Source organism: Solanum dulcamara, chromosome 6 (genome assembly GCF_947179165.1).
Source record: "Solanum dulcamara chromosome 6, daSolDulc1.2, whole genome shotgun sequence".
Lineage (NCBI taxonomy): Eukaryota > Viridiplantae > Streptophyta > Magnoliopsida > Solanales > Solanaceae > Solanum > Solanum dulcamara.
The window spans coordinates 16600052-16672140 of NC_077242.1; the positions used below are offsets into that span (position 1 = coordinate 16600052).

The 72089-nt window shown below is 33.9% G+C and overlaps 3 protein-coding genes across 6 annotated transcripts; all 3 read left to right on the top strand.

Annotated features, from left to right (window-relative positions):
* Positions 1-17459: 17459 nt before the first annotated feature.
* LOC129892383 (protein FAR-RED ELONGATED HYPOCOTYL 3) lies at positions 17460-27364 on the top strand. 3 transcript variants are annotated; one of them, XM_055967954.1, is made up of 9 exons: positions 17464-17638; positions 20165-22390; positions 22466-22522; positions 22742-22810; positions 22887-22955; positions 23048-23116; positions 23197-23244; positions 26872-26951; positions 27036-27364. In XM_055967954.1, the coding sequence occupies exons 1-8, from the start codon at positions 17603-17605 to the stop codon at positions 26926-26928; spliced, it is 2631 nt and encodes an 876-aa protein (XP_055823929.1). In that variant the 5' UTR covers positions 17464-17602; the 3' UTR covers positions 26929-26951; positions 27036-27364. The 3 variants fall into 3 exon arrangements, with proteins under 3 accessions (XP_055823927.1, XP_055823928.1, XP_055823929.1); XM_055967952.1 differs by lacking the exon at positions 27036-27364 and having other exon boundaries at positions 17460-17638; positions 25820-26952; XM_055967953.1 differs by lacking the exon at positions 27036-27364 and having other exon boundaries at positions 17461-19678; positions 25820-26952.
* Positions 27365-35448: 8084 nt separating this feature from the next.
* Positions 35449-38165, top strand: LOC129892229 (protein FAR-RED IMPAIRED RESPONSE 1-like). Of its 2 annotated transcripts, XR_008767283.1 has the most exons (6): positions 35449-36893; positions 36967-37023; positions 37105-37173; positions 37248-37316; positions 37413-37484; positions 37618-38165. XR_008767283.1 is itself a non-coding variant. In XM_055967788.1 (5 exons), exons 1-5 carry the CDS (start codon positions 36052-36054, stop codon positions 37420-37422), a joined length of 1047 nt encoding a protein of 348 aa, XP_055823763.1. In that variant the 5' UTR covers positions 35449-36051; the 3' UTR covers positions 37423-38165. The 2 variants fall into 2 exon arrangements, 1 of the variants encoding a protein (XP_055823763.1); XM_055967788.1 differs by having other exon boundaries at positions 37413-38165.
* Positions 38166-46624: 8459 nt separating this feature from the next.
* Positions 46625-47561, top strand: LOC129892106 (VQ motif-containing protein 22-like). The gene has a single exon (XM_055967651.1). The coding sequence runs from the start codon at positions 46708-46710 to the stop codon at positions 47254-47256; it is 549 nt and encodes a 182-aa protein (XP_055823626.1). The 5' UTR covers positions 46625-46707; the 3' UTR covers positions 47257-47561.
* The last annotated feature ends 24528 nt before the right edge of the window (positions 47562-72089 follow it).

Here is a 72089-nt window from a genome sequence, read left to right on the forward strand (position 1 = left end):
AGAGAAGCCGGCCTTTTCCATGATATTGGTTTGTATTGATGATCTTCAGTCACACTGTCAGAGAAAAAGGTCTTGGATCGGGAGCAAACAGATATATATGGACACTCCTGAGTCCCCCATGGATATTTCTTAGAACTATGGCACTACTGATTTTATTGCATTACTCATTTATATGCATTGTCTATCATTAGTATAATTGGTTGTGGAGCCGTTGGTCTTATGGAGGTCGTACGGATTTTAGTTTGTGATTATGTACCTGCCGGACATATAGGGCTCGATAAAATTTTGGTTGGCTATTTGTATACTTGTGGCAGTGCGAAATATGGTTCTTTTAGTTAAAGGAAGGTATTGCCCTTGTTTTCTCCTATTTGATTTTTTTTATGCAGGGCATGTTTTAGAATAGCCTTATTAGCATTTATTTATTGTTGTGATTATTTTTGCTGGTATGATTCTGGCTAGTTGTCTCCCTTGTAGAGCTTGTCGTGTATAGGTTGATGGGATAGCACATTCAGGTTCATCTTTTACTTCTTTTACCTGTTTTCTTTATTCTTTTCTAGTGCTTCCAGTTTGTTTCTTATTATGAGTTTCTTGTTGTTTCTTTGTTACTTGTGATATATGCTCTTGTCTTACATGCCTATTATGCTTATGTGTCACGATCCAAACTGGGTCATGAGTGGCACCTACACTTAACCTTCTAGGTAGGAGAACCAACGATGCAAACCCCAACTTACATTAACGATTCAACTTATAAACCACGACAATAATGCAGAAGCTCAACCTTATTAAAGTCAGAAATAACAAAAGCCACAAAAATCTATTAGGTAATGTTCTCCAAAATCTGAAAGTCATCACATTAGGACATCTAAATTCTAAAACTAAGACTGAAAATATCAAATACCAGAATAAATATATAACAAAATGTGTCCGAAAACTAAGGACACCATGCCATGACCGAGAAAATCCATCACGAGCTAGAAGGATAGCTCATCCTGAAATCATATGAACTGGAGACTGACTAGAGCTGAGGTCGAGTCAAAATCGATGGAACACTCGTTGCACTCCACAAAATAAAATAAAGAAAAATACAAGTAGGGGTCAGTACAAGACAACATGTACTGAGTAGGTATCATCGGCCAACTTAAAATAGAAATCAATATGCATAAAGTAATAGAGAAAAATCAATCATAGCACTTAACAGGTGACAACCAACAAGATCAAGATCAAGTGATAACATAATGAACAATTTTATAACCAGTCAACAATATCAAAATCACACATGAGGACTCAGGCCTCCACATCACGCTCTTTTGGGAAATGATTTATTGAAGATTGGGTAGCATTAAGTCATTTTAATTTATTTTCCTTTAATATCTTCGTGCCGGAATATGACACTCGATCCAAATATACCATGTCGGAAAGTGTCACCCGATCCAAATATACAGTGTCGGCTCGTGACACCCGATCCAAATATATTATATCGGCTTGTAACACCCAATCCAAATAATTATTTAATCATTCTTTATTATTACAATCCACTTCATTAACAATATTTCATCAAGCCTTTTTTATTCGAGGCACTATTTTTGATAGGACAAGTTCAAGATTATGGATTTCACGGTCTTGGAATTTCAGATCAATCACAATAATATACCAATCATCCAAACCACAATAATTAAATGCATAGTAAACTTCACACATTACTCAATAACTATCAATCGCTATTAAAAGTCTATCTATGATATAGAATAAAACCATAACCTACCTCAACTGAAGAACCGAAGTAAAGCAAGCTAATCCACCAATGTCCCTCATTTCTTCAATGCCTCAAACCATTTCCAATCTATCAAATATATAATATTTATAAGTAAACTAGTCCGTAGACACCAATATTATTTATATGTTTAACCTAAACCCCACAACAAACCCAACTCTATAATCAATTCCCTAAAACTCAAGCCTAGGGTTAAATCTTAATTCCTCCAATATTATAACTCTAATGATTTTCATATAATATAATACACTTAGTATTTAATTATGTATACTAACTTTATCAAAACTTGAATTATCATACGATAATATGATAAGATAGACCTCAATTATGTAGCTGAAGAACTAGATCCCTTCTTTGCATGGTAGAAACAATTGTATAACTAACAGAATCAGAGAAGAGATGGTTTACCTGAAGCAATTTGTGGCTTCCTTCGGTGTTATACGCCGCACCTTTCTCTTCTCTTTACTTTTCTAATTAAAATATAATTATGTATCAAAGGTAATAAACCCTATCATTTTCCTTTAATAATTGATATAGATTGTTAAATAAATTATTAACTTAGCCCCCTAATTAAATTAGTTATTTAAAGTTACCCTCAACTAAATAATTGTACCTACCAAATGTTCAAAAATACCCATAAAAAAAATTACGGGATGAGTCTTTTGTGAAATAAAAAGCTCTAGTTCTCAAAACGACCTAATGGGTCGTTACATTATGTTATCTTTGGAGCTTAGTCGGCCTATGTGTGCTGAGTGCCACTTGTAGGTACTCATACTACACTTTTGCACCTTGTAGATAAGAGTACGGGTTCTCGTTGCTAATTTAGACCTGGTGCAGAGCAACTCTTGGGATTCAAAGACTAGGGTGAGCTCCTGGTGTTTGAGGTTGTCTATCTCCCCCTATATTGGATAGAACTAGTCTTTATTTTATTTTCAGAGATAGTTTGTACTTATATCTTGTTTTGTAGTAACTTTTACTCTTGTTCTGACTAGAAGCTCGACTTTCGACTGATACCAGGTCTTGGAGATATTTTTCTGTATTGATTTGATTCTCTATCTTTCCTATATTTGTTATTATTATTGTTATTTTCCGCATTCTTTGCTGCCGTGTGATAGCTCGTTGTCTCTGGATCCGGGTTATGGGTTAGGCTTACCTATTGGTGGGATATAATATGTGTTATCTTAATCTGAGAAATTGGGTCGTGACATGTTAACATTTTCCTTGATCGCATTTCTAGTCCATCGATCTAATAAATAACGTAACATGGTAGAAGTGACAGAATTTATTTTTTTATAAATGTCATTAGCGCATACCTGTATAAAAAGTTTCATGAATTCAAACTTGTGGCACCAATAAACAACATATGTTAATGTAGGGTTCAACCTGACAATGTATGTGGGCTTTTGTTTTTGAAACTGATGTATCTTAAAGATTTGAGTTTCATCTTTATAACCTCAATCTTTTCATATACATATTCTTGACATTAAATTCATTCTTCTTGAAAAATTCGTTGATCTATCAAATAATGTAACATGGAAGAAGTGGGAGAACTTGTTTCTTTATAAATATTATTAGCACATGCATGCATAAAAAATTTCATGAATTCAAACTTGTGGCACGATAAAACAACATATTCTAATGCAGGGTCATGATGAGTATGAACTACTAAAAAATGACATGATTTTTTAAAAAAATTGTGTTTGAGTTTACAACAAAAAAAAGTAAAGATGATAAATATCCATAGTATATACCTAACTCAAAAGGAGAATTTTTTTTGCATGTAGTTTTCCCCTTATGTAATGACATGTTCCTGACGTTATGCATAAGCCAATGGGAAGCAAATCGGGCAAGAAAACTTTTGGGTGACTTGGAAATGTGGAGCTTAGGCCAGACTTGAACAAAATCTAAGTCAGATTAGGTCCAGGGTAATCTGATAATGGATGGAAGATTAAATTGTTAATTGATTTTTTGAGTTGATAGAAAAGACAATACGAAGCCTGTACAGTTTTACAGAATCGTATTCAGGCAAGTAAAACTCCAAAAATTGAACTTCGCACAAAGTATAAATTTTAAAACATCATGGGATGAGGGTGTGTTGTAAAATGGAAAGCTTGCGACTTAAACACGGATTTCTGTCTCTGTGCATCCCGCTAGGGTGGGGACGCTGTAGCAAGATGGTCCCGTTGTGGTGGGACAATCGGGATTAAAAATGGAAAAAGTCTCAAAAACGTTATTTTCTGCAAACCTTCGTTCTTAAGAGCTAAGGGCGACTTAGGGCAGTTCCTCACCATTTTTCTCCGAATTCTCGCGTCAAAGGTAAGTTAATTACTCCCCTATTCCGTATTTTGATTCTTAGAACTTAGAATCATAATTGATTATCATTGGGGGAGGGGTTTTGGCCTGAAATTAATTGTGAGAAAAGCCCTAGCTAGGCATTAGGATCATGAGTTTGATGAAGAGTTGAAAATTTATTATAATTCAAATATATATAGAATCATATTTTAAAAAGAAATACTTATTGATCTAGTATTATTGACAGATTAAATATATATAAATTCTTGATGTATTCTAATAATTATTACTTTATATTTTTTTGGGGCCCTTAATACTTTATTTTTAATTATTATCTATTGCATTTAGCGAGAATATTACTTAATATAACTGATCAAGTCGAAATCGGAGAAAAATGTTCATTTAGCAAAATTATGACTTTATCGAATATTACTTTATCCAGGTTTTACTGTAATTATTACACATTTGGCGTGAATGTCGAAAAAGTTAGTATCCTCAAAGAGAGCCCACCAAGTAGACCACAACAACCTCTAAAAGAGTCTACACTACTATAGATGTTCGAATATTATTCTATTTGAACTTACGTTTGATTTGCTAATTGGTATGAGTCACCTTTTTTAAGTTTTGCCATCTCTTGTTTATAGAGATGCCATTATAGATTGTTAGAGAGATGATGGTCTTGGTGGTTATAACTTTTCATTACTCACATTTATCATACTTCTTCATCTAACGTTGTTCCCTTTTAAAATTATTAATTTGTTGAAATTAAGTGAATGATTAAAGGATACATGTTTCAAGAAGATAAAATATAAGCATTAATTAGTAATAGATGAAAATATCCTTCTTATTAAGTAGAATGCACATTAAGTAATTCAAATTTATAATGTCATAACTAACGAATTAAAGTGCAACTCTTTGTTATTCAAACTTTGTCATTATATAATTAAAATATTAATATTTAATTAAATTTTAATTTAGTGAAGGAGCAAAATAATAATATTTTTCCTTACAATTAAAAGCTTGTTAAAAGATATTTTATATATTTTGGTATTAAAAATATAATAGGAGTAATATTGTTCGAGGTCAAAAGTCTTCTAACTTCTTGAGTGTGTGTATATATACACACATTAACTTTGGGCTTTGGATCTCACGATAATTTTAATAAAATGTGTGCAAAAAAAATTAGATATTATTCATAAGCACATGTAAAAAATAATCATTTACAAATATTAGAAAGTTAAGGTGCAGAACTTAATAATTTGAAATTAGAATATCTTGTAGACATTGCTATTGTTATTTAAAGTTTAATTGTCTGTTTATCCATGACGTAAACACCATAAATCTGACTCTACTTGTTTTGTTTGCTATAGAAAAAATACTCCTTCAACCAAATACATTCTTAAAGGGCGAAATTAAAAATACAAAGAAAAAAAAACATTACTAGGAGAAAGCTTGGCATAAGGCTAACAACGAAAATAGAAAATTTGTGCTTCGATATTTCAGCAATTAAAGTGTTGTCCATTCCTATAATCACATCAACACATCTTATGAGATTTGACACAAATTCTCTTGTCTTTCTATGAAAATAGTATTGAAAGAGTTAAATTTGTAGGGAAAGTATTATACAACTTTGGAATATGAAGATTCACTTTCAAATTTGAAAGGTCAAGTATTAAAAAAAATTAAAGACAAAAGAAATTAAATATGGATATGAATTTTGGAAGATGAAACACGTACATGTATATATTCAAAGGGGTGATTATTATTTTGTATTTTTTTCGATTTAATTTACTCACATGTATACCAACTCAAAAATATTATAAAAATATTACTATTTAATATTTATTTAATTAGATATTTTATAACATTTTGATTTTGATTTAGTGTAAGGTAAAATGGTAATTCAACTTTGCAATTTAAAGCTTTCCACTTTTAGTATAGTATATAGAGAGAGAGATGAAAATAATTTTTTTTACTTATTTGTTTTAACAAAACAATTATTATTTTATTATGATTATTATTATTAAATAACAACATAAGATATTAGTATTCAAATTAATTAATTTTCTTGATATATTAAATTTTTCAAAAATATGTAAAAAAATTAATTTTAAAAACGGTAAGTCCCCTTTTAAAAAAAAACCTTCAAATTTTTTTCTTTTTATGTTGTTGTCTTCCCTTATATACCTCTTACTCCATTGAAGCCCTTCTTCCTCCATCTTCATCCCGACTTCTATCTACTATTTTCACTCCACTATTCCTTTGGTAATCCGCAAAATTCAATATCATCACAATATTATTGACGTCGATTTTCACTCTATATTATTGACGCCGATTTCACAAATGTAACCTTTCTTGAATTTTGAGTGACTCATTTTGATTTTTTAAATATTGTGATGCAAAAATGTGGGCGATCATATAACCTTCATTTTTTATTTAAATATTCAGGAAAAAAAATCATTCTCCTACAAAGCAGATTCAGGGGGGGCAAAGAGGGAAGAGATTCGAAGAAGATAACGTGGTATTGTAGCGGTTTCTCTCTAAAGTTATTTTAAAAATTGAATAATGAAGAGGAGAAAGAAGGGCGGGAAATGATTAAGAAGAAGGAAGAAAAAAGAGGGGGGGGGAGGAGAGAGAATATAAATGGGTCCACATTTTAAATTTTGATTTTAGAAAATATATTTTTAATTAATTAATTAGTGTAAATTAATTTTAAAAAGTGTTAAAGAAAAAATGGTGAATAAAAAAAAAAGATTAATGATGTGGTTCTGACATGGCTATGTTGTAGCGCTTATATGGTTATGATGTGGCAGGTGAGAGTAGTATTACTATTTGAGGGTGACATTTAATTCTCTTAAAAGTTGTTAAGAGAATATAAATGGGTCCACATTTTCAATTTTGATTTTAGAAAATATATTTTTAATTAATTAATTAGTGTAAATTAATTTTAAAAAGTGTTAAAGAAAAAATGGTGAATAAAAAAAGAAATAAATAAGATTAATGACGTGGTTCTGACATGGGTATGTTGTAGCGCTTATATGGCTATGATGTGGCAGGTGAGAGTGGTATTACTATCTCAGGGTGACATTTAATTCTCTTTAAAGTTGTTAAGAGGGGTTTAAACTCCCATGTAGTTAAAGTGCTAAAGTAAGTTTTGTTGCCAAGTTCAAAAGGGATTTGATGTATTTTCTCAAGTAAAGTAAGTAGTTCTTTGCACTTCTCCCTTAATAATAATTGTCTGTCTTATTTGATACTTCATTTATTTCATATTAACTGAATTTTGGAGTTTTTTTCATAGTTCAAAATAAGTAAAATTGTTCAAATTTTAAGATAAATATTTGAACTTTTTTCCATTTTTGTCCTTCATTTACACTTTTTAAGTGATAAGTTTAAGAGTGATAATTGCTCATATTTATTATTTTAGTTTGAATTATTTCTATTTTCAAGAAATAGTTTGACAATTACTAAAAAGGTGAAAGTGAAAAGTGATGTTCAATTTATGTTTTAATTTTTTTTCTTAATAAGTGTTCATTGCCTAATTCAGTTAGTATGGAGTAGAAGGTTTTAGAATTGTCTAGTTATTTTATTTCTCTCTTATATGATAGATTATTTATGTGATTAGTTGAGTAGTCGTGACTCTTGTAATATTTGTTTTTTGATTTCTGTTTCGTGAGAGGGGCTTGAATTTGTTGTATTAGCCATTGATTTCGTAATGTTTTTCTGATAATTAATAATTGCCAAAGAAAAATATTATAAAAATTTATGCGCTCAAATATCAGAACACACTAATATTTTCTCTGTTTCAATTTGTTTGTCCTATTTTTTTTAGTATGTTTAAGATTTTTTTTTTCTTTTTTTAAGTAATTTTTTAAATCCTACTTTTCATATGGCATATTTAATATCAAAATATTTAAAACATTTTTGTACCTTTGTTATAGTTTTAATTTAAAATTATAAAATTTATTTTTTAAATTTCACATTTATAATGACCCTGAATGTCATTATTGGTAATTTTAGCAAAATACCATTTTACCCCTCCCAATAGCTGTCCCAAGTCATGTTTGATCACTATTCGAAGTTGATTTTGTGAAATCCCTCAAAAAGTTAAGATTTATGGAAAGCTTTGAGTTTTGAAGGCTTAAGTCACCAAATAGTGAATTTCGGTGTCTTTCGGAGTTTCGAGTCACGAAATGGAATTCCTTCAATTCCATCAGCTGCGTAATGTAAAATTTGGTCTAGGAGAGTTGACAAAATCATATTTGGAGTGGTATTGTAGATTTGAGGTTGTAAGTTGGAATTTGTTGAGTTTTGATTCTAGAGTTGACTTTGGTCAACATTTGGAGTTCGGATGCTAGGGTTGGGATTTCGACAACTCTGTTTGATTTGGGAGATGATTCTAGGCCTAGAAAAAGTTTCAAATTTTTCGGAAACTCCGAGGGAGATTTGATCTATTTGAGTCAAAAACTAGTTTAGTTACGACTAAATAAATTTTGGATTAAGGAGACCTCGAATTTAAATTCTGATTAAGTCTGAAACGTCAAATTTAGTGGGGTGACATGCTTGGTTTGTGTTCACGAGATTTCAAACAAATTCCGAAGGTCTATTTGGGAACTTTTATGCCTGTGTGATGTTGTTGGTTTGCTGATATCTGGTGCCTTACCTCTTGTTCACCGCTATCGCAAAATTCTCCTCGCAATTGCGTAGCATTGTTTTGAGCGAGTCGGAATCGCATGGTCCTCCTTGTCGCGATTGCGTAGCAGTGATTCCCTCAGGCATCACGATCGTGTGACCTTTCTCGCAATCGCATGGGTCAATAAATGAGTTAACCTATTGACTCATCACGATCACGATGTGTTGGTCATTGCAATCATGAAGGGAATTTATGCCTAAGCATTGTTCTTCCCTAAAGTTCGGAATTAGATAATTTTTCACCATATTTGGACTTTGGGAGCTCGAGGAAAGGCGATTTCAAGAGATTTTTGCGTGAAAACCTTTGGGTAAGTTATTTTGAGCTAAAATCTTCATTGTCCATTGATTATGTCTTGTTTTAACCTCAAATCAGTGTTTTTGATTTCAAGAAATTGGGGTTTTATTCAAGAACACAAGATTTTCTTAAATTGATGATTGTTTTGGACTTCATTTTTTAAATGGTTTTCGCCAATAAGTTCTAAATGCTTTAAGGAGCATTTTCATATAAAAAATTTCAAATTTGAGTCTCATTTTCAAAATCGGATTTTTGAGTTGTTTTGACTCTTTTGCCCGAATTTCGTAATTTTGGTGTTGTTTTGAGTTGTTTTGGCTCTTTTGCCCGAATTTCATAATTTTGGTGTTGTTAGTTTCAGAATTTGATTATGGATCATTATTTGATTAGATTGTAGTGATTTGGACGCTATTCGCAAGGGAAAGGCTCAAGTATTTTATTGATTGGGTATTGATTAAGGCAAGTGAACTTCTAAAATCCCATAAATCTTGCAGAATACTCGAATTTTCTTTCATATGTGTGTTGAAAAGTAATGAAAATGAGGTATGAGACTTAAATCATGTTAATTATGCTTAATGAAAGAATGAGGTTAATAAAAAGACAATGTGTGCTACAATTATGATCAGAAACATGAACTTCTTGACTTGAAATTGATGTGAATTTGATGAAATTCTATGATATCCCTAATGTGATTGTGAACTTGATGAAATTGTCATTTGCTCATTGTTATTCATAAAAATAACCCGAAGCACTTGCTCACCAATTGATCCTAAAAATATAATAAAGGCGTAACAAAATGGAGACTTTGATGACTCATATTGATGCGAATGATGTAAATATGGGTATTGATATATTATGAACATTATGACGTGGTTTTATTGATATGAATTACATAGTGATTGTGTACACTATCATATTCTCATTATTTTTATGAACATGCTTATTTGCATTGGTTCTAGAGCACTATGATGAGATCCGATTGATGATTATGTCGATGGGACATGGTTTTGGCGAGTGGTGATTATCCTATGGAAATTGGTTTCGATGAGTGATGAATATGCCGATGGAAAATAGTTCCGATAATGAAGATGAAAAATGATTTTGCCAATTAATGATTATTGCCAATGAAAAATGGTTTTGAAGGATACATGGACCTTGTGCATCCTCCATGGGTTCTGAACTGAGTTACAGCGAATGTGTATCATTAGGACAAACATGCATCACATTGCATTGCATTACATCTTATTTGTTATCGTGAAGTTGTGTATATACCCTTTGTTATCTCTATTATTGATATACTTGATATTGATGTGACTTATTCGGTGATGTTGATGAGCTATTGTTGATCTATGTGTCATATGAACTGTGTACTCTAGATTGGGTTGATTTCTGTGAAGGTTAGTAGTTAAGGAGGTTTGATTGGGATGAAAAGAGTTCTAGTGTTCTATTAGATTTACCTTGTTTTGTTAGTTGGATTACTGAGTACCGTGTTGTTTAGTACTCACTCATTGCTATCTACAATTGTATAGGTTTTGAGATCAGGCGATGGTTTTCCTTTTTCCTTATCCGAGGCTTTGAGGAGACTTGAGAGGTAGCTGATCATTACTAGCGATCTCCCTTGTTCCTTTTACTATGCTTTGTTCTATTTGAGAAAAAAAGATATTAAGACTTGTACTTATCTTTCATTTCTGTCTTATTTAGAGACTTGTACATGTGACAACTAGTCTTTGGGGTTATTGTAATTGACTAAGACTTTTGCTTTTATATATCTATCTTATTTAATTTGCTTCCATATTGTCTTTTCGTAGTTGTTTGAATTTAGACTGACTTGTTCGGTGGGATTGAATAAGTGTCATCATATCCAAATTCAGATAGTGATAAAATGGTGTCAGAGTGTCAGGTTCATAGGTTTCACGTGTACAAACCAAGTCTAAGTAGCGTCTCGAGGATCGATACGAAGACGTATGTACTTATCTTTGAAAGGCTATAAAAATGGTTAGGAAATAACTTCTTTTATTTTCTCTTTCTTATCATACGTGGTTATTATTGCTAGTGTTGAGTATTGCGTGTTGTTTTGGCAAATGTCAAGGATCAGAGCTTCTATCTCAGGCGGTAGAGGGGAGGCAGTACCTGAGGCAGTTGTTGAGATCCCAACTAAGGGTAAGAGTAAGGCCCAAGCTAGAGGTCATGCTTATGGAGTGGCAGAAGGTAGGCCGTGCCTGAAGAGCGACACTAGTCAGAGGTCGTGCTATAGAGGTTTTTCCTGAGCCATAAGTTGATGCTAGAGAAGACTAGGTCCCTTTAGATCTTTTTACTACACAATTCCTTTAGGCCACTTTGATGCCAGTGTTGGATGCACTTGAGGGATTTACATAGAGTGTAGGTGCGATAGGTACACCCGAGGGTTCTCAAACTAGAGCAGGGGCTTAGACCCAGAGCAACATTAGGTACCAATTAGATGGGTCAGCTACCACTGATTCCCGCACCAGCTGTCGGTGGTAGGAGCGAGGATACTTATGAGTTATTGACTTTGTGCCATGAGATGCTTGAGGCAGTGAGAATGGTTGACACCCATGGTATTCGTTTTATTGCACTCCAGTTCCGTAGATCAACTAGGGAGTGGTGGAGGAAATCTATGAGGTCTAGACTAGTGGGATCCCTTGATAGAGTGGGATACATTTGCTAATGCTTTTAAGGATCGGTTCATTCCATGGAGCATGTGAGAAAAGAGCAGGTTGAGGTTTGAGGGTTTGACCCAGGGTAACATATCTGTTGTTAAGTATGAAGCACAATTTTGCCAACTATCTCGACATGCCATAACTCTGATTCCAGATAAAGCGGAGCGAGTCCATAAATTTATGAGGGGACTGACCTTCTCCACTAGATCATATGTGTTCAGATTAGCCTGTGAGGGGGCTTCTTTCTAGTTCATAGTGAGCACCACCAAAGAGGTAGAGTTGATAGTTAGAGAGGAGTTTGGGGACCCCAAGAGGGCCCGTACTAGTGGTCAGTTTTTTGACACCTTATTTGGAGACAAAGGTTTGTACATGAGTGGTAGTTTATTCTAGCATCAGAGGCCCGTTCATAATTCTATGCCAGCGGCTGAGGGTGGACAAGTATCTCGAGGGTTCTATAATTCTGGTCGAAGTGGCTATAGTACTTTGTTTGGTTCATCGCAACAACTCCCCATTCCGAGATCTTCTTATAGGTTTGGGATTTGGGTGATTTGGTGTAACATTGTCCTTTACAGACTCATTTTGGGCCCTACCATACTTATTCAATAGCTCTAGAGAGAGATTCAGTGCTCCGACTAGATGTTGGGGCAGGGCAGACAAGTAGAGGTGGTAGGGCCTCTTGTAGTGATGTTGTGGTTCAGCGAGGCGGTAAAGGTGTAGTGCAAACTGATGGCGGTAGGGGAGCTCATTGTTATGTCTTTCTAGGGAGACCCATGTGAAGGCTTCTAACGCAGTTATCACAGGTATCGTCCTAATTTGTCATTGACTTGCATCTGTGTTATTTGATCCAGAATCTACATTCTCCTATGTGTCTACCTATTTTGCATATGGATTTCATTTGACATGTGATCATATGTCTGTACATGTTCATGTTTCTACACACATAGGTAAGCCCTTAGTGGTGGATCGAGTGTATCGATCTTGTCTTGTTTCCTTGGCCGAGTATGACACTTGGGTAGCTATGATCATTCTGGGGATGGTAGATTTTGATGTTATATTAGGTATAGATTGGCTTTCCCCCTATCGTGCGATCCTTGACTATTATGCTAAGACTATTACCTTAGCAATACCTTGTGTCCCGAGGATCGAGTGGAAGGGTACTAGTGGTTCTTACCCTAGTAAGGTCATCTCTTATATCAATGCTCAAAGGTTGATTGATAGAGGGTGCATGTCTTATTTGGCCTTCATTCGAGATACTAGCATTGAGTCACCTCCTATGAAATCTATTCCCGTGGTTAGGGAGCTTGCCGATATATTTTCTACTGATCTTTCTGGTGTTCCTATGGATAGAAACATTGACTTTGCTATTGATTTGGAGTCAAGCACTAAGCCCATTTCTATTCCACTATATCACATGGCTCCGACTGAGTTGAAATAGTTGAAGGAACAATTGCAGGACTTGTTGAGTAAAGGATTTATTCACCCTAGTATGTCACCTTGGGATGCACCAGTCCTATTTGTGAAAAAGAAAGATAAGTCCATGCGGATATGTATTGATTATAGATAATTGAACAAGGTGACTATCAAGAACAAGTATCCTCTTCCTCGTATTAATGATTTGTTTGATTAGCTTCAGGGAGTGGCTTTTTTCTCTAAGATAAACTTGAGACCTGGTTATCATCAACTGAGGATTAGGGCATTGGATATTCCTAAGATAGCTTTTCATACCCGTTATGACCATTATGAGTTCTTAGTTATGTCATTTGGGCTGATTAACGCCCTGACAATGTTCATGGAGTTAATAAATGGGGTGTTTCGCTCGTATTTAGACTCTTTCGTGATTGTATTCATTAATGATATCTTGGTGTATTCTACGACTGAGGAGGATCATGCTTGTCATTTGAGGTCGGTGCTTTAGAAATTAAGAGAGTAGAGGGTATATGCAAAGTTTTCCAAGTGTGAGTTTTGGCTCGATTCTGTGGCATTTCTAGGATATGTAGTGTTCAAAGAGGGAATTAGAGTAGATCTGGCCAAGATTGAGGTAGTTAGAGGTTGAACGAGGCCTACTTCCCCTATCGAGAGTCAAAGATTTCCAAGGTTGGTTGGGTACTACAGACGCTTCATGCAGGGATTCTCTACTATTATAGCTCTTTTGGCTAGAATGACTCAGAAGGTAGTCGATTTTCATTGGTCTGATGAGTGTGAGTCGAGCTTTCAAAAGCTCAAGAATTTATTGACTTTGACTCCTATTTTGACTTTACCCAAGGAGGGTGTGGACTTAACCATATATGGTGATGCTTCCAGAGTTGGTTTAGGTAGGGTATTGATGCCAAAAGGGAAGGTGGTTGCCTATGCTTCTAGACAGTTAAAGGCTTATGAGAAGAACTACTCTACTCACGATTTGGATTTAGCGGCGGTAGTGTTTATTCTGAAGATATATCATTATTACTTGTATAGTGTGCATTATGAGGTATTCACCAATCACCGGAGTCTTTAGTACATCTTTAGTTAGAGGGATCTGAACTTTGAGACAACGTATATGGTTTGAGTTACTGAAGGACTATGACATGACTATCTTGTATTATCCGGAGAAGGCCAATATGGTGGCCGATGCTTTGAGCAGGAAGAGTCATAGTATGAGGAGTCTCGCCGCCATTAATGTTGACAAGAGGCTCTTGGCTAGGGATGTTCAGAGGTTAGCCAATAACTTCATCTATTTGCGGGTTTCTGAGAAGAGTGGAGGTTTTATTGCTTTTATTGAGACTAGTTTTTCCTTAGTTGAGCGGATTCAGAAGCGATAGTTTGATGATGAGAAGTTATGTCTCATTCTAGAGAAGGTGTTGAGGGGTGAAGCCAAGGAGGCTAGACTTGAGTCAGATGGTGTTTTGAGGATCGAGGGAAGGATTTGTGTGCCCAAGGTGGGTGACTTGATCAGATAGGCTCATTGTTCTCGATATTCTATTCACTCGGGTGTGGCAAAAATGTATCACGATTTGAGCCAACACTATTAGTGGTATGAAATGAAGAAGGATATTGCAGAGTTTGTATCCAAGTGTTTGACCTGTCAACAGTCAAGTGTGAGCATCAGCGGCCCGGAGGTATGACTCAGAGGATGCCCATTCCTACTTGGAAGTTGAAATGGATCACCATGGAGTTTTTTGTGGGATTACCTACCACCGTGGGTGGTTATAATTTCATTTTTTTAGTTTTTCATAAATTGACCAAGTCTGCCCATTTTATCCCAATTCGGGTGAAGTATACGGTGGATAAGTTAGCCTAGTTGCACATTAGTCTGATCGTTCGGCTTTATAGGGTGCTTATATCTATTGTTTTTTATCGAAATTCGTTGTTTACTTTGCACTTTTTGAGGATATTACAGCATGGTTTGGGTACTAGACTAGATCTGAGTATAACTTTTCACCCACAAACTGATGGCCAGTTTGAGCAGATGATTCAAGTGTCAAAGGATATGCTTCGAGCCTGTGTTATTGATTTTGGTGTTAGATGGGATCAACATTTGCCCTTAGTGGAGTTTGCGTACAACAACAATTATCATTCTAGTATTTAGATGGCCCCATTCGAGGTATTGTATGATAGGCGATGTAGATCTCCTATTAGTTGGTTTGATTTAGCTGAGATGGACTCCTTAGATACAGACTTGCTTAGAGATGCCATGTAGCAAGTTCTACGATTCAAGGTAGACTCTTGACAACCCAAAGTAGGCAGAAGAGTTATGTATACAAGAAAGTTCGACTCTTGGAGTTCATGGAAAACGATCATGTTTTGCTCTGAATATTACCCATGAAAGGGAAAGAGGGCAAGCTTAGGCCTCAACTCATTGGTCCATTTGATATTTTGGGGCGAGTGAGAGAGGTGGCTTACAAATTATCCTTACCACCTAGCTTATCAGTGGTATATCCCATTTCTCATGTTTTCATGCTCTGGAAATATGTTCTAGATGAGTCTCATGTGATCTCCCTTGATTCCATAGAGTTGGGTCCAGATTTGATATATGAGGAGAAGCTCATAGCCATCCTAGATAGGCAGGTCTGTAAGCTTAAGACCAAGGAGATTGTAGAGGATGATATGTGTGCCCGATACCCCCAACTTTTTGAGGCTTCATTATTTGATCTCTAAAATTTGAAGGTGAATTGGTATTTCTGAAATTTGATTATGAATCTTTATTTGATTAGATTGTGGTTATTTGGACACTAGCAGGATCGAGTGTTTGATTGTCGAGTATTGATTAAGGTAAGTGAACTTCTAAAATTTCATAAATCTTGTAGGATACTTGAATTTTCTTTTGCATGTGTTTTGGAGAGCAATGAGAATATGTATGAGACTTAAATCATATGAATTATGCTTAATGAAAGAACAGGGTTAATAAAAAGACAATGTGTTGTGATAAAAAATGTGAAATTCTTAACTTGAAATTGATGTAAATTCAATGAAATGTTGTGATATCCCTAATGTGGTGAACTTGATGAAATTGTCATTTACTCATTATTGATCATGAGAATTGACTTGAAGTACTTGCTCACCGATTGATCCTAAGTATATGATGAAGGGGTAACGAAACAGAGACTTTGATGACTTATATTGATGTGAATGATGTAATTGTGGGTGTTGATATACTATGGACATTGTGACATAATTTGTATTGATATGAATTGCGTTATGATTGTGGATACTATCATATTCTCATTATTTGTGTGAACATGCTTATTTGCATTAGTTCTAGAATATTGAGATGAGATCCGATTGATGATTATGCCAATAGAAAATGGTTTCGGTGATGCCGATGAGAAATAATTTCGGTGATTGATGATTATGTCAATGAGAAATAGTTCTGGCGGATACATGGACCTTGTGCTTCCCCCATGGGTTCCGGACTGAGTTATAACAGATATGTATCATTAGAACAAATATGCATCATCTTATGTGACATCGCATTGCATTGCATTACATCTTATATGTCATTGTGAAGTTGTGTATATACCCCTTGTTGTCTATGTCATTGATATACTTGATACTGATATGACTTATTCGGTGGTGCTAATGAGCTATTGTTGATCTATGTGCCATATGAACTGTGTACTCTAGATTGGGCTGATTTCTGTGCAGATTTGTAGTTAAGGAGGTTCGTTGGGAAGAAAGGGGCGGTAATGTTTTATTAGATTTACCTTGTTTTGTTAGTTGGCTTGCTGAGTATGGTTTTATTTGGTACTCACTCCTTGCTTCCTACACTTGTGTATGTTCCGAGTCCGGACCGTGATTTAGTTTTCCCTTTTTCTTATCCGAGGCTTTGAGGAGACTTGAGAGGTAGTTGATCGATGCTGACAATCTCCCTTGTTTCTTTTACTATGCTTTGTTCGATTTGAGAAACAAGGACATTTAAACTTGTACTTATTTTTTATTTTTTCTTATTTAGAGGCTTGTACATGTGACAGTCAGTCTTTAGGGTTATTGTATTTGACTAAGACTTCCTCTTTTATATATCTATTTTATTTAATTTGCTTCCGTATTGTCTTTCCATAATTGTTTGAATTTAGACTGACTTATCCGATGAAATTGGACAAGTATAATCACACTCGAATTCGGAGGGTGATAACATCAAATCAAAATTGGACAAAAAATAAAGAAACGGATGCAGTATGTTTTATTAATTTTTATTGGAAAAAAAGAAGTTGTTATAATTAGACAATTATTGTCTGTGTTTGGGTGATTAAAAATTGTAGGAAAAGAAAATAAAAATCACGCGCTGCAGTTGCGTTGGTAAGAAGAAGGGGAAACCCTAAATCAGGAGAAACAAATAGACTCCACTCGCCATTAGGCATCGCGTGAATTCTCAGTTGCAGAATCGCAGATCGAGTGTGTGTGTGTATGTGCGTGCGTGAAACAAAGATACACATACAGGAGGTATAACCTCTATCCTCCACTCTCCCTTCTTCCAAACTCTTTTCTTCATCCCTCTCCCCCTCATCCTTCATATAATCATGAACATTTTTGTATATCAACTGTTACTAATGGAATGATCATGGATTTTTCTGTTTGATTCAATTATGATAATGTAACGATTTCAAATGGAGCTACCATTTATGTTGTAAAGCTGTGACAGATGTAATTTATTGTTTATTGTATACAAGAGTTTTATCTGGAGTTTTGAGTTTTCCGAGGAGGTGCACAGAGGCCCTAGTGAGGAGGTTTGAAATGTTGTGGGTTTTAGGAGAGGTAGAGGCAGAGGCAGAGGTAGGCCGAAAAAGTATTGGTATTGGTGAGAGCTGAGTAGAAAAGACATGATATAGCTCCAACTCTCCGAGGACCTGACCATAGATGTAGGAAGTTATGGTAGAAGGTTAGAAGTTAGTTGAGTGTTGTCTCATTTCCTAGCAGGATAGATTGATGCATTGTATATGTTTTCCGATATTTAGTTTTCTACCAGTAGTAGTAGCATTTGTCTCATAGTTGGCCTATCTTACAACTTTTGTTATTCCTCGATATTTACTGTGCTTCATTTATCACATTAGTTGTTTATGGTTGTTGCCCCTCTTTGGTATGTTATGTTATGTTTTCCTTATTGCTTCTATATCTTCTTTACTTCTGTCCTGTTCTATTAGCTGCTCTGATGTTCTCTACTCGAGCAGAGGGTCTTTCGGAAACAACCTCACTTGGTACTCGGTGGAACTTGATGAAGTAGTTGACAAATTAAAACAGTTCCTTGGTAGAACACCGATTGATGCTTCAGATTCTGCTCACATATAAGTACTCAGATGAGAATTACCATAATAGGATAAATGCGTGAACATTGGGTTATATTCATTTGGGAGACCTTCTCTTCCTCTGTTGCATAAAAGTTCCCTTATTAGCTTTAGCACCATATCACTTTGGTGGATATATGTGTGAATTCGGCCTTCCAATGCCCAAAGACTTATTGGAACAAAAAAGTCTGGAATTTTAATTGAGCTATGGTATTATACTTTGATCTTTTTGTTTATTTGGTTAAGAAAATTTCTGCACGGGGCGAAGTGACAAGAAGTTTGTTCAATATGTACCATGGTATTAATGATCACATTACTGCTATACTGACTTGTTTATAGATCTATTTATCTATTTTCTTTTGTTTTTGGTGGCAAATAGTTGTGAATTTTGGATTGAGATCAATTCAAGGTTGTGCTTTGCCTTTGTTCATTCAAAATAATGGTCATAAGACAAGCTACAAGTATATGGTCAAGCGGTTAATGAAGCTGGAATGGACCACGGGAGACTGGTGCTCAAGCGCTTTGTTACTTTGGACTCACCTTTGAACGACCTCTCTATTTCAGTTTACGTGACACGCTTTCCTTATTAATCTATTTTAAAAAGAATGTTTGGAGATAATTAAACTTTGAACCTTCCATTTATTGTTAATGACATGTTTTTATAATTTCACGACATTTTTAAAACCACAAATTTCAAAAGTTTTCCTTTCTTTCTTAAACTCTGTATTGAGCCAAACACCGCCACATAAAATGAAACGGTGGGAGGGGGAATATGTATCGTCAATCAAGTGCCGTATAGAGGTCTGCATGAGAGGGGAGGGGGGACGGCTAATTCCCCCATCATAGAAATGGGGAAGAACTTATTTTATACTAAGTTGCACGGGCTCTTCACTTCGATGCCGCACCCGTGTCGGATTCTCCAAAAATACGGTTCTTTTGGAGAATCTGACACACCCTTTGACATTTTTGAAGAGTCCGAGCAACATAGATTTTATAAAATCTGCAGGTTGAATGTGGTTAGATTTCTAGCAAGCACTTCTGATATATAGATTGGAAGCTGCAATTTCAGTCGCTATCACCTGCAGCTGGAGTATATCATTATATACCCTTGTATTTCTGTCTAAATTTGGAGGAGGCCTTTTATATTCAACTGATTCAAATCCCTGATGGATTGGAGGTGGTCAGGGTTCTTCATCTTCAGGTAGACAGAGCTTGATGCAGATCCTTTGTGTTATGGATCTTCATTTTCCTCTAAAAATGCGATAGGATCACTTTCTATGTCTGCTGTCTGATAATTCTGAGCAGTTATGTCTTCTCGTGAAGTACCTGAAGGACATGATGAAACCTGATATATGGAAAGCTAGTTGAAGGTCATCGTAATGTATGAGCTGTTTTCACTTGTTTGCATGATAAATGGATTGATTTGATTAGATTAATATGATGATCTTGAACTCAAAGTTTTCTGATAATTAGGCCACTTATTAAAACCCAAAACTTTAATGGAATCACGAGTTAGCCATTGACAATTCTTGGACTGTGGTAAGACTTAGAAGAGTGGTGGAATGCAGGAGGAGATATTTTGGGCTGCTTATTGTATTTTTCTGTGCTTATTGAACAAGAATTAATTCTATATTTCCATAACCCCCTTACTGGACAAGTTATCCTCTAATTTTTTCTTGATGTTCAGGTATCAGTGAAAGAGAAATCAATAGGCTTTCAATTGTTTAGCAGCATGGATATTGATCTTCGTCTGCCTTCTCAAGACCATGATAAGGAAGAAGAAGAAGAAGAACAAAATGGAATTATAAATATGCTTGACAATGAAGAAAAAATACACAGTGATGACGGAATGCATGGGATGTTGGTTATTGAAGAGAAGATGCATGCAGAAGATGGAGGGGATTTGAACACTCCCATAGGAACTATGATAGAGTTTAAGGAGGATGTGAACCTTGAACCGCTGGCTGGCATGGAATTTGAGTCACATGGTGAGGCTTATGCCTTTTATCAAGAGTATGCTCGGTCGATGGGATTCAATACAGCCATACAAAACAGCCGTCGCTCAAAGACATCAAGGGAATTCATTGATGCAAAATTTGCATGTTCTAGATATGGAACTAAACGGGAATATGAGAAGTCTGCAAATCGACCACGTAGCAGGCAAGGAAACAAGCAGGATCCAGAAAATGCTACTGGTCGGCGAGCATGTGCAAAGACAGATTGCAAAGCAAGTATGCATGTGAAAAGAAGGCCCGATGGGAAATGGATAATTCATAGATTCGAGAAAGAACATAATCATGAACTTCTACCTGCCCAAGCTGTCAGTGAACAAACAAGAAGGATGTATGCCGCTATGGCAAGACAATTTGCTGAATACAAAAATGTTGTTGGTCTGAAAAGTGACTCAAAAGGTCCATTTGACAAAGGTCGAAATTCAGCAATGGAAGGGGGAGACATAAATGTTCTGTTAGAGTTCTTCATTCAGATGCAAAATCTTAATTCCAACTTCTTTTATGCTGTTGATGTGGGTGAAGATCAACGTGTAAAGAACTTGTTTTGGGTTGATGCCAAAGCCAGGCATGACTATGCAAATTTCTGCGATGTTGTCTCTTTTGATACTACCTATGTCAGAAACAAATATAAAATGCCCCTGGCTCTTTTAATTGGGGTCAATCAGCATTTTCAGTTCATGCTACTTGGATGTGCTTTGGTCTCTGATGAGAGTGCATCAACATTTTCTTGGGTAATGCGGACATGGTTGAAGGCAATGGGCGGTCAAGCTCCCAAGACAGTGATCACCGATCATGACCTGGTATTGAAGTCAGTCATTTCAGAGGCTTTGCCATTAGCCCTCCATTATTTCTGTTTGTGGCATATCCTGGGAAAGGTGTCTGAAACACTGAATCATGTCATTAAACAGAATGAAAAGTTTATGCCAAAGTTCGAGAAATGTATTAACAGGTCATGGACAGATGAGGAGTTTGAAAAGAGGTGGAGAAAACTAGTTGATAAATTTGATCTCAGAGAAGTTGAATTGATTCATTCACTGTATGAAGATAGGATGAAATGGACCCCTACATTTATAAGGGATGTATTTTTAGCGGGAATGTCAACTGTTCAACGATCAGAGAGTGTCAACTCTTTCTTTGACAAATATGTACATAAGAAAACCACCGTCCAGGAGTTTGTAAAGCAATATGAATCAATATTACAAGATAGGTACGAGGAGGAGGCAAAGGCAGATTCTGATACATGGAACAAACAACCTGCTTTGAGATCCCCATCACCATTTGAGAAGCACTTGGCAGGGCTTTATACACATGCTGTATTTAAGAAATTCCAGGCTGAGGTTTTGGGTGCAGTTGCTTGTATTCCTAAAAGAGAGAAGCAAGATGAGACATCCTTAACATATAGAGTTCAAGATTTTGAGAAGACTCAAGAGTTCATTGTTACATTGGATGAAATGAAGTCAGAAATATCTTGTATATGTCATTTGTTTGAATTTAAAGGCTACCTTTGTAGACATGCATTGATAGTTCTCCAAATATGTGCTGTCTCCTCTATCCCACCACAATATATTTTGAAGCGATGGACAAAAGATGCGAAGAGCAAGTACTCTTTGACAGATGGATCTGAAGATGTGCAGTCAAGGTTCCAGAGATATAATGATCTATGTCATCGGGCTATGAAATTGAGTGAAGAAGGGTCATTATCTCAAGAGAGCTATAGTTTTGTTCTTCGTGCACTTGATGACGCATTTGGGAGTTGTGTAACTTTTAATAACTCAAATAAGAACATGTTAGAAGCTGGCACATCATCAGCCTCTGGTCTTCTCTGTATTGAAGATGATAACCAAAGTAGGAGTATGAGCAAGACAAACAAGAAGAAAAATAGCTTTACTAAGAAACGGAAGGTATGTTTTGAAGAGCAATCATGGGACCGCTTCTTTTGTTTTCTATGTTATCTCATGAAGATCTCCTGGTTGCAGGTGAACTCGGAGCCAGATGTTATGGCTGTTGGGTCAGCAGACAGCTTGCAACAAATGGTTTGCTCTGATACCTTGGTTACTTTTATTTATTGCCATTTGATTTACATTACTGTGTTCTTACTGGTAAATTGAAAATGAAGAGGTTTTTCTTGTTGGTGAAAGTGGGAGGTGGTTGTTTTGAATGCTATATGTGTATAGCTTTTCTTGAAGCTTAACTTTTTAGTTTTTTGGTCCCCTCTTGTTTCTTATTTAGTACATTTCCATCATTTTCTGCAGGAAAAATTGAATTCCAGGCCTGTGACTCTTGATGGTTATTTTGGCCCGCAACAAAGTGTTCAAGGAATGGTATGATCTGCAAGTATCTTGACTTTTTTCCAATACTTAATCTATAATGGTGTTTTAAGTTGCTGCTCTTTTGCAGGTACAGTTAAACTTGATGGCACCAACTCGTGATAACTACTATGGAAACCAACAGACTATTCAGGGCCTTGTATGTAATAGCAGTTCACAGTTTTAAGGCTGAAAAAATTGATATGGACTATTAAAGTAACAGTTGTGTTTTCTCTTACCTTGGGAATGTAGGGACAGTTGAACTCTATAGCTCCTACACATGATGGCTATTATGGTGCTCAGCCGACAATGCACGGGCTGGTAGGTGGTCTCTTAGTGTTGGAACATTTTGAGGCAAATCAACCAAAAATCTTGTTACAATTTCATTTTTATTGTTGCAGGGGCAAATGGATTTTTTCCGCACTCCAAGTTTCTCATATGACATTCGGGTTAGTATGCTACATACTATGTCAATGGATTTTTTTTTTTTGGGTCAACTCATTATTGGGGATGTGGACATTGTGAAAAATTATTGCTGCATTCAAATTATTATCTACATTTCATTATGTAGTTTATGTTGATAATTTGTTCCATCCTGATCTTGTTATACTACTTTAATCTGGCATGGGGGCTTAAGGTAAATATTAGACAATCTAGTATTTTAGAAAGAGATTGATCCGTCAGTGAAGATGAAATGTTTTTATGAGTTTGGGAGTTTACAAAGATAAAAAAGAAGTGGACTATATGTTACTTCTGGAAATAGTATAGTCCTCAAATGCAATACTAGCCTACTTGGTGAAGGCCTGGAAATGATTCCGTCTTAGCAAATTAGTCAAAAAGGATAAAAACAAGTGCGACAGTATTTACAAAAACTAAAAAAAGGAAAAAAATTGGACAAAATTCTTTATTTTTTTTTGGGGGGGGGGGCAGCATTGATTGTGAACATATATAAAGAACTTGTTCCTTCTATTTTGCGTTTAATGTTTTCTATAGTTGAGATCTACTAAAAAGGGTTGGTTTTGTGATGAGAGCGCAGTAAGATTTGTGAATTAGGCATATTTCATGAGTTTTTGAAGGTTGCAGACAAAACCCTAATATTTAAGTGGAGAAGGTTAATGGTCGGGCCGATTTTCTGTCAAGTTTCAAACCGTCCACCAGTTAGCCCTCAGGGATTTTTTGGTTATCCAAAAAACAAATGAGTTACTTAAAAAATATCCATTGTGGTAGCAATCTATCATTGACCTAGTTGTTATTAACATCAATACGACACTTAGCCCAGCTACCCTTCTTGGTAGATGCTAAGTTCGCTTGACTCAACCAAGATCAACCCCTAGGCAAAATATAAGTGAGATGGGAAGCGTTAGCAGAACGGTTGTGGAGTTTAATTAGGCCAAACAACTGTTAGAATAAAGGCAAGGCCATAGTCATAATTGACAAGGGCAATGGCAAGAGTCCACCCTGGGGTGACGGTAAAAGACTGACCCATGATGATTGCGAGACCAAGGGTGATGGTACAACGTCAACCAATCAGAGCGCTTCACAATGAGCGAAAGGTTTTACCAGTGTTGTCAAAGGCGCGCTTAAGCTTTGAAGTGAGGCTCAAAACGTGTTTCGCAATTTATGGTGCGCTTCAGTGTGGTCATTAAGGTTCTAAGGCAAACTTTTTCTTGCCAATGAGCCTCTTTTGAAGAAGTGACACTAACAATTGATATTTCACTTTATCATACCTTTTTTTCAATTTCTTTGATCATATATTTGTCATTCATATTTATAATTATTGGTCTTGGACTTTTACATAGATATTTATATCTTTTTCTCCCTTTGCGCCTTTTTTCATTGAAGTCCACACTTAATTTGCGCTCTGCGCTTAAAGCCCCAATGGACCTTAGAACTTTTTTGCGCTTTTCACCTTTGATAACACCGGGTTTTACCTGCACAAGAGAGCACATTTGTTCAAATATTGTCGAACTTGGGGCAGCTTGAGGCGATGCCAATGGTGAAGCACGCAAAGCAACAACGTATGTGGCAAGCAATGGTGGAGCAATGCACTTGGGACAGCTTGTAGGGATGGGGATGCTTAGGGAGAACCACACAAAGCTAGTAAAACAAGTGTCATGTAAAGATGTGTACCGCGTCTAGGAGGGATATAATGACTTGGAGAAATGAGGCTTGTGGAGCCAAACAAGTAAGATGAGTACAATGAGGACCCTTGTCCATGGAGGTGACAGACAATGGAGGTACTTGTTCCTGAGACGACACAATATTAGATAGGGGGAGTTTCATGCCTATAAATAGGAGGAGACCCCTCCGTAATAGCCATGAGCAGCCAGCGACACAAACCAAAGCAACTACACACCAAAACCTCCCTTCTAGTGTCCCGGTCTTCCGTTATTGTGCGTAGTCTTTCTTGTAAACCTTGTACATGCGTATGTAATTGTGTAATCAATAAAAGGCATATTTTCCTCAGTTCCCAAGGTTCTCACTTGTCTTGCCTTTGTATCCTAACTCTTAAGTGTTGTTTGGCCTAGTCAAATGCCACAACCATTGAACTTACACTTCCCACAAGCCCTCCGCACTTGACCCATACTTTGCCTAAGCATGAGCTTACTTGAGTCAAGCTACCTTTTGTGAGGCTGAACTTAGCCTCTAATAAGGAGGGTAGTTTAGCTATAGTGCCACTTCGATGCCAGTAAGAGACTAGGTTGGTGACAAATCCTTGTACAAGTTCATTTTCCAAGTTAATATGGGTACATGGGCTTAGTTATGGTCTTATTAGAATAGTTTTATGAAGTTGGTGTATGAGCTTTATTCTAGGTTATCAACTAGGTTTTAAATGATGGAAAATATCTTGAAGTTAATTTGGTATTATGATGTTGAACCTCTTTTTGAGAAACATCTACTAAGTTCTCTGGTCATCTAAGTTTGGATACTTTGCAGGATGTTGACCATGTATTTAGGTTATTCTTTATTAAGACTAATTCATTCTATATCATCAAAGTGGAATTTAGCCATAAGACCATGCAGATTGCTGAAACAAAATTGATGGACATACAATGTCAGTGTACTAACATAAAGAAAGCCAGGGAGCAGAAAGGAATAAAGACGGTCTATGACAGTCCATACTATAACAAAATTGATGGACAAACGATTCAACATCATTGTATTAACATCCAGAACAGGGAACAAAAAGGAGACTACAATCCTTCACTGCAACACAAGTTTAAAGAACTGTGAACAGAAAGGAACCAGGATCTGTAGGAGACATGGATTTTCACATATTTAATAATATCAGTTGTTGTCTATGATGGAGGGTAGATATTGATATGGAGAGTTGGAGACCACGACTAAGATTCCTGAATATATGATTAAGAGGTCATACAGAGTGGTTTCTGTTGCAGTTTTTTTGTTAAATTTGTATGAGCCATTTTTGATAAATAAGAAGTGTTCCCAAATCTTTGTTGTTAATGATTCCAGTAGTTTTGGCAACAATTGCTTGATATAGGTTAAACCATGAAGCTTCATAACCTTTAGGCCCAGAGACATGATGCAGAGTTTATAAATTGAGGTGGTTTCTTAGTTTGTGTTACGGGAAAACAGCAAAGTTACATCTAGCCAGCTAAAAAGATAAGGGAGCTTTTTATAGTCTGTGGTAATCTGACTACGAACTTGTATGTATGAGTTTTAAGTCAGGTTATGGAATTCAGTTCTTTTCCTTGGAACACATGCATGTGCCGCTCTTGAAGTATTTATGTTAATCCCGTTTTATGCAGAAACTGGGATATTTGACAAGCCAAAACATTACTGAATTTTGCAACTTGCTTTCTTTCCTTGCTCAATTGGGGGAAGCCTAGGTGAATGTCAAAGTAATAAAAATGGCCAACTGCAGTTGCTGTACAGCACTTGTCTAGCAGCATATTATTTAGTAAACCTGCAAATAAGCAATGGTAGTTCATATTACTAAAAAATAGTTTATCAATGTTGCAAGCAGGAACTCCAGGTCCACATGGGAAAATTAGTCTAGCTAAGTGCAGTACCACTAAATTCTGCTGGACTCATGACTTTCTTAATGTTGACAGGATGAAACCAATGTAAGATCTGCTCAATTGCACGACGAAGCATCTAGACACCCCTGAGGATCACCTGTCATTAATTAGAGGTATAGGCTTTTTCCCATTTCTAGTTGATATTACAGTTGCGTTCAAGTTGAACCTATTGAATGATGGGGTTCTTCTGTTACCAGGAAACAGTGGGTACATTTCAACTTCCATTACCGGCTGTTTATGGAAGTAGAACCAACAGAGAGAACCTTGTAGTATTTGTTTGTAAAATAAAAAGGATCTTCAATGTAGGCAGTGCTGATTATTATTTTTACCTTTGTTCATTGATAAATGAGCTTTTTAATCTTTCCCTTCAATTTGATATTAGAGCGGGAAGAGAAAATACAGCTCTAAGTTAATTTCACCCTGTAAAGGCTGTTGTGGGATGTATTGGTTACAGCAAGTAAAGATGATTGATGTGAAGATGTATGTATACCTTTCTTCAAGTTAAAGCAAATGAATTGTAAATGTAGACAGTGCCTTTCATTCTTCTTCCCCCTTGTTGATAAACAAGTGTTTCAATCTCGTTCTTTTCATTTTGGTATTTAGAAAGATGAGTAAAGACAACTCTAAGTCGATTTCACCTGTAAAGGCTGATCATCAATTGCTGGGTGAAAGAGTTCATTGAGTTGAAGATATATAGGGCAGTTGTTGAGAGTATAAATGCCACGATTCAACCCATCGGGCCGTGTGAGTACCTACTCTAACACCTAGATAGGAGAACTTTTATAAAATATCATGAGGAAATTTAATAATTATCAAAATAACAACCTAACAAGTCAAGAATACACCATAATTAAGTATTAAACTTTAAGGTTTATTACAAGAAAAATTCTAACACCCTCAAGTAGGGGTGTTCATGGTTCGGTTTGGGTCGGTTATTGATTAAAACCATAACCAAACCAATTTAATCGGTTATTAAATGTCTAAAATCATAACCAAACCAAGTAAAATAATAACCACGGGTTTGGTTATTGTCGGTTTGGTTCGGTTTGATTCGGTTGTTCGGTTTATGACTAGCCGAGATAATTCAAATATTCTCTCTCTACATTCTTCAAATTCTTATGAAGCTCTTTTTTCCTCACGACCCTCAGAGGTTCAAAACAGAAAATGAAACAACTTAAACATTCGGAAAAAAAAAGAAAACAACTTAAAATCAATTTAAAATTTGAAAAGCTCATTACAAACCTTCTCAAAATTTGACAATCTTATACTTGGGGTTGAGGAGTTGAGGTTGCTCTTGAGCCTTCACTGTTAGTCTATGACTGTGAGTCTGTGACTTTGTGAGAAACCAACGTGAGAGGAACAAAAATGTAAAAGGAAAACAGATACTAGGGTTTTAAAATTTTAACTTTTACTTTATGTTGCGGCTTGCTGCTCAAGTGATTAGTACTTATTAGAAATTTAGGATTTAGAATTTAAGATTTAGAATTGGGCTTGAGAGTTGGGCTAATGCGCTTGGATTGTTGGACTTGGACCGCTGTTTAGTGTTTATTAGAATTTATAATTGGGCTTGAGAGTTGAGTTTGGATTGTTGGGCCTTAAAAATAAGTATATTAATATTAAATTAATAATTAAAACGTATAAAATATCTTTAATTATTTATTAAAAACTAATATTATACATATAAATAATTATAAATTTTAAGTATATAATTATCGATTTTTTTCGGTTATTTATTCGGTTATTTTTTTCTATAACCATAACCAAACCAAATATTATCGATTATTCAAAAACCAAACCAAACCAAACCAAACTGAATGTCGGTTTTTTTATTCGGTTTGGTTAAATTTTCGGTTTGGTTTTGGTTTTAACCAAAACTGTGAACAGCCCTACCCTCAAGGATACTAGTCTAAACAGGTACAAGAACTTCTAAAGATACAGAGTATAAATAAAAACAAGACACAACTCCACCATAAGTAATGAAGAGTAGAAGTTGTTGGAGACTCATCATCGTCTTCACCTATGAAACTTCACTGACCCTGTAACAAGACTATGTCCAGTGGCATAGCAAGAGTAGTATCGGTACAAACAACATATACTGGTAGGCATCATCGGTCAACTTGATACCCACCACATAATATAAAGAAATCAATAAGAAAAAGCGTGCTTTTAAGGAATTACACTTGGCAATCTTAATGCACAAACTCTTGTCATTCCCATTAACCTTATTAAAGTCGTTCAAGCCTAACTCCCATCCTTTTTAGTTGGTCCGCTGCCAACTCTAATACAGATCAAGGCCTAGCCCTTCTATCACGTAGAGGAGTTGTCAAACTACGGGCCACTACTAACTCTGTCTAATCCGTCTACTATCTTTAGTTTTCACACCAACACATGACCCTATGATAATTAACATCTCACTTGGAAGAGGAAAACATTTAGGTGAGCTAAGACTCATATTCTAACCACACTGGCCCGCTGTGGCGGGATCTATCCTGCTCTGGCAGCCTTGCCACAGCGGGATTCCTCCTGCTAGAGCGGTTTGTCCTGAGGCAAAAGCTCTGAATTCTCTTCAACTCCCCCATTTAACATCTGTACTCATAGGACATCAGCAATATCTGACTTTAAGTCACTAATTTCACTTAACAATGCATTGATTGCTTCCACTTATTTACCCAAGACCTCATGCCTACGATGCGGACAAGTCTAACAACTTTAACATAATCCAAAAGGGCATATACATGAATACATTATCAATTTATCATTTCAGAGCAATATACAGTTTCACAATGTAAATCTTAGATACAACAGTCAACATAGTAATACTTGGACCTTCGGTCCTTTCATATCAATTATTACATAAGATGGGCATGCTTAATTATATTCGGGTCAGTTTCTCTATCATCACCCACATAGTCAATGGTTCTCTCATGGAACCCATACCCAAACTATATATGTGTTGGAATGTGACACCCGATCCAATATATATGTTAGAACGTGACACCCGATATATGTGTCGGAACGCGACATCCGATCTAATATATGTGTCAAAATGTGACACCCGATCCAATATATGTGTCAGAATGCGACACCCGATCCAATATAACAATCACAATGCACAATCACAGTCCACAACAAATAATTCACATACTTGCACAATCAAGTAATCAGGATCATTGCATATAATTGTTCACAAATAGTCATTTCATTAGTTTCATTCTATCTTTCCCTTCATTAACAATATTTCATCAAGCTTTCTTTATTTAAGACATCACTTTTCGGTAGAAAAAGTTCAAGATTATGGATTTCACAGTCTTAGGATTGTAGACCCATCACAACAACATATCAATCATCCAACCACAACAATTAAATGCATGGTAACATCACAATATTACTCAGTCACTATTAAGGGTCTCTCTATGATATAGACTAACCCATAACCTACAACCATATATAATCAAATAGGTTCATGACATGAGATCTATCAACACTAAGTCATTGACATCCACCCTTTTATTTCATGATTACTCAAGTAATTCACAAGGAATAATCAGCATAAACACACACAATTATCGGTATAATCACATCTGTTTATATACATCAATAACTCATAACCCACATATCTCAAGATCTCCCAAGAACCCAGCAATAGTCTACATTTAATCCTGCAAGGATCATTAGCCTTCTAAACATTTTTCACTAAGGTTAACATTCAAATATTAGACCTTTATCACTAGTCACATAAAAATCATGATCCACAACATACATTCCCACTCTAAACATCAATTGACAATCATTTAATCATCCAGACTCCTCTCCCGAAGGCCTAGGCATGAAATCTCCCATCAATCTACATTATATTAAGCAATGGGAATGAATTTATAACTACTCAATTGAGAAAACCTAGTCTACTTGGGCACCAAGCAATTGTAGAAGGATTATAGTATGATCCTTGACTTTCGGAAGGAGAAACTATGGTGACGGGCTTGAAATCCGTGGGTTGTAGCCTTTCTTGCGGTAGGAATCTCTTCTTCCCTTCTCTCCAAGCCTAGAGTGGCTTTTTGGAAGTTTCTAGGATAACCCTCATCTATTTTAGCACCTAAGGGAAGAATGAGATAATAAAAATACACCATCTTTTCATTCTTCCCCGTCAAATCCCGCCATAGTGGCCTAGTTCCCGCCACAGCGGTCCAGCATAGACAGTGCTCAGTAAAATGGCATAACTTTTTACTCCGAACTCCAAATGAGGAAAATTCGGAGGCGTTAGAAAGATGACTCATAGATCTTTAATTTGATAGGTTTACCTAATTCAATATAGGTTGAGAGATATGGTATTTTGAAGTTGACCCTAATTTGAACTCAAGACCAAAACTAAATCGAAAAGACACTTTAAACTCAACTTTGAGATAAGAGCATAGTACGACCTTAATTCACAACTAATGCACTCGCATACCAAGGAATTGATCCTAGTCTTATGACGAATGAGATTCGTATACCTTTATCGCAGATATTTTTAGTAACAACGGGCTGGGTCGTTACAATAAACTAAACAAAAGCTGGATGAAGTAAAATTATTACCGCTGTGAAGCATGTTTTATTCCAACTCAATGTTGAGTTTGTTTTGATGAAAACTATTTTTTGATACATGTGTTTTTTTGTAATATGTTAACTTTTTTTTTGGTGTTTCGTTGTAACAAAGTTCGTTCTTAAAGAAAACCTTTTCCATTGGTGTATTTGGTAGGAAGAAAAATATTTTTCAATTATCTTATGTTTGGTTGACTTAATTGTTTTGGGAGATGTTTTTCAAATAGACTTTTTATTTTGAAAACATTTTTCAAAACTCTCTTTCAACCTCACCACCTGATTTCGATCTCAATTCGGCTCTTGACCTAGACTAGGGTCAGGGACGGGACCTAGGTCGACGCCGACGTCGAGAGTTGGATCTTATGTCAGAATTGCTGGTCTGGTGAGTCAGGGTCGGAATTAGGTGTCGGGGCCTATGGTCTCGAGTCAAAGTTGGGTTGAGGTCGAAAATTGGATCTCGAGTTTGGGGAATCGGGATCTTGGGTTGGAGTTGGGTCGCAGTCAAGTCTTGAGTTAGGTTTAGGAGCTGGGACCCGAGTCGGGGTTGGGAGTCGAAGCCCAAATCGAAAGTTAGGTTTCAAATTGAGGTATGATCTTGGGTCCCAGGTCAGAGTAGGGAGTCGGATCTCAAATAGGGATCGAGAGTTGGGTCTAAGGTTGGAGTCTAGGATTAGGTCTCAGAATCTGGGTTGAGGTACAAAGTTGGGTCTTGTTCAGTTGGAAATTGGGGTCTAGTTCGGTGTCATATCATATGTCCAGATTATATCTAAATGCTCCTGGGATTATATATTTTTCTTACTAATCAAACACAAAAAAATAAGTAAAAAAAATATATTTTTTTCAAAAACAATATATTTTCTAGAATTTTTTTTTTGTGAAAAAATAATTTTTTTCATACTAAACACACCTAAAAGGAAAAATAAAATAAAATTATTATCTCTTATTTTAATCTTTGCCAAATAATAGGTAGTAAAGAAAAAATGTTGAACAAGACATGAATCTAAACAACAGGTTACTGTTCTTCTTGAAGTTACCAAAATTGAAAAAATCACATGGCTTGTATTAATTCAGTAATCAGGATGCTTAGTACTACTAATTAAAAAAGTGGAAAGATTCACATATGCTATCGAACTTTGAAAAAAATTCTTATTTATGTTATTTATTAAAAGTTTGGCTCATTTATAACATTGCCGTTTGGAAAAAACCTCATCGATGTCATTATTTTTAACTTCGATTTTGCAAAATCATTTTTACAAGACCCCAAATAATTTTTAACACTTTTTAATTGGGGTTTTGAAAAAATGTACTATTTTTGCTTCTTGGAACAGATGAAGAATATCAAGAACTCTCAAATTTTTAACTTCTTCAATTCTTAAAGAAATCACCTCAAATTTTGGCTACGTCATTATTTAGTATTATTTTTAAAAAAATCCAAAATTCGAAAATCATTTATGGATTTTAAAAAAACCTACCAGTTTTAAAAAAATATTCCAAAAAAATGGAAATCAGTCCCAAAATTTCAAAAATCAACTTTGATTCGTGTTTTTGTTGTTGTTTTTGACACTAGATCTTGTTCTCTAGTGTTTTTTGAGTCTATATTCAAAATTTTAAGTGATTTGGAGCTGTGAAGAAAATTCTACCATTAACGGATATTGAAATTTTGAAACTTTGAAGAGATTTCATGTGAGTCTTGTTGAGTTAGGTTGAATTCGAGCTCAAAAAATATTGAGTTTTGATAACTAGCTCGGAGGAAGCTACTATTGAAATTAATTGGAGAATGAACAGTTAATATCAAGGATAAAATATGAAAACTTTTTCTCTTTATACGCTAAAGTGAACAAAGTATAAGTGAAAATTTATTTTTATTACAATGAAAAAGTAAAAGTAAACTTAGAGAGTAGTAATTAAATTTAGATTTTCAAAGTATAATTAGTATAAATAATTTAGTAAAACAAATTTTTATTAAATATTTTTTAATAGAAGTATCCAATCAACAAGTGCTAAGTAAAATAGAGGAGGTACATTTGTTTATAATAGTCAACCAAATTACCCTAATATTCATTCTATTCCATTTTTAATTGTTAAATATATTTTTTTTAATTCATCCACTTTAGTAAATTAAGAAAAAATAAATTATTTCATCCTTATCATTAAGTAAGTAATTATGTCATGGGATATTCTATTTGGACATGGTTATTTAGCTTTTTTTAAAAAAAATTTTTATACATATTTATCTACTTGGAAATAACTTAAGACATGCAATATCAAATTTAACTTCATGTAAAAATGTTTGAAATCACATTGCTCATCCTGTGTATGAACTTTAGATAAAATTATTCAAATTTCAAATAAAAATAACTCAAGTTATGACAGGAATGAATTAATTCAACAATATATTACTGAAGTTCATATAACAATAATGTAACTTTAGCCATATAAAAATTCATATACTTCATGTCTAAAACTGTTCAGAAATAGGTAGATTTTTTTTCCCCTTCTCAATATTAGAAGTAGGGGAAGAGTAAAATGGGGTAGGAAATTATAAGGTTAAAAATTTAACTGTCACAAATAAGATAAAAGTTCAGATAATCAAATGTATCAAATTTCTCTTTACTCTCTATTTGGATGATTGTTATCTATTGTTTCGTAATGTCTCGTATTGTACTATGTTGTATTGTATTATCTAATGAATATAATATTTAAATTGTATCGTTCTCCATCGTCACATAATATCACATATCTACAATTTGAATGATAAATCTATAAAATAAATAAGGTACGAGATAAAACTACTATAAAAGGTAGAGTAAAAGATAAAAGATAATTATTAAATAAAAAAAAAGATAAAAATAAGAAAAAGAATATTAATCTAACGATGCGATCATACCAAATCGATTGTTCCTCAAATTATAATAAAAATTAAGTAACAATTAAAACAAATATTATATTTAAACTAACAATATACTCCCTCCATCCCTATTCACTTGTCAAATATTTCCTAATTGTCGGTTTTCTTTATACTATGTCAAAATTTGAGAAGCAGAAAGAAAAGAAAGGGAGGAGTAATAGAGAGAAATGGAAAGTAGGCAGTAACATTATTTTGTGTTGAAGTTGAAACAAAAAATAAAGTGGAGTAGTGTGTGTTGCTTGGCCTTAGGGTTCATATGAGTTTGGTTTGAAGTATCCCCTAGTAGTAGTTGGGCAACCACCCACGTACCTACTATTTCTATCCAATAACACATAATAATTTTATCATTCTTTTAGTAATTGGATGTCACATACTTCCAATTATTTTTTACAATTTCTTATCAGGATTTTCTGTGTGTGCCCCATTATGAACTATTTTTCTTGTTATTCATCTTTCCTTTTCAGATATTTCAGTTATCGGAAGGTGAGCCTTGGAGTAACTGGTAAAATTGTTGCTATGTGACCAGGAGGTCACGGGTTCAAGCCTTAAAAACAGCTTCTGGCAGAAATGCAAGGTAAGACTATGTACAATAGACCGTTGTGGTCAAGCCCTTCCCCGGACCCCGCGCATAGCGAGAGCTTTAGTGCACCGGACTGCCCTTTATATTTCAGTTACCGAACTTCTGAGGGGAAAGTAATCCTGTAGTTGTTTGTTAAAGTTATTGCTTTTATGGGATGTTAATGTTGATAGAATTGGCAGTAGGATAGGTATGGATATTATAGATAAAGGGAATAGTAAAGAGTGAGCCACAAAAGGGTACGGAATTTGAAACAAAGGAGGCTGCGTATTCTTTCTATAGGGAATATTCGAGGTCAGTGGGATTTGGCATCACGATAAAGGCTAGTCATAGGTCAAACAAGTCGGGACAATTTATTGATGTAAAGATTGCATGCTCTAGGTTTGGGACCAAGCATGAGTCTGGTAGTTCTCGATCATGTCCCAAGACTGATTGCAAGGCTAGTATACATATGAAGAGAAGGGAAGACGGAAAATGGTATATACATAGTTTCGTGAAGGAGCATAATCATGATATTTGCCTGGATGGAGCAAGAAAAAAGGACTGCAGCTTGCATTGGATGAGGGGATGTGGAACTGCTGCTAGATATATTGGCACTTATGAAAGTTGAGAGACCCAATTCTTACTATGCTGTAGACTTCGACAAAGGAAAACGTTTGAGAAATATTTGATGCAAAAGGTAGAAATGATTATGGCCATTTTTGTGATGTTATTTATTTGGATACCTACTACATCAGAAACACGTATAAAGTCCCATTGTTACCCATCGTAGGAGTCAGTCATCATTTCCAATTTTTGTTGATTGGATGTGCCTTGGTTGGGGACGAATCATCATCAACACTTACTTGGCTTAGAGCTGTGGGTGGCCAGAGTCCTAGAGTGATCATTACTGATGATGACATTTCCGAGGTCTTCCCTAAGGCACAACATTGCTTTTGTTTGTGGAATGTAATGGGAAAAATTTCTCAGAATCTTGGTAATAAGATAACAAAGCCTGAAGATTTTGTAAAGAAGTTGAAGAAATGCATGTGGTTTCCACTTAAAGAAGAAGAATTTGAAAAAAGATGGTGGAAAATGGTCGATTCATTCAAACTGAGGGATGATGACTTGATTTGGTCATTGTTTGAAAACAAAATGGGTTCCCGTGTACATGAGGAATACTTTCTTGGCTGGACTATCTACAGTTGAGCGGTCTGAAAGTGTATCCTCCTTCTTTGAAAGGTATATTTCCTCTGAGACTACGTTCAAAGAGTTCATTGAACAATACAAACTATTTGTGCATGAGATGTATGAAGAGGAAGCAAACGCTGATATTGAAACCCGTCACAGACAACCTACAATAAAAACTCTCTCCCCATATGAGAAACAAATGTCTACTGTCTATACAAACTCGGTATTCATGAAATTTCAAGCTGAGGCTTTTGGCGTTGCAGCTTGCACTATTCTGAGTGAAGGTGATGAGGGAACAGAAAAGTTGTATAGAGTTAATGACTCTGAAAAACACCATAGTTTTATGGTATCCTGGTGTGGAAGAGAATCTTGCAATATCATCTGTTCATGCCATTTATTTGAGTATGCAGGTATTCTTTGTAGACATGCAATTACGGTTCTTCAAGTATCTGGTGTCCCCAATATCCCGGGGGTGTATGTATTAGAGCGGTGGACACGAGAGGCAAAAATGAAAGGGAGAGCATATGGGATTCCAAGCAATCCTCGTTACAGGATCCAACGTCTCAATGATCTTTGCAAACTTGCTGCCAAATTCGGCGAAGTTGGATCGTTATCCCAGGAAACCTATGAATCAGCTGTGAATGCACTCCAAGCTGCATTGCAAGACTGTGTCAATGCAAACAACTCAGTGAAGAGTGCATTAGTCTCAAGCATTTCATTTTCTCAATGCAATCCTAAGGTTAACGAAGAGATTCAAGGTGGCAGCATGGAGAAGTCATCAAAGAGAAAGAAAGTACAGAAGAAGTACAGAAGAAGCGTAAGGTAGTATAAGCTCTGATTTCAGCAGATCCAACATTAGTTCCAAAACAGACTTTTTAATAGTGGAAGTCTGTAGGTTCAATCTAACGTTGAAGTACTTTCTACCAGGATCCAAGATAGCAGCCTGCAGATGGTATATGTTTTGGCTTATAATCTTTTGCACATACGTCGTAAGCTCGGTTACATATATTCATCCTGTTCCGTTCTTTTGTAGGATCAGTCAAACTCAAAACTACCAACTCATGAAGATTCTTTCCTTTCTCAGAGGCACGTTCAAGGAATGGTATGAGATATCCCTTGCTAGACCATAATTTACTTGCGTTTGAGCTCTTTTGACCCTTCTTTGTACGACTACAGGATCTTGGCTCCCAAATGGCAACTATTGAGGGATACTATGCTCCTCCTCATCAGAGCATTCATGGATTGGTGCTGCATCCTCTTTCTGTGTTCATGCTTTGAAACAATTGCCCATAATGTTAATTTGCTTAACAGAGCTCATTCAATGATTTGGTATTTTTTCAGGGCCAGTTGAGTTCATTTTCTATGTTACAAGATAGCTATTGCAGCAATCGTCAAGCCTCACACAGTGTTCTGGTAAAGGCAACTATTTTATTAGGAACTTGATGATGAGAAGATACTTGGACCGGACTAAATTTTTGGTTTGATCTTTCACAAGTACGAATGGCTTCATCCAATTATGTTTAGTTTTACCTCCCTCCTCTCACAGGGAAACTTGAATTATATATCAGCCCACAGTGGTCACTACACTCCTCAAAGTATTCAAGGGCTGGTATGAACACAAAGGCCTAAATCTCGTATCTTTGTTGAATTAAATCTCATAGTGAAATGCAGTTGCAGGGGCAGATTAGCTTCAGAGCACCACTAATGCTTACTTCTTTTGACATTCAAGGAAATTCATCTGATATGCTACGTTTTAGTTAGTCAATGTTTGGTTATTTCGTGTCTAACGTGGGTTCAAAATTCACTCTCGCTCCCAACTTTAGGACAATTCAATGAGTGTCACAGGAAAACGTTTGCAGGATTAGTGTTTCTCTCTGCAGGATTGGAAACAATGCTTAATTTATCGCCTTAGGAAGTTAGTTAGCTGAATAGGAGGAAACTAACATTACTTTTTTTCCATGTTTAACATTGAAGGAAATGAATGTACAGTACTGAAGATCAGTAGATAAATATCAATAAGGACTTCATTATTTCTGGAAGCAACATGTAATCCCGTTATATGAGAAGAAATTTTCGAACGTTTATGAAGAGAATTCTGTCTTCTGCCCTTGTGTCTGAGAGTACGTGTTGATTCCATTCCGGAATTGTAGGAGGGTTGATTGATTTTAACATGCATTTTGTGGAATAGCGGAAGACCAACAGTTGAATACTTTGAGTATGGGTTTCTATATCTTGACTATATTCACAGTTGAGTGGTCAAGCATCCAGAATGTAAGGTCTCTTAAAAATGCAAATTTCCTTGGAAGAATTTAATTGGTAAAACCAACAACTTGGGATTAAACGTACACTATACCCCCAAAAGCATCATCTAGGGGTCAATTTGGGCACAATCCAAGTTGGGCAGCTAAATATGTAGTTTAAATTGACCTATAAGATAAAATATATTTTGTTTGATATAATCATGATAAAGAAAAAGTATTAATTAGTTTTGTTTGGTAAATAAATAAATCTTAAAAAAGTAATTACTATAATTTAGTTATAGTCGACACTTGACAGAGTTGATTTATGAGTTATGACCTATTGTATAGTTCATTTTAGCGCAATTAACATTTGAGTTGGTTAATCTACATATTTATTGATGGAAAAACTACATAACTAATCAAATATCCTTATCATAACTACTAAATCACATGCTACTTGCTAATTTCCTAGGTTATTGCACAACATATATACTCTCCTTATTTTTAACCTACTAAAGTATCTATCACTAAAACTCTCCCCCCAAATCACGCTCCTTATAAACTCTCAAATATTCCTTACTACTTCATCCTTTTTCGTCCATTATTGAGGTTTTCCTCAGTATTCAGCACCATCAATTTTTTTGATTGAAAACTTTATCTATGGTGTTAGTTTCTACAATTTACTCCAGCGAGAATTATCAGTATTTTCTGTTAAGAGGATTGCAAAATAATTTACTAGTCTTTCATTTTCTATATTAATTATCCTACAAAAACTTTTTGCTATATGATATATATATATGTGTGTGTGACAGAGAGAGAGTGTGTTTGTATGTGTACGATTAGGGGGAAAACTAAAAATTCGATAAAAAAACACACACTAATTTATCTTGGTTTATATATTCCCAACCATCATTCGTAGTTGGTTTGATTTTTCTTTAATAAAAGGCCAACTTACATCAGGCAGTATATTATATTTTGAGCTCGAATTTTAAAATTTCTAATAAAACAATAAAGAGATGTCAATTATCGCAATCCAATTTTGTTGTGTCTCTATGTGAATTGTGTGAGTACATGTTTGGGGAATGTATCTAGTCCTGGTCATTTGTATCGTCACACTCTTCTCGGAATATAAATGTAGATGTAAAGACCTATTAAAAAAATTAAAATATTAAACTTAAACTCATAATTTAACATTACAATAAATGCAATAATAATTTTTTAAAAAAAGTTATATCCATTAAATTTATTTATTTTTGGATCTAATTCTTAAAAAAAGCTAAAATAAAAAAAGAAGTCGGCCACTGCCAGTAGTATTTGTTTGGCTTTTCCTATAATAACTGCCTCACCATATAATATATGTCTCTTCCTCGTGCAATACAGGGGGCGCTGCCAAACGTGGGTGGTTTGAATTTCAAATTTATCCTCATTAATTAATAGCTTTATAGAAGACGGGAAATTTAGTACTACTCTTTATTAGGGAAAAAGAACATATTAGTGGTAACTAATAGGGGTGTTCATGGTTCGGTTATTGATGAAAACTATAACCAAATTAATTTAATCGGTTATTAAATGTCTAAAATCATAATCAAACCAAGTAAAATAATAACTACGGGTTTGGTTCTTGTCGGTTTGGTTCGGTTTGGTTCGGTTATTCGATTTATAACTAGCCGAGACAATTCAAATATTCTCTCCCTACATTCTTCAAATTCTTACGAAGCTCTTTTTTCCTCACGGCCCACAGAGGTTCGAAACAGAAAAGGAAACAACTTAAACATTCTAAACAAAAAAGAAAACAACTCAAAATCAATTTAAAATTTGAAAAACTTCTTATAAACCTTTTCAAAATTTGACAATCTTGTACTGGAGTTGAGGTTGCTTTTGAGCCTTCACTGTTAGTGTATGACTGTGAGTCTGTGACTTTGTGAGAAACCAATGTGAGAGAAACGGAAATATAAAAGAAAAATAGATACTAGGGTTTTAAAGTTTTAACTTTTACCTTATGTTGCTGTTTAAGTGCTTGGTGCTTATTAGGAATTTAGGATTTAGAATTGGGTTTGAGAGTTGGGCTAATGGGCTTGGATTGTTGGACTTGGACTGCTGTTTAGTGTTTAGTAGAATTTATAATTTGGCTTGAGAGTTGGACTTGAATTGTTGGGCCTTAAAAATAAGTAGATTAATATTAAATTAATAATTAAAAGGTATAAAATATCTTTAATTATTTATGAAAAACTAATATTATACATATAAATAATTATAAATTTTATGTATATCATTATCGGTTTGGTTCGGTTATTTATTCGATTATTTTTTCTATAACCATAACCAAACCAAATATTATCGGTTATTCAAATTTAAAACCAAACCAAACCAAACCAAATGTCGGTTTTTTTATTCGATTTGGTTAAATTTTCGATTTGGTTTTGGTTTTAATCAAAACTGTGAACAACCCTAGTAACTAATAAGAAAGTTCACTATAATAAATAAAAAGGTGTGCGACAATTATTTAACGATAATTACATAATTATTGTTATATTACATATTTTATATCAATATACAATATGAGTATTTATAGCCGGACAAAAAAGAGTTGCTCAAATGATAAGCACTCTTAACTTTCAATCCTAAAATTGTGAATTTAAGTCACCAAAGAACCAAACTAAATGTGAATTCCTTTAGTATTTTCATGTATTTGATTTATATATATATAATTTTAATCTTATATACAACAATGTAATTTTCATCGAACGAGATTCAAAAAATCCTTTGTCCCTATATGATTCCAACTCGGTATGGTCAATGATTAATATCACGGAGCTTATAATTTTAAAACTAAGAACATAAGGATTTATATTTGTGTTTGTGATTTTGTATAATTTACAATTCAAGAATAGAGTAACGGAGTTGGTGGTTCTACAACTGAGAAATTAAGAGATAAATGAATCATGAAATTCATGGTTCTATAAGTGAGAACCTGATGAAAAAGTCACGACTTTAGGAGTTACTTTACATTAAAGTAATAAAATACTAAATGAATACATAAAGAAGGGAAAGGGATAAAATCTTTCAAGTGTTTCAAACCCACGTGGGTCTAAATATGATCTTTAATTTTGGGGAAAACATTTTTATTGCTTTACTACTTGTCACAAACCTTCCAATTTAAAAGACAAAACAAATATATTTCTGCAATGAACACTCTAAAGTTGGCCAATAAAGAGTTTGCAGTAAAGTGTATGTATTAAAATTTTCTAGTGGCCGAATTGTTTGGTCAGTGGAGTAAGAAATAATAATTTATTTTAAAATAAAATACAAAGTTATTTTATCTCGCTCTTAATTATGGGTATTTTTCTCTCTCTAAAACTTGTAGCTGTCACAATTTTAAATAGGTATTAAAAAATTATATTTTCAGCAAAAATAATCAAGAAGATTAAGTAAAATGATAATTCGACAAATAAAAATAAGTAGACGACTTTAATGATCAATTACTTAAGTAACCATTCAGACAATCAACTCTCAGATTCTTTGTAGATCAAGCATGTTCTTTATGAAGGGCCCAAGATTTTTAATTATCCGTCCATCAATTATAAGTAATTAAAGCATCATCTCGATCTAACTTTGGAGAAGTAATTTTCATTGCAACAAGGCAATAAATATGCACGAATGTTAAAGTCTTTATTAATATTAATTAATTTTCATTAGAAGATAATTTTATTAATTTACTTCTTTAAAAACTTCTTGGGAACTTTACAAATAAATGTAAACACTTTTTAAAAAAAAATAATTGCAAGGGTAATATATATAAAAAAAATTAATTAATGCATTATTAATTTAATAAAATGGATAATTAATATAAGATAATTATTTTTAATATAAGAATCCACTAATATAAAACAAAAAAAGTAATTACCTCATTAAAAAATATATTTAATAATAATTAAATTATTATCGTTAATTAATAATCTGTAAAAATGAATTTTGATGTAATGTCCGTAGTTCCCACCGCTCCAAAATTTAGGTCAAAGAAATGCAAGGGAAAAGGTTGTTTTCGTCGAATAATCACGACTTGGCTGGCTGTAGCTATAGATCGTAATCCATGACGATGTGTAGGAAGTAGTATACATTGACTACTATGCGTTTTTTGTCATTGCTATACAGACAAAAGCCAAAAAAAATGCGTGTTACCGTCTTTGTGACATCCATGACGTCTAATTATAAAGCATCATCAGGTCACAAAGGGTGGTGGTCCTGCAAGGAGGAAAGAGAGTCCGAATGGTGGAAGAGTCAGGCATTTGATGAAAATAAAAGGCTTTTTCCTATTAGAGTGGTCCGATCCGATGGAGTCAATACTTTGAGTTTATGAATTTTAAATTTTAAAAAAGACAATATATATATATAAAAGTGGATTTTAAAATACAAATACAAAGTCTAGATAAAAATTAATGGATGATGACAAACCCGGCAAACAGGCTTATAACTTCACCCTTAGTGAACAACCCACGAGTACATATTTTTTAATTCGGAAAAGGGCCTAAAATACTCTCGAACTATTGGAAATGGTACAAAAATGCATTACATTCATCTATTGGATCTAAAATGCCATTGATATCCACCTTTAGGTTCAAAAATAACATTTTCTTTAATCGAAAATGACATTTTAGGCCCAATATATGGATGAGAGACATTTTTGTACCATTTTCAATAGTCCGAGGGCATTTTAGGCCCTTTTCTGTAATTAAAATTCTGTTAAATAAATTTTGATTTATAATTACTTTCAAATAATTAAATTGTAACCAATAGATGTCTGCTACGTGTTTAAAAAAATTATTCAATTTATTTAATTAAAATTTTGTTAAATAAATTTTGATTTATAATTAATTTTAAATAATTAAATTGTAACAAATAGATGGCCGCCACGTGTTTGAATAATTTTTTAATTAAATTCAATTTATTTAATTAAATTGTAACTAATAGATGGCCACCACGTGTTTGAATAATTTTTTTAAACACATGGCGGTCATCTATTGGTTCCAATTTAATTATTTAAAATTAATTATAAATTAAAATTTATTTAACTGAATTTTAATTACGAAAAAGGGCCTAAAATGCCCTCGAACTATTGAAAATGGTACAAAAATGTCCCTCATCCATATATTGGACCTAAAATGCCCTTTTCCGTTAAAAAAAATATCATTTTTGGACCTAAAGGTGGATATTAAGGACATTTTAAAAACAATATATGGATGAAAAATATTTTTGTATCATTTCCAATAGTTCGAAGACATTTTTCATTTTTAATTTAGTTAATTTTACACTACTAGTAAACTTTTCTTTTCTTAATTTAACATAGCGGTACAAATGAATAAAAGTCCAATGAATTAATGAATGTACTAGTCAAATGTCATTTTAATCATCAAAATCATATATAGCTAGCAGTGTGGAAAGCTAAGTTCATGTAGGTTTCGTCGAAGAGGGAAAAACGTTGAGGAGCAAATTAAGCAAGACAGACCTCCAATTCCAAAAGTCCTTGCAACACACATCCAATGAATCATGACCAATATAATTTTTTGACTCCCTTTCTACTAATGTTATTAGGTCACTCAAAATATTAATAACTATTATAATTTTTTTATTATATATAAAACAGAAATTAATAAATTAAAAGATAAAATTGATAACTTATTATGACATAGTGTAAACGAATCATATTAATATTTTTAATATTATCAATATCTTATTTTGACATATTCCGTAAATGAATGATGTTGATATTTTTAATATTATCAATATAAGTAAATGAAAAAAAACATTGGTGTAGGATACTATTAGGCTTTATTTGTTTTTATTAAAATTAAGATGTGTATATGAATCTGAATAAACATCTAAATGAATAGGATGTTATTTCTAGATCAGAACATTGAATTATTAAAACGGTTTATTTGTTCAAATAGTGAATGTGTATAATTTATTTAAAATATACCATTCAAATAAACAAAAAGTAACTACATATTAATTAGAAAAAAAATATGAATTCAATAAAATTAAATTATTATTTGATAAAAAATGAAACGTTTATGTTTGGAAGTAATAGTGTAGATGGTTTGTAGTGGTGGTGGTGATAATAGTTAGTTTTAGTGACTAGTAATTAATGGATGGTGGAGATGGTTGGTATTGTTGTAACTGGCGACTGGTGTGATGATGGTGGTGGTGAATTGGTTGATGTTATTAGTTGACGGCGATGACTGAAGAATTAATGTATGATGATTGATGATGTGTTGGTGTTTGTGCCAGTTGTGATGTTGAAGGTGATTAATAGTAAGGATCAATCGACTGCAACCGTGATAATGACTGATAGTGTGGTGGTTGAAGTATTGACGATGACGATAATAAATATAATTATAATGATGAAGATGGTAGATGTAATAGCGACGGACAATAATGATCAACAAACTGTGATGGTTGCGATGGAAAAGCCTTTCACCACAGCATGTTGATCAACAAACTGTGATGGTTGTGATGGAAAAGCCACCCTTGTGGTTATTTGATTTTCACCACAGCATGTTGTTTCTTGGAAATTGCCTTGTTTAATTTGATTTTCTACATGCTCTCACTTTGATTGACTACTGCATCTAGAAGATTTAACTCCCAACAACTGCAGCCACTCATAAAACCTAATCCGTACTGAGTAATGAGTTTTTTTTGATCCTCCAAAATTATCTTCTATCTTTTTCTCTTATTAATTATATATAGTACTATACATTTGAGTTTACTTTTATATTAGTTGAACGATTATTAATCTTTCGACAAGAATTTTTTTATTATTAAAATGAATTGGAGTATTACTTTTTGAATGTCATTTCTCTAGACTTTAATGGAGTTTTCTTTTTCAAAATTTATTTTATTATGTTGGTCCATTGTGACTAGACATGAATTCCTAAGGAATAATTTAGCTTTCAAAAGTTATTTTGACTTTAATAACTTTGATTAATTTCTTGTGGATTGAACCACTAATTACGATTTAGTTTTCACAACCTCAATTCGGGCCAAACCATATTTCCAATCAAATCTAAAAAAGGGGGGCCTAAAGACTAAAGTACTCCTTATAGTCCAAGTAAATTGTTAGGGTGTGATACATCTTTAAAAAAGATATTTAAAGAACAAAAAAATTAAAGAGTAATTTTGCAATTATTCTTTTGATTCTTTTCCGATTCTTTGTTAAAAGTAAAAAATAGTGATTATTTAAAATTTGATTACAATGATTAATAGTTAATAAAGCAATAGGAAATTTCAACGTTGACATAAGCTTTACACATTGCTTGACATCAAATTTTGGTATCGTATTGAAGCCAGATTTGGCATTAGTATTCTGCTAAAAAAGTTTGTATAATTGGAATCAGATTTTTAATACTCTTAATTTACTTTTCAATTCTTTTCAAACATAGATATGGAGATGGAGGAGATAAAACAATGAAATTTATAAAATGGTACAATTAACCTTTCTTGAAAATTTCAGCCGAATGAAAAATATTTAATGTCAAATCACAAATATAATTTTATAATTTATGAAATTAATCTTCTAAAAAATATAAAATCATTAATTTTTTTTATTATAAAATGATATTTTTTTAAAAAATAATTAATACACTCTTGAACTTTAAAAAATATATTTAGTTTGAACTATAAAAAAATCCCATCACTTATATTGACCAAAGAGAGAAATACATATATTTAGTAATTTTAAAGAACGTGTTACAAAACTTATCATTTAAATAATACAAAAAATTACGATCTATGTAAGTTTGTTTTTTCCCGTTGAATTGTCAATGTATATCTACTTCACATGATGAGAAATTTAAAAAGGAAAAAAGAGGATTATTCACCCGAAATAAAACATATTTTCACTTGCCGCAAACCCACGTGTCAATAGGAGCCTGGCTATGGGGCAGCAGTTGGGTCATAATCAGAAGAATGAACCCCATTTTCAAGTTTATGAATTTTCAAAATTTTTAAAAATTATTTTTAAGTATTAATAAATGGATTCAAAATTTATTATTTTTATATATTTAATAATTTTTTTACGTGATATGTTTAAGATCATAAAATAAAAAAATATTTTGATAAATTTGATATAACTTTAATTTAGGATCATAAAATATATTTTTATAAATTTTGTAGAATGAAGTATTTAAATATAAATTATTGAACGTATGCCCAACTTCTACCTCCACTCCTGGTCATGATCAGACTACCACTAACTATAGTACTAGTCATTTACTTGACCAACCAAAATTATGTACTACTATAAATTCAAAGGATCATCCCATGCTTTTATTTCTTCTTCTTTACATAAGCTTTTAAAAGAAAAATAACTCTCATTTCTTTTCCACTTTTAAATTATTTTTATGGGCATGAGTGAAACCATGCCAAATAACCCTACCAATTGGATGCAATTCTATCAACCTCAAAGATCTCCACAAACCACTATGTTCTCCGATACCACGGTAGTCACCACCACGGCCACTTCCGTAGGCCGTGCTCCGGATCACCAACGCGGTACTGGTCCATCTGATGGGCGTGTTTCCAAGCCCATCAGACGGCGATCAAGGGCTTCTCGGCGTACACCAACCACCGTGTTAAATACGGATACAACTAATTTCCGTGCCATGGTGCAACAGTTCACTGGTGGATCTGTTGCACCATCACAGGGGGCCTACATGGGTTTTGGTCCAAATAATCAGCAAATTGTGAACCCGTATACTTACAATATCCAATTTCAAGCGCAGCCAGCGCCACAAAATCAATTGCCTTACATGTTCAGTACATTGGCCAGTTCTACTATTCGACCACCTGCTTCTGTTCTTGGTCGTGTTGATAATTTTCTCCATAGACTTGATGACAATACTTCTTCTCCTTCTAATGAGAACAAGTCTGAAAATAACTTCACGTTCTGATTAGTTAAGAGAAACTGACAAAAGTGATTCCGTCGCTTTTACTATAATAATATTCCGATGAAAGCTGAGAATTTTTTTACTTGTAATTTTTCTCAGTACTCATACCTGTGTACATAACTTCTCAACAACAACCACCACCTTCCTAGTTGGTTTCTTTTATATTTTACATAGTCTAGTTTCAATTTTGTTGTATTAATGATATGTAATTTTCTTGATTTCTTTATTTCTTTCCTTTTGACAAAATACTGTAATTTGAGAGTAATAGAGGTTTCAAATATAGACAATTCAAAGGGATTTTTTTTCTCTGTGCGTATGTATTAAATTCAGCAAGCTATTACTGCCCAATTATAATCAATTAAGCCTACTGAGCTTTAGTAGATGTCTTTATTTATTTCAAAATATGAAATGACAAATTTATAAATTTAAAATAATTAACTTTATATTTTTTTATTTTATTCTTAAATAAAAATTTTAATCACCACATAAACATACCATAAATTTCAAAAGTTTTTCCTATTCACATAAAATAATATATGACATGTTTTTGATAACAATGTCAAAAGTTTTGTTTTTTTTTAAAAAAAAGAAGCTTCATTAATTAAAATGAAGGATATATATAAATACTTAATATTTGTTCGATCCTTTTACATTTTTTTTCCATATATATTTATTTATTATATTTCATCAAACAGGATGAACAAAAATGAAACGGAGGTCATACTATTAGTACTTATTAGATAAGCAAGTAAGTATATAGATAGAGACCACCCTAGGATGCATCATCATATTCCTACCAGTCGGTTCATTTTCAATTCAAAAGATCCTATAAAAGCACTATCGTAGTGTGGAAAATTCAGTACCTAAATTAGATGAAAAAAGACGAAATAAAATTGATTTCCCACAAGCTTTATTTATTTACTTATTTTAAAAAAACCAATACAGAGAAGTGTTTTTAGCATGACAGATAAATTAAGGTAAGGAATATACAAACACAAAGAAAAACTTAAAAAAGGGTGATAAATGTCGACTCATGATATAATTTCTTTTCTTTTTCCTTGTTCTTCTATAAGAAAAGCAAAAAAGAAAAGAGAGATAAAAGAAATGTTCAACCATTAATTAAAACATGCAAAGGTGTTGAATTCGAACTATGAATATAATTATTTTTTAATAGAAAATATTATTTTTCAAGTGAAACGCAATCTAATATAAATTTAAATTAGTAAAACTTTAATTTAAAAAGAAAAAAGAAAAAGAAAAGGAATGTTCAATAAAGTGAAGCGTGTCTGCGGGGGCATAACGCACACTTTCTCTTATTTGTGGAATATTCAACTTGGAAAAGGATTGGCATGGGTGGGAAAGAGGCCAGAGGGGTTGTATGGGAGTTTAGTAGGTCCCCACTCAACGTGTAAAGTAGAAAAAATGAGATACAACTATCTTCACAAAGTCAATTTTCCACACTCCCTAGCCAATCTTTGTTTTATTCATGTAATCCCACTAATTCACAATTCCTCTTATTTATTCACTACGGCTAATCTATTTCATTAGATTCCTTTTTGGCACCAAGAAGAGTCCAAAAGGATTTATATTTGGTCTTTGGTAAAATTGGTCACTGTAAATTAACTTTAAAAATAAGGTGAGAATAAAAAGAAAAATAGAAGACGGAGAGAGAATTGAAAAAAAAGTATATATTTTCTTTTATCTGTGTATTCATTCATGTTGTTGAAGAAGGCAATTTATAGCAAAAAAAAATGAGGTAAATTGGACAACTTGCCTAGTGCTTTGCCTAGTGCTCATCAATTTAGTGGTGAGTTCTACCACTAAAGTGACATCCATATACTTAACACTCCCCCTTGGATGTTCACGTGTAAAAGAAAAATTCTAGTGAAAGAATAAATATCTTGAACAACAATAGATGTTGTGCCTCGTTAAAACCTTATTAGGAAAAATTCAGTGAAAAAAAGCCTAATGAAGAAAAAAAGAGTACACACATCTGATAATACGTCTTGAGTGCTGCCTCATTAAAAACCTTGCTAGGAAAATCCAGTGGGATAAAACCTTGGCTAAGGAAAAAAGCATACAGCGCGTATTTTACTCCCCCAGATGAAAACATCACTTAATATCTCGAAGAAGACGTATTCCAATTTTGTATCTCATTTTCTCAAATGTTGAAGTTGGCAATGCCTTGGTAAACATATCTGCTAAATTGTCACTTGAACGAACTTGTTGGACATCTATTTCACCATTCTTTTGAAGATCATGAGTGAAAAAGAATTTTGGTGAAATATGTTTTGTTTTGTCTCCTTTGATGTATCCTCTCTTCAGTTGAGTTATACATGCAGCATTGTCTTCATACAATATTGTTGGAGCGTCTTTTGTCAAAGAAAGGCCACATGTTTCTTGAATGTATTGAGTTATTGATCTTAACCAATATTCTCGACTTGCTTCATGAATGACTATTATCTCTGCATGATTTGAGGAAGTGGCAATCATAGTTTGCTTTTTTGAACGCCATGATATAGGTGTATCATCACATGTAAATAAATATCCTATCTACGACCGACCTTTATGGGGATCAGATAAATATTCCGCATCTGCATAACCGATCAATTGTGACGTGAAATCATTTGAGTAAAACAATCACATATCAATGGTACCTCGAAGATATCTGAATATATCCTTAATTCCATTCCAATGTCTGCGTGTTAGTGAAGAACTAAATCTTGCTAACAAGTTTACTAAGAAAGCTATATCTAGTCTAGAATTGTTGACAAGATACATTAATGCACCAATTGCACTAAGGTATGACATTTCAGCATCAATAAGTTCTTCATCATTTTCATGAGGTCGAAACGGATCTGTATTAATATCAAGAGATCTCACAACTATTAGGGTACTCAATGGGTGTGCTTTATCCATATAAAACCTCTTTAAAATATTTTCAGTATATGTTGACTAATGGAAAAATATTGCATTTGCAAAATGTTCAATTTGTAGACCAAGACAAAATTTTGTCTTTCCAAGATCTTTCATTTCAAACTCTTTTTTTAGACTTTTTACTGCATTTGAAAGTTCTTCCGGAATTTCAATAATATTTAAATCATCAACATATACTGCTATTATGACAAATTCAGATTCAGACCTTCTCATAAAGACACAAGGGAAAATTGGATCATTTTTATATTCTTCTTTTAGCAAATATTCGTTAAGACGATTGTACCACATTTGCCCTGATTGTTTCAATCCGTACAAGGATTTTTGAAGCTTTATTGAGCAATTTTCTCGAGAATTCTTGTATGCTTCAGGCACTTTGAATCCTTCGAAAATTTTTATAAAAATATTGTGGTCCAATGAGCCATATAAATAGGCAGTGACCACGTCCATTAAGTGCATTTCAAGCTTTTCATGAACTGCCAAATTTATTAGATACCTGAAGGTAATTGCATCCACCACAGGGGAATATGTTTCCATATCGTCAATGCCAGGTCTTTGCGAAAAACATTGGGCTACAAGTCGTGTTTATATCTTACGACTTCACCCTTTATATTTCGTTTACGCATAAAAACCCATTTGTACCCTACTGGCTTGACACCTTCATGTGTTCCGATTATTGATCTGAAAACTTCATATTTTTCAAGTGAAGTTAACTCTGCTTGAATTGCATCCTTCCATCTTGGCCAATCATTTCTCTGTCTGCATTCATCGATAGATTTTGGTTCAAGATCCTTATCTTGTTGCATTATTTCAATGGCAACATTATAAGCAAAAATATTATCGACCACAATATCATTTCGGTTCTATCTTTTTTTTGTCGAGACATAACTTATTGAGATTTCTTCATTCTCATTATTTTCAGGTACTTGGACCTCCTTGGTGATATCACCATTTGTTGTGTCTCTGGGCTCTTCTTGAGCACTTGCCTCCAAATTATAATCATCTTGATCATTTAATCCTTTCCTTTTTCGAGGATTTTTGTCTTTGGAATCAATTGGTCTTCCACGTTTTAAGCGTGACCTAGACTCATTTGTCTGAATAAATTGTCCTACCGAGACATCAACTCGAACTTGAGCATTAGCAGCTGGAATATGCGATTTAGTAACCCGTGGAAGGTTAGTCAATGCATCCGGCAGTTGATTTACAATATTCTACAAATAAATCATCTTTTGAACTTCTTGCTCACATTGATTTGTTCGAGGATCTAAATGAAATAGTGATAATGAATTCCAATCTATCTCATTTTTCAACTGCTTACGTTCTTCCCCTAATGTTGGGTATACTGATTCATCAAAATGACAATCAGCGAATTTTGCCATAAATAAATCTCCAGTCATAGGTTCCAAATATTTTATAATAGAAGGAGATTCATACCCAACATATATTCCCAACCTTCTTTGGGGACCCATCTTTGTGCGTTGCGGTGGAGCAATTGGGACATATACTGCACACCCAAATATTCTAAGATGGGATATATTTAGCTCCCTTCCAAAAGCCAACTATAATGGAGAAAATTAATAAAAATTTGTTGGCCTTATGCGCACAAGTGCTGCTGCATCCAAAATAGCATGCCCCCATACTGAAATAGGAAGTTTTGTCCTCGTTAGCAATGATCTAGCTATCAATTGGAGGCATTTAATCAATGATTCTACTAGATCATTTTGAGTATGGACATGAGCGACTGGATACTCAATTTTTATTTCAACCGACATACAATAATTATTAAATGATTGAAATGTAAATTCACCAGTATTATAAAGACGAATTGTCTTTATTGCATAATCTGGAAATTGTGCTCTTAACCTTGTAATTTGAGTTAACAATCTCGCAAAAGCCATGTTGCGAGTTAATAATAAGCACACATATGACCATCTTGTAGATGCATTTATCAAGACCAATAATATTTAAATGGTCCATATGAAGGGTGAATTGGCCCACATATATCAACTGTATACGTTCCAGAAACGCAGGGGATTCAATCCCAACCTTAGTTTCTGATGGTTTGATAATCAGTTTTCATTGGAAACAAGTAACACAAGAGAATTCTTTAGATTGAAGAATTTTCTGATTCTTCAAAGTGTGTCCATGTAAATTCTCAATAATTCTGCGCATCATATTATAACCGGGATGGCCCAACCGGCCATGCCAAATGATAAAATCATTAGAATCAGTAAACCTTTTGCTTACAATGACATGTGATTCAACAGTACCAATATTTGTAAGGTACAACCCAGAAGAAAGTGCAGGTAATTTTTCGTGCATAATTTTCTTCTCCATATTTATTGTAGTAATATAAAGATATTCAACCTTTCCTTCATTTGCAGTCTCAATATGATAGCCATTTTGACGAATAACCTTGAAACTTAACAAGTTTCTTTGAGACTTACTACAATACAATGCATTATCAATTGCCAATATCGTTCCTCCAGATAGTAATAAAGCCGCTTTTCAGAGCCTTCAATCAATTTTATACTACCAGATATTGTATTGACACAGACCTTTTTCATAATCAAATGACAGAAATATTTCTTTTCTTTTAATATCGTATGAGTTGTGGCACTATCCAAAAGGCACATATCTCTATTATTCATCTTGAATTCAATTGTAGACTGAGAAATTTATTTATCTTTATAAAATAAAAATGTATTATAAGAAATAAAATAAGTAACAATATTGCTAGAAAAACATAAGTCCCTTTTTTTAAAAAAAATAATTAAATTATGGTAATTTAGAATTTAAAAAAATTTATATGATTCAATTATGATGAATGTTACAATAATTTAGTTTATGGAATTATATTGTAATGAATTTGTAACACAAAAAAATGATTGATAATATGAACCTAACGTACCAAATTATTAGAATAAGAATTAACAAACTGAGGTGTGACACGTTAATAATAAACATAATTTTATATAAATTAATAATTTACTAGTGAATTAGTTTAATGAACTTAAAATTCAAAATGTTTATGGCAAAATATACTTATTAACCTTAAATAAATATTATACATAAGTATTAAAAATAAATATAAAATAAATAAAATTATAAAACATTAATTTAACATTATTCATCATGTATAGATAATTTATTTATTGGCAAAAATAATACAATCATTATGTAGTATTAATGTCTAAAACATTAACAAGAATAAACAATTAGTATAATGACATTAAATAAAGCGAATATTATTTTTAGTAACAATATGATATTAAGATTAAATAATAGCACACCAATAGTAATTAATTACAACATTGTAAAATAGCATAATGTAATAAACAATATACAATTATCATAAAAATGTGGCCCTGATTTTTTTTTTTTTAAATACATAAACGTAAAAACACGATAATTCAAAGTACATAAAAATGACAACATATTGAAAAATATGAAATTAAACATCAATTAAGATCTTTAAAAAAATCTTCAACCTCCAAATGAGTAATATCATTGAGGCCATTAAAATCATCATTCCTCAAAGCCAGATTTGCTTCAATATTATCATTATGCAAAGGCCTTGCCACAATATTATTTTCGAACGCCAAGTGTGACTCTATCCGAGCATTAGAAGAAGAGGCACCACCTCTATTTGCCTTTCTTTTGAAAGAATTTTGATAAAGTCTTACAAAATGCTCAGACTTCCAACATTTATTTTTCCAGTGGCCTTTCATGCCACAACGATGACAGTTACTTCTTGAAGGGCTATTTTGATAACTGATATTGTTCTCCCTTTTATGTTGACCACCACCACGATGATTATTATATCGTCTTCTATCATTGCCACGTCCACTCACATTATTGTGGCCATGATTTTTATTTTGTCTTCTTTCAGATTGACCATGTGCTTTTACCATATTTGCCTCCGGTAACGGAGCAGTTCCAGTAGTACGGGCTTCATGATTTTTTATTAAAAGGGCATTATGTTGCTCAGCCACCAGAAAGCATGAGATCAATTCAGAGTATTTTTTAAAACCCTTTTCACGGTATTGCTGCTGTAATATTACATTAGAGGCATGAAAAGTAGTTAGTGTCTTTTCTAACATGTCCTCATCATTTATAGTTTTTTCCACATAATTTTAATTGAGAAGTTATTCTAAATACAGCAGAATTATACTCAATTACATTTTTAAAATCTTAAAACCGTAAGTGCATCCACTCATAACGAGCCCTTGGCAATATTGTTGCACTGAGGTGGTCATACCTCCCTTTTAAGTCTTTCCACAATTCAAGTGGATCTTTCACTATCAAGTATTTCATTTTCAGTCTTTCATCTAGATGATGACGAAGGAAAATCATAGCATTTGCTTTATCCTGACTTGATGCTGTATTTTCTTTAAATTATAACATCACCAAGATCCTTAGCGGTAAGGTGGATTTCAGCACCAAGTACCCATGAAAAATAATTTTTACCAGAAATATCAAGTGCCACAAATTTCAATTTTGACAAGTTTGACATGATGAAAATTAATTTGAAAGTAACAAAGACAACTTAAAAATTAAATTTCTTTAGTAGATATACCTGATATAGAAGTTAATTTTCTGAAAATTAGAGCTTCGTGATGATAACGTGTTATAAAGTAAATTAACTTTACAAAATAAGGTGAGAATAAGAAGAAAAATAGAAGACGGAGAGAGAGTTGAGAGAATTGAGAAAACAATATATATTCTCTTTTATCTTTGTGTTCATTCATGTTGCCGAAAAAGGCAATTTATAGCAAAAGAAAATGAGGCAAATTGGACAACTTGCCTAGTGCTCATCAATTTAGTGGTGAGTCCTACCACTAAAGTGACATCCACATACTTAACAACTATGTAATTGTTGAAAAATATCACACAACCAAAGCAAAAGCGTTCATGAATTTTGTTGCTATTGCTTATATGAATTATAGATAATAAGCGTTAATATGTTAAAAAGTCTTTAATATTGAGAAATTATCTACAAAATTTATTGAATTTTATATTATATTAATAAAATTATTCAATTTAAGTTTTTGTATTAATAAAATCACTTAACTAAATTTATCATTTAAAAAAATTTGACATGACAAACTGAATTATTCTTTTAAGCGATGTAAACATGAACGACCCCACAAATAAATAAAATTAAAAAAAAAATGAGTTTTTACGAGCAAACTTAATTAGGAAAACAAATATTATGGTATTATTGTTAATATTATGTCTTGATTTTGTAAATAAAAAGAAAATCTTTGTTAGTGAAACAAATATTATGATATTACTGTATATTTCATATCCTTAGGAGTAAGGATTCTTAATAATTTAAAACATTTAACGTTTTTAAAACAGCTGTTGTATATTTATACCAACTAACTTAGTAGATGTATTTTGTGTTTCGTGTCAATCAATAAAACTATATATAAGAAGAAATAAATTATTTACGAAAAATAGAAATTTATATTAAAATAAATTTGTAGCTAACTAATTAAATGATAAGAATTTCATAAGGAAGGTGAACAAGTTATTTAAAAATGTGAATCTCTTTCTTTAATATTTTTAATTAATTTATTTATTTCATTTATCATAATTTTAATAAGACTTATATAAGTAAAAATATTGACTTTAAAGTCTTAAATGTTATAACTTTTAATATAGTTCAAATAAGAAGAGATTTAAGAAACAAAATTTTAATCAATTTTAAAGTACTAATTATTATAAGTTCCTACTTATTACAGATAGATAAAGATTTGATACCAAAACATTTAATTAATTTTAAAATCCTAAGTACTAGGATGACAATTAAATATGTAACAATGTTTTGAGGAAAATAGTAATTGACAATTTTATCTATTATAAAATTTGTTAATAAAGAACAAAAAATTCAATCAACATTTTAAGGACTTTCATGCTTTTTGACATGTCTACCATAATTCCGTCATAATGCTCTTTATCTATATTACTATAAAAGTGGTAAGTCTTAAATTGAAAAGTTAAATTGTTTAAATACTCTTTTTTAAAACTAAGTACCCTACTTAGAAATATTTTTTTTTAAAAATAATATAAAAACTTACTCCATTCTACTAAAGGACAAAAATGTTACTCTTGACAACCTTAAACGAAGGTATGAAATCTTCCCGATAAGTTTTGTCCCTTTACGCACTTTAAAAATCATCTTTTTATCTTTTTAGTGTAATTTGTGTTCTTGATCTTAGTACGTATTTTATTGATAACTATTCACTTTTCTCTTCTTCTTTTTTTTTTTGGAAGAAAAACACCCATCATGATACATTGTAAGTTTTAAATATATAGTAATATCGTAATATTTTTTTCACTAATTAAGGTCGCCCGTAAAACTCCTTAATGAGTTCTCTATAATTTATTTATATGTGGGCTTCATGTTGCATAACATAAAAAATACTCGATTTATTTGTCATGTTAGATTTTTTTTAATGATAAATCTAATTGAGTGATTTAATTAATACAAATGTTTGAATAGAGTGATTTGATTAACACAAAATAAAATTTGTATTGGTGGGAGTGTTGGTGTCCAAATTTGTTTCAAGTCTATGGTGGAAGTTTATCCACTTTAAAGTTCACAACTTTGTCCACATTGATTTCTTTATTTCTTCCTCAAAAGCCCGTCGTATCGTCGTATCATCCCTTAGTTCGATTGAAATAATAAAAGTCCTTATAAGCATGTTGAAATGGAGTTGTACATGACCTTAGCATAAAACTCGTTTCTTCACAAGAAATGGAGTCAAGTAAATATCTTAAAGAGTAATATTATCATTTTCATAATACTTCAAGTCTTGCCATCAAGTTTCGACAAGCCTACACGTTGATAAGTTTCAAAATAGAGGCATCCGTAGACATACAAATTTTATTGAATTAAATTCAAATAAAATTTAAATTTAATCTATGTTTGTTTGGGTTGACTAATTAATTTTGGCCTTACAAATAAACAAGTCTATTTTTATGGAAAAATTACCTATTTATACATCCTTATTTATGATATTTTCTATTATTCCCCATCATTCCAAAATATTTCAAAAATTCCTCTTTTTCCTCCAAAATCCCACTCATCTAGATACATTAGTTCCTATTTTCTCTCTTCCTATGTTTATTCCTCCAATCTCTCCTATTTTTACTCCCTCAATCAACAGTTACTTTATTTATTACAATTTTGAATTTCAAATTTATTCTCTCTTCAGTTAATCGATTTCAACTTTCTCAATATGTAGTTTTACGTCTTCTCCATCTGAAAATTCATCCATCTGTGTTCTCCTTTTTTTTTTTTTTTAATTTTGCATATTCAAAGTCCTAATACATATGGATGATGCTCTTTCTTTTAGCAATGAGAGTACCCAGTTAAACTTAATATTGATCGTGTTTATGATTCTGACAATGAAGATTAGGCTGAAAACAGATCAAACGATTGCACGATCTATTATCAATGACGAATCAGAAAGTTGAATAGGCGAAGCCGAACAAGGATGTACCTTGGTCTTCTAAAGTGACTGTGGAAAAAATTCCCCAAAAGAGAGGTAGAAATGTTAATTCTTTTTTTTTTGCTTTCAACAGATCAGATTGTTGTTTTTTATTTTTATTTTTGCTGTTCATATTTTTATGATACATATAGATTCAACTTTTTAATGTATCTAGTTGTTTTTGTTTCTTAAATTAATGTATAATGCCTTTGTTTCAACATTATGATACATTACATTTGAATTGTATTTTCGAGATGGATAGCTTTATCATGATACATTACTATTTATGTATCTTGTTTAAATTGATAAGTACTATATTTTTACTAGATACATTAAATAAGTAATTGTTGCCTATAAGATGTTAGATTTGAGATAGATATATTACCGTGTGGTGGTCACTATGTATCTGATATATTTATTATAAATTTGAATTTACGTATCATGCCCCAAAAAATAGTACATGATACATTACTATCTATGTGTATTTATTTTTGAGAAATACTATATTTTAAAATAGATACATTATAAATGTAATTGTTGCCAGTAACATTTTTTGTGTGTGTGATACATAACACAGTTGTGAGTTGATATGTATATGATACATGTAATAAAGTATAAAAACTGTTGAATTTTGATATATATTATGTATCATGTACATATCAATTAATTTGATACACAGTGCTTTAGCTATAGAACATTAGGGTTTATGTATCAAGTTTATTTATTGGGTAATGTGCATGGACACCTAACCTTCTAATTTGAATGAATATGAACAAAAATTAAATACTTCAGATACATAACAACAACTGATACATGGTAGATTATACAATTTTTAGTAATTATGTATCAAATAAATAATTAAAGGAATGAACACACAAGTTTAGATATGAAAATAGACCAGAACTCATATGTATTAGAAAAAGATTAACAATAAAAAATCACAAAAAAATTAATCAGTTGTTCTATCAACGTTGTATCATATACATAACTATTAATATGAGACAAACTGATATTGTTATAAAAATATTAATGTTTATGTATCAATAATTATATTTGATAATGTCTATAAAAATACATAATATTCTAGTTGGATAAGTTTGGGTGTGTGTATCGAGTAGTAAAAAATAACAATTTTTTTAATAATTATATATCAAATACATAACTTTAAACATGATACATACTAATTTGTTTTCTGTTGTGTGGCTCATTGTGCAGGTTTAATGCTACTTTGAGCCTGGGGTTGGAGTTGCAGCAGCTGAGTTTGAAGTTCTTGCACCAGCATATCAATAACATCATTTGCATAAGCCACATTACAGAAGCAGCAGTGACTCCAATTGATAAACAACAGCAGCATTCTAACAGCAACACCAGAGGCCAAAAGCAACTAGCAGTACTTAACAAATACATCATGCATCACCAAAATGCCTCCATATTGTGCAGGATTACTGCAAATACAATTCCTGAAGATCCCATGGAGTTTCAACTCAAACGGATAATTGGAGACGTTAGTCGAGCGACCTTGAAAAAGTTAGCAGAATTAAGTCCCCAAATAGAGCATTTCACAACTTGGAGCCTCCAGCCTGTCCAAATGACCTCCAAATGTTGCAAGAATACAGAAAATACAGTATTTGCAAATCCCAAGAAGTTTCACCTCCAACAGATAATTGGAGACGTTAGTCGAGCGACCTTGAAAAAGTTAGTCGACTTAAGTCTCCAACTGGTGCACTTCACAACTTGGAGTTTCCATCTTGTCCAAAAGACCCCCAAATGTTGCAGAAATACAACAAATATAGTAGTTGCAAAGCCCAAGAAGTTTCACCTCAATCGGATAATTGGAGACGTTAGTCGAGCGACCTTGAAAAAGTTAGCCGATTTAAAGCTAACAAGCTCCAAAGCACTCTTTGAGGTAACTTGCAACAACAAACAACTGAGCACTTCCACTATGAAGGCACCAGGAAGCTGGCTACAGGTTTGCAGCAGCCTATACTTCTCCCACATTCGTTTGGTTCTTTGTCTACTTGTTTGTGCAGGTCCACAGAGATCCAAACAAAGGGAGACAAATGCTAGAGATGCAGGAGCATCACCAGCCCTCACCAACAATCCAACCATGCCAGATTCCATCTTTTATTACCTGCATCAACCCCATTATATCCAAGCTACTTGGAACTCCTTGTTTGTTTATTTATTGGTGTACAGACATATAATACAGCAGCAATGGAACCTTCCAAAATGCAAGGCTCCATCAGTTAAACACCCAAGCCAAGGCTACTTCTCCTACAAGTTGCAATATACAACAGCAAAAGCATGGTGCAACAGGTACAACTGCTTCAACAACAATAAGAACATGAGGAGCTACAGTCACAGCAATTGGTCCATCCACAGCAATTCTACAGTAACCACAGCAACTTGGGGAATTCCAATTCTGTTTGTGGATCTTTGTTTTTGGTCTTGTTGGCTTGGTTTTATGCATTTGCAGGTAGCTGGAGATACACTAAATCAAGTAACATTTGGGGATACAAGCCTCAATACACAACACCTCTAACAACATGCAGCACCCAAAAAGCTTGCAGAACTGCAGCATGAATCAGCAAAATTGCACCTCTTAATAAGCATTTCTACTACAGGATACTACAGCTTGCACAAGCATGATACTCTACACAGCTGCACACTAAAGAAAGGCAACAGGAAGTTGAAGCCTCCTTTAAACCTCCTACAAGATTGCAGGTGCAGGGACCATGTTATTACACACGCAACAGCCCTCCTAGTTTGTGTGCAGGCACATAAGAACTCTTCAATGTGCAGTTGGATCTCCAAGCAGTAGTTCAGTCACAGCTGCACCACTTACATCTGCCACATACAGCAACTCAGGACCATGTCATCCTCCACAACATCTCCAAAGCTGCTGACTAATACAACTCCAAAGCGGCTGACTGATACACTTCTTTCCATTTTTCATCCTTCATAGCTGCTATAATCATGATATTGAAGTTGATGCATCTCTCCATTTGGACTTACTTGGTATGACAAGACTAAAAAGGGCAAAGATGAATAGAACTTTCTCATCCCATGCGAGATAGAAGTTTCGTATACTTGTTCTGCTTCAATTTAGCTATGTGATTCGCCGCGTAGTTGAATAGGACTAGTGTAGGTTACTTTCTTGTTTTCTCATGGAAGGGGAGAGTCTCCCTCATTTATGCTTACTTAGTCGACTTATACCGGAAGGAGTCCTCCCATAGGTTTAATGCTTTCTAGTTTTAGTTAGCCCTTTTTTGTAACGGGAATGAGTTAGCCGACCTTAGTAGGTTAGCCGACTTATGAATCAACATAGGATCGGAGGTAAGGTTTATGTCCCCCTCCGTGTATTTTTACTTTATTTTATTTATGTTAAGGCTTGGGGGTGCTGCTCAACCCCTGACTGTGCACGAGAGGTGGGAGCCTCGTGTAGGGTCTGTTCCCCTAAAAAAAAAAATACATACTAATTTGTGTTTCAATAAATTAAGATTATGTATCAAAACTAATATTTAAACATGATACATTGTGCATGTTAAAAATATAATATATCATAGTGTTGAAATGAAGGCATTATACATTAATTTAAGGAAAAGAAATAACTAGATACATTAAAAATCTGAACCTATATGTATCACAAAAAGATGAACAACAAAAAATCAAAAAAATAATAATCAATAATCTGATTTGCTGAAATTGTAATGATATGTCTCCGTCGTTATGGATAGGCCAATGGGGAAGGATTTTTGGCCAGAAAACTCTTCGAAAAAATTTAGCGTAGGCCAGACTTGGACGAATTCTGAGTCACGTGAAGTAAAGGGTGATCATGTGAATGGAGGGGGATCGAATCTCTAATTTCAGTGGGTAAGCTGATTGCCAAGACGATATGAAATGTTTATAATTTTGCATAATCTCATTCGGGCGAGTAAAACTCCTGAAATTAGACTTGGCGTGAAGTGTAACGCCCCTAATTATTTAAGCTAATTTTTGCATTAAAGTGGTTATTTCTTGATGATATGATCAACTGCTACTGACTCGAATTTTGTTACGGGGAAAAATGTTTGTTTGTTTAGCTAGGTTTTCGGGTAATCGGACTTAGGGAGGCCATAAACCCATTAGAATTTGGAAATTTGGAAAAGATCATAAAATGAAAGTTCTAGATAATTGAAATACCTTTCCAACTATAGGTCATGGGATTATATAAGATATTGGTATAAAATGTTATGGATGTTTTAACGCAGAAAGGTCAAGCAGAGTGATGATTTTGGCCCCAACCCGAATCCAAGTCGGGTCAGGCCCATTTTCTTTGATATTTAAAGAATAAGTTCAGCTTATCTCTTCCATTTTAGACCATAACTTTCTAGAACATCATAGAGAAAGAGGGAAAGAGAGAGCTTCTAGGCTAAGAAGCCATTTTCTACCCAAATCCGAGTCCCGAATTCTGAAGCTCGTGAAGAGAAAGGCGTTGCACGTTATGTTGTCTTCACTTTGAGCTAAAAATCAGCTAGTAAGGAGTCTGTTGTCATAGTTTCTTCACACCTAAGGTAAGATTGAGGTTCTTTTTCTTGTTAACAAGCTTGTTTAGAGATTTAACGGATTAAAACGAAGGAAGTAGTGTTGTAAACTTGTTTGTTGCTTTGTTGAAACTTATGGATTAGGGGCTGGTTTGGTTGGATTAAATGAGTGGAATTAGTTAATTTAGGATGTAGAATTATTGTTGATATTGTTTTTGATGTTGTTGATAAGTAGTTGTTGTCGAAATTGGGGGAATAAACTTTGTTTGCAAACCCATTTTTGGAGGGTACTGTCGTTAGTGCGTTGATGATATCTTTTTGTAAAAAATGAATTTTGTATTGATTTCTTTTGTATTAGAAACTTAAGACATATATCTAAATGTTTTATGAAGGGAATAAAGTCCAATTTTTCCATTTTCAGTGTGCAAACTTAGATACAACCGGACAAGTGTGGCTGTCCAGATTTTCGTTTTTAAGTAGCTGTTAGTATTTGGATGATATCTTTTTGTACAAACTGATTTTTGCATTGATTTCTTTTGGGTTGAAAACTTAAGACATAGGTCTAAAAGTTTTATGAAGTGAATAAAGACCAGTTTTGCCGTTTTCAATTCCAAAAGTTAGATACAACCTGAAGTGTTTGGCTTTTCAAATTTACTGTTTTAGTAACATAGTTCGGGTGGAAATATTTTAGGCTTATTTTTAATAAGAAATCTTGTTTTATGTCAATATTATGGAGATGATGAGAATTAAAGAGGGCATTTAATGGTATTTTCAAGGTTATTTATATCGTGTACAAATTAAGGAACTTGAGACACGGGTTGGTCTACGGTTGGAACTCCTGAAGTCGTATTGGATTATGGTATTCTAAAAGGCTGAGGTTTGTGTATAAACTCTTATTTACTACTAGTATATTAAAAGCCTATCTTGGTATGGTTGCTATTGTCTTGAAATCTGTCTTGTCATGTTGGTATCTTTGAAAATTTGCAAGACACTTGCTTAACTCGCCCACTTGTATGGATTGCTCGATCACTTGACATTCTTATGGACCTTGTCCTTCTTGTGGCTGTGACTTTGTCACTATTGGCATGCTTCTTGTTTCGGACCCTTTACCATCTTGATTATGGATTTTTAGTTCGTCTTAAGTATGGAAGTTGTCCATTTTAAGTACGAATTAGGAAGCCATTTTTAATATGGTTCTTGGTTCTCTTGATTATTAGGTCTTTACCCTTCTTGATATAGGGCTCCGGTCCTTCTTGATACTTGATCATGTTGGTGTGACGGCATGACGTACATATTGGGCAAAACTTGGTGCTAAATCTTTTAAATGTACTTCTATGAATTATTTACACTTAAGCTTTTACATTTAGAACTTGATACTCGTGATATAGTTGCTGGCTTGATTTAATTATTATTGTACATTGGTGCGGCTCATGACTTGAAAAGAATATGGTGGAGAACCTAAATGCTTCAAACTTGTAATTTTGCACCACTAAGCTTTATGCTTAGCGATAGTTGTTTCTATCGTAGGAAATGTCCGAGAAGATGCTTGAGGATTGGCCATTGGAGATAAAGTTTTTGGGAGTTTAAAGGAAGATCACATTTGCATATAGGCATCTATATTTTGTAATATGTTGGGACATGTATATGATCTATGGGGTGCTTGTGTATATGTATTTATGTATTTATTTGTGAGGGTTGATTCAGTCATGACGCCATGGATTGTAACTCAAAGTTGGTTGCTTGTTTGGTTATTTTGGGGCATATGTAAATTACCAAGTCTGATGTACTAAATTATCTTTGTAGTCGGAATATTTGGATGACGCATGAGTTAGCTAACCTTGAGTACTTATTTGTTGGTAATAATTTATAGCATGAATTGTAGTGATAAGGAATAATACATGAATGTCTCGTAAGTTAGTTTCTTAAATTATTTTGAAATGTCACTCCATCCTAAATTGGAGCTTTTATTTGATTTAATTGGAATCAAAGAATTTTTAAACTAGCAAAAAAAAGAAATTAAAAAAAAACTTACTCCTTTAGCTTTTTATTTTTTTTCTTTTGTGTCACGAGCCTTATATACGTTCTTTTTAAAAGTAGTAGCATCCTCCCTGGAGGGTCGCTACAAGTGTTGGTATCAGAGCCTAGTTTTGTGATTTTAGGAATTTTGCTGTGATTTACTTATACACTTGTTTTTTTGAAAGTTTTGGGCTATATTATGTGATCATTATAGGGTAAATAGCATATTTAATTCATAAAGTTGCAAATGCATCATATTCATGTCCCTAATGCAATGTGATCTTCACTTTTTAAGGAGTTATATTATGGCCTCTTCTTCTTGTAGACCTATGGAAGCCGCTCGTGAAGATACATGTGACTCTTATTCCCAACCTTATACACTAGAAGGGGTTGGCGAACAGTCTTCGGGTCAATTTATTCCCCATACTAGTGGGTTCTGTATGGGAAATCAATAAGGTGTAAGAGTTGGTCCGCATTCTCACAGAAGCCCTGGTATTCAAGTTATGAATCCTCCTTTTTAATAGATGGTTGAATTCTTTCACCATATGACTGAAACGATTCATGATCCCAATGGGTTGAACTTTGAAAAAATGAGAAAAATGGGTGGAGTTGAGTTTGAAGGCACGGTTGATCCCACTGATGCTGAATAATGGCTTGAGCACATAAAGAGGGAGTTTGAGCAGTTAGAGTGTTCAGATGTTGCCAAATTCAGGTATGCCATCTCGTTATTGCAGAAGGATGCTTATGACTGGTGGGTAAGTATGCCAAATGCAAAAGCAAAACCTCCAGTTCTTACCTGGGATGATTTTGTTAAAGAATTTCATATGAAGTATGTCCCACCTGCTTATTGTGATGCTAAGAAAAAGGAGTTTTTGAATCTAAGGCAACAGACATGTCTATCGCTGAGTATCAATAAAAATTTCTTAGACTTTCTCATTATGCTGGAGGCATTATTAATGATGAAAAAGATAAATGCAGGAGGTTTGAAGATGGCCTGAACGATTCCATCAGAAAAACGTGGCAATTTTGCAACATGAGAACTTTTGTAAATTAGTTTCTGCTGCTTTTACTTGGGAAAGACTTGATAAGGAAGAAGCTAGTAGACATGAGAATATATTCTGGAAGCCTAGGTCAGAATTTGGTGGTCCATCCAAAAAGGGAAGGTTTGATGATTCTAAGGCTGGTAGTGTCAACAGGTCAGATCAACAGAAGCAAAACAGACTAACTTTTTCTACAGCTAGTACCCCAAGTTATAGCCAAGGCAAGAATCGCGTTCCCACTTGTGAAGAATGTGGAAAGAATCACTATGATGCTTGCAGGAGAGCTTCTGGTGCATGTTTTAATTATGGCAGCTTTGATCATAAAGTGAGGGACTGTCCTAAGCCTAAAAATGTCCCTTCCTTGCATACTGAGGGTTCGGTTCAGAAGTCTTCTAATAATCCTCCTCAAACCAATAGAGGTGCAAGGCCTAAAAACAACCAAGCAGCGGGGATAAGTGGAGTAACTCAAGCTAGCGGGTCCAGAGCTACTGCACGAGCTTATGCTATGAGGCAGAGAGATGATCAAGAGGGACAGGATGTGGTTGTTTGTAAATTTCACTTATATGGCTTATCTGTGTTTATACTATTTGATCCTGGCTCTACACATTCCTATATTTGTTCATCACTTGTTCTTCCTGAAAATGTGAAATTTGTGAGACTTAACTTTGACGTTCTAGTTGAAAGTCCTTTGGGTTACCAAGTTGTTTGTAATCGAGTTTACCAAGCTTGTCCCTTCATGATTCAAAACCTGGTCTTTTCTGCTGATTTGATTGAAATGTCTTTCCACGATTTTGATCTTATTATCGGTATAGATTGGCTGTATAAATATCATGCAGTAGTGGATTGTAGGTCCAAGCATGTGACTTTTAAGGACCCTGCGTTTTCACACATTATTGTACAAGGTGAAAGATCATTATCATCTAGTATTATTTCTGCAGCCTTAGCAAGAAAGATGATTCATCAAGGTTGCAGTGCATATCTTGCTCACATAATTGATACACGTGTGGAGAGTCCTAGTCTTAAAGATAGACCTACTGTGTGTGACTTTCCGAAAGTGTTTCCAGAAAATCTTCCTGGGTTTCCACTAGAAAGAGAAGTTGAATTTCCGATCGAGCTCATTCCTGGATCTACTCCTATTTTTATCACACCTTATAGAATGACACCAACTGAATTAAGGGAATTGAAAACTCAATTGCAAGAACTTCTTGAGAAAGGTTTTATTCGTCCAAGTGTTTCTCCTTGGGGAGCCCATATGTTATTTGTGAAGAAGAAAGATGGTACTCTTAGACTTTGTATTGACTATCGACAATTGAACAAAATAACAATCAAGAACAGATATCCACTACCAAGGATTGATGATTTGTTTGACCAGCTTAAGGGTGCCAATTTATTCTCAAAGATTGATTTAAGGTCTAGGTATCACCAACTGCGTGTTAGAAAGGAAGATGTTCCTAAAACTGCTTTTAGAACTCAATACGGTCATTATGAATTCTTAGTGATGCCATTTGAATTGACTAATGCTCCTGCAATATTCATGGATTTAATGAATCGAGTATTTAGGCCTTATCTTGATCAATTTGTGGTGGTTTTTATAGATGATATTTTAATATATTCCAAGAGTAAAGAAGAGCATGATAAACATCTTCGGATTGTTTTGCAAACTTTGAAGGAGAAGGAACTTTATGCTAAACTTTTAAAGTGTGAATTTTGGCTTAATGAAGTAGCTTTTCTGGAACATGTTGTGTCAGCCAAAGGTGTGAAGGTGGATCCTAGTAAAATTGAAGCAGTTGTTGAATGGAAAACTCCTAAAATTCCTACTGAGGTAAGAAGTTTCTTGGGTTTAGCAGGATACCATAGAAGGTTTGTGAAAGGCTTCTCTATTATAGCCTCTCCTTTGACTAGACTTTTAAATAAGGAAGTGAAGTTTACTTGGGATGACAAGTGCCAAGAGAGCTTTGAAACACTCAAATCCTTGTTGACACAAGCGTCTATACTTACTCTACCAATGGAAGGGAAAGAGTACGTGATATATAGTGACGCTTCACATCGTGGTTTGGGATGTGTGTTGATGCAAGAAGGGAAAGTTATTTCTTATGCCTCTTGGAAATTAAAACTATATGAATTGAATTATCCTACTCATGATCTAGAACTTGATGCTATAGTGGTCGCCTTAAAGATATGGCGGCATTATTTGTATGGAGAAAAGTATCATATATTCACTGATCACAAGAGCTTAAAATACTTGGGTACACAGAAAAAGCTAAACTTAAGACAACGCAGATGGCTTAAACTCATCAAAGATTATGACTGCACGATTGACTATCACCCAGGTAAAGCAAATGTGGTTGCAGACGCCTTAAGTTGCAACTCCTTTGCAAGCTTGCATCTGAATCCTTTGCCTTTGCTTCTAGAGTTAAGAGCCATGAATGTCTATTTTACACCTGATTCGTATGGTTCAGTGGTTGCTAATTTGCGAGTCAAGCCAACATTGCGTGAACAGGTGAAAGAAGGGCAAAAGTTAGATGAGAAACTCATAAAATTGACCAAAGAAGTTAAAAATGGGGGAAAGAAAGATTTTACATTAAAGGAGGATGGTGTCTTGTTATACCAAAATAGGTTATGCATTCCTAATGATGACAAATTAAGGAGAGAAATCTTGAATGAAACACATACTTCACCATATGCAATGCATCCGGGAGGTACCAAAATGTATCAAATCATCAAAGAAAATTACTGGTGGAATGGTATGAAGAAGGACATTGCAGAATATATTTCTAAATGCTTAGCTTGTCAACAGATAAAGGCCGAGCATCAAGTCCCAACAGGGTTACTACAACCCTTATCGATACCTGAGTGGAAATGGGAAAGGATAACCATGGACTTTGTTTCTGGGCTTCCACGCACTGAAAGAAATCATGATGCAATTTGGGTTATAATGGATAGGCTAACCAAAAGTGCTCATTTTTTGGCCATCAAAATGGACTACTCACTTGAATATTTAGCAGAATTATATGTTAATGAGATTGTAAGGCTACATGGAGTTCCTGTTTCTATTGTATCTGACCGAGACCCAAGGTTTATATCTAGATTCTGGACTAGCTTGCAAGAAGCTTTGGGCACTAGGTTGAACTTTAGTACGTCTTTCCATCCTCAGACAGACGGCCAATCCGAGAGGGTGATTCAAATCTTGGAAGATATGCTTCGAGCTTGCATTATGGAATTTAAAGGTAGTTGGGACAGACACCTAGCCTTGGTAGAATTTGCTTATAATAATAGCAACTAATCAAGTATTGACATGCCTCCCTACGAAGTCTTATATGGGAGAAAGTGTAGAACTCCTCTTTGCTGGAGTAAAGTTGGTGAACGAAAACTGATTGGTCCTGAGATTGTGTAACAAACTAAAGATAAGGTAAAAGTTATCAAGGACCATCTAAAAATTGCTTCAGATAGACAAAAATCTTATGCTGATCTTAAGAGGCATGAAATTGAGTACCAAGTGGGAGATAAGGTATTTTTAAAGGTTTTTCCATGGAATAAAATTATGATATTTGGCCAAAAAGGAAAACTTAGTCCTCGATTTACTGGACCATATGAAGTACTTGAGAGAGTTGGTCCAGTTGCTTATAAACTAGCTCTTCCACCGGAGTTAGATAGAATCCACAATGTCTTTCATGTCTCTATGCTTAGAAGATATCGCTCAGATCCATCTCATATTTTTCCTATCGAATCCATTGAGATAAGTCCGGATGTGACATATAATGAGGAACCTATCTAAATCTTGGCCCATGAGACAAAAGAGTTTAGAAACAAGAAAGTTCCTTTAGTAAAAGTCCTTTGGAGAAATCATTCTGACAATGAAGCAACCTGGGAGTGAGAAGAGGATATGCGAATTCAATATCCCCATTTGTTTTGAGACTAGCATAAGGTAAATTTCGAGATGAAATTTTTTAAGGGGGAGAGAATAGTAACACTCCTAATTATTTAAGCTAATTTTTACATTAAAATGGTTATTTATTGATGATATGATCAACTGCTACTGACTCGAATTTTGTTATGGGGAAAAATGTTTGTTTGTTTAGCTACGTTTTTGGGTAATCGGACTTAGGGAGGCCATAAACCCATTAGAATTTGGAAATTTGGAAACGATCATAAAATAAAAGTTCTAGATAATTGAAATAACTTTCCAATGATAGGTCGTGGGCTTATATACGACATCAGTATAAAATGTTATGGAAGTTTTAACACAGAAAGGTTAAGCAGAGTGATGATTTTGGGCCCAAACCGAATCCAAGTTGGGTCAGGCCTATTTTCTTTGATATTTAAAGGATAAGTTAAGCTTATCTCTTCCATTTTAGACCATAACTTTCTAGAACATCATAGAGAAAGAGGGAAAGAGAGAGCTTCTAGGCTAAGAAGCCATTTTCTACCCAAATTCGAGTCCCGAATTCTGAAGCTCGTGAAGAGAAAGGCGTTGCACATTACGTTGTCTTCACTTTGAGCTAAAAATCAGCTAGTAAGGAGTGTGTTTCCATAGTTTCTTCACACCTAAGGTAAGATTGAGGTTCTTTTTCTTGTTAACAAGCTTGTTTAGAGATTTAACGGATTAAAACAGAGGAAGTAGTGTTGTAAACTTGTTTGTTGCTTTGTTGAAACTTATGGATTAGGGACTGGTTTGGTTGGATTAAATGAGTGGAATTAGTTAATTTAGGATGTATAATGATTGATTATATTGTTGTTGATGTTGTTGATAAGTAGTTGTTGTCGAAATTGGGGGAATAAACTTTGTTTGCAAACCCGTTTTTGAAGGGTATTGCCGTTAGTACGTTGATGATATCTTTTCATAAAAAATTAGTTTTGTGTTGATTTATTTTGTATTAGAAACTTAAGACATAAATCTAAATGTTTTGGAAAGGGAATAAAGTCCAATTTTGCCGTTTTTAGTTTGCAAACTTAGATACAACCGGACAAGTGTGGCTGTCCAGATTCTCGTTTTTAAGTAGCTGTTAGTATTTGGATGATATCTTTTTGTACAAAATGATTTTTGCATTGATTTCTTTTGAGTTGAAAACTTAAGACATAGGTCTAAAAGTTTTATGAAGTGAATAAAGACCAGTGTTGCCGTTTTCAATTCCAAAAGTTAGATACAACCTGAAGTATTTGGCTTTTTGAATTTACTATTTTAGTAACATTGTTCGGGTGGAAATATTTTAGGCTTATTTTTAATGAGAAATCTTATTTTATGTCAATATTATGGAGATGATGGGAATTAAAGAAGTCATTTAATGGTATTTTCAAGGTTGTTTATATCGTGTATAAATTGAGAAACTTGAGACACGGGTTGGTCTACGGTTGGAACTCCTGAAGTCGTATTGGATTGTGGTATTCTAAAAGGCTGAGGTTTGTGTATAAACTCTTGTTTACTACTAGTATATTTAAAGCCTATCTTGGTATGGTTGCTATTGTCTTGATATCTGTCTTGTCATGTTGGTATCTTTGGAAATTTGCAAGACACTTGCTTAACTCGCCCACTTGTATGGATTGCTCGATCACTTGACATTCTTATGGACCTTGTCCTTCTTGTGACTGTGACTTTGTCACTATTGGCATGCCTCTTGTTTCGGAACCTTTATCATCTTGATTATGAATTTTTAATTTGTCTTAAGTATGGAAATTGTCCATTTTAAGTACGAATTAGGAAGCCATTTTTAATATGGTTCTTGTTTTTTTTGATTATTGGGTCTTTACCCTTCTTGATACAAGGCTTCGATCCTTCTTGATACTTGATTATGTTGGTGTGACGGCATAACGTACATATTGGGCGAAACTTGGTGCTAAATCTTTTAAATGTACTTCTATGAATTATTTACACTTAAGATTTTACATTTAGAACTTGATACTCGTGATATAGTTGTTGGCTTGATTTAATTATTATTGTACATCGGTGCGGCTCATGACTTGAAAAGAATATGGTGGAGAACCTAAATGCTTCAAACTTATAGTTTTGCACCACTAAGCTTTATGCTTAGCGATAGTTGTTTCTATCGTAGGAAATGCCCGAGAAGATGCTTGAGGATTGGCCATTGGAGATAAAGTTTTTGGGAGTTTAAAGGAAGATCACATTTGCATATAGGCATCTATATTTTGTAATATGTTGGGACATGTATATGATCTATGGGGTGCTTGTGTATATGTATTTATGTATTTATTTGTGAGGGTTGATTCAGTCATGACGCCATGGATTGTAACTCAAAGTTGGTTGCTTGTTTGGTTATTTTGGGGCATATGTAAATTACCAAGTCTGATGTACTAAATTATCTTTGTAGTCGGAATATTTGGATGACGCATGAGTTAGCTAACCTTGAGTACTTATTTGTTGGTAATAATTTATAGCATGAATTGTAGTGATAAGGAATAATACATGAATGTCTCGTAAGTTAGTTTCTTAAATTATTTTGAAATGTCACTCCATCCTAAATTGGAGCTTTTATTTGATTTAATTGGAATCAAAGAATTTTTAAACTAGCAAAAAAAGAAATAAAAAAAAAACTTACACCTTTAGCTTTTTATTTTTTTTCTTTTGTTTCACGAGCCTTATATACGTTTTTTTAAAAAGTAGTAGCATCCTCCCTGGAGGGTCGCTACATGAAGGGTATATTTTAATACTTCTTTGGAAAGGGGTGCGTTGCGAAATAAGGGCTTGGAGCTCAAACTCCAAGCTCACTGTTTCCGCCAGAGCGGGATTTCTCCCACCAGAGCGGGGCCTCTAGAGCGGGATGGTCCCGCCAGAGTGGGACAGTCACGACTAGTCAGAAAAAACCCCA

Excerpts from the sequence above, each read along its gene's own strand:
- LOC129892383 (XM_055967952.1), top strand. The coding sequence starts at position 17,603 with ATGTGCGTGCGTGAAACAAAGATACACATACAGGAG. Across the intron at positions 22,391-22,465 it reads GCTTTACTAAGAAACGGAAG|GTGAACTCGGAGCCAGATGT; the intron begins GTATGTTTTGAA and ends TCCTGGTTGCAG. Across the intron at positions 23,245-25,819 it reads GTTTCTCATATGACATTCGG|ATTGCTGAAACAAAATTGAT; the intron begins GTTAGTATGCTA and ends AAGACCATGCAG.
- LOC129892229 (XM_055967788.1), top strand. The coding sequence starts at position 36,052 with ATGAGGAATACTTTCTTGGCTGGACTATCTACAGTTGAGCGGTCTGAA. Across the intron at positions 36,894-36,966 it reads AAGTACAGAAGAAGCGTAAG|GTTCAATCTAACGTTGAAGT; the intron begins GTAGTATAAGCT and ends GGAAGTCTGTAG. Across the intron at positions 37,024-37,104 it reads AAGATAGCAGCCTGCAGATG|GATCAGTCAAACTCAAAACT; the intron begins GTATATGTTTTG and ends GTTCTTTTGTAG.
- LOC129892106 (XM_055967651.1), top strand. The coding sequence starts at position 46,708 with ATGGGCATGAGTGAAACCATGCCAAATAACCCTACCAATTGGATGCAA.